The sequence below is a fragment of the Carcharhinus amblyrhynchos genome, unplaced genomic scaffold (genome assembly GCF_965287045.1).
Source record: "Carcharhinus amblyrhynchos unplaced genomic scaffold, sCarAmb.v2.hapA scaffold_44, whole genome shotgun sequence".
Lineage (NCBI taxonomy): Eukaryota > Metazoa > Chordata > Chondrichthyes > Carcharhiniformes > Carcharhinidae > Carcharhinus > Carcharhinus amblyrhynchos.
In genome coordinates this window covers 475,222-538,601 of record NW_027649785.1, presented here as the reverse complement: position 1 = coordinate 538,601, position 63,380 = coordinate 475,222, and the positions used below count along the sequence as shown (strand labels likewise).

Below are 63,380 nucleotides of genomic sequence, written 5' to 3'. Positions count from 1 at the left end.
GAAAGATGCCCTCATAAGAACAGGTTATGGCGCTCAACTCATAGATCGACAGTTCTGACGTGCCACAGCGAAAAACCGCACCCACCTCCTCAGAAGGGACATGGTGGACAGAGTACCCTTCGTCATCCAGTACTTCCCCAGAGCGAAGAAGCTACAACATCTTCTCCGGAGCCTCCAAAATGTCATTGATGAAGATGAATATCTCGCCAAGGCCATCCCCACACCCTCACTTCTTGCCTTCAAACAACCGCACAACCTCAAACAGACCATTGTCCGCAGCAAACTACCCAGCCTTCAGGAGAACAGTGACCACAACACCACACAACCCTGCCACAGCAACCTCTGTAAGACGTGCCGGATCATCGACATGGATGCCACATCTCACATGAGAACACCATCCACCAGGTACACGGTACGTACTCTTGCGATTCGGCCAATGTTGTCTCCCTGATATGCTGCAGGAAAGGATGTCCCGAAGCACGGTACATTGGGGAGACCACACAGACACTACGACAACGGATGAATGAACACCGCTTGATAATTACCAGGCAGGAGTATTCTCTTCCTGTTGGCAAACACTTCAGTGGTCACGGGCATTCAGCCTCTGACCTTCGGGTAAGCGTTCTCCAAGGCGGCCTTCACAACACACGACAGCGCAGAGTCGCTGAGCAGAGACTGATAGCCAATTTCCGCACACATGAGGACGGCCTCAACCAGGATCTTGGGTTCAGGTCGCACTATCTGTATGACTTGCCTGGGTTTGCAAAATCTCACTAACTGTCCTGGCTGGAGACAATACACATCTCTTTAGCCTGTGCTTAACCCTCTCTCCACTCACATTGTCTGTACCTTTAAGCCTGGATTACCTGTAAAGACTCGCATTCCAACCATTATTTTGTAAATTGAGTTTGTGTCTTTATTTGCCCTGTTTGTGAACAGAACTCTCACTCGCCTGACGAAAGGGTAGCGCTTCGAAAAAACTAGTGGCTTTTGCTACCAAATAAACCTGTTGGACTTTAACCTGGTGTTGTGAGACTTCTTACTGTGTTTTTCTCCAGTCCAACACCACATCTGTAGCTTCTGATCAGTTTAAGTACACAATTTCACACTCATCATCTCACCTCCACAGGTTATTAAGCATCAAAAGGTAAACCTGACAAGGTTTGTGTTCAATCTGATGTAAATTTACAAGGTGCAAATTGAACCCATTGGCAAGCTGGGTAATGAAGTTAATGCACTCTGCAGATTGTGTGTAAGGAGTGGTGAAGGGCTGCCTCACAGTGCAGAATGGCACACACAGCCCAGGGAACAATTGTATATCAAATCACTGGGATGTAAATCACCTGTAATAACGTGGGTTTGTGTGAAAGACACTGGTCAGTAGGATTTTATGACCACCAATAAATAGTTCATGTACCCAACTCCAACGTAATGGGGTCATTACAAACCAGTATTTAACGTGGGTTAGTGATAGAGGAGCTGTATCTGAGTGTGGGACAGGCTGTGTGTGTCTGCATGAGTGTGTGCATGTGTGTGTGTGTGCGCGCGTGTGTGCATGCGTGTGTGTGCGTGAGCGTGTATGTGAATATGTGTGCTTGAGTGTGAATGTGTGTGTGTGAATTTGTGTGTGTTGCGTATATGTGTGTGTACATATGTGTGTGTCAATTTATGTGTATGTGTGTCTGAATGCATGTGTGTTTTTGAGTGTGTCTGTATGTGAGTGTGTACATATGTGTACATGTGTGTGTTGTATGTGTGTGTGTGTGCACGAGTATGTGTGTCTACAGCCTCAAGATAAAGGGGGGGGCGGTTTAGAACGGAGTTGAGGAGGAACTTCTTCACTCAAAGGGTGGTGAATCTCTGGAATTCTCAGCCCGTTGAAGTGGTGGAGGCTGCCTCGCTAAATATTTTTAAGACATGGGTTGATGGGTTTTTGATAAGAGAGGGGATTAAGGGTTATGGGGAGAGGGCGGGAATGTGGAACTGAGCCACGACAGATCAGCCATGATCTTATTGAATGGCGGGGCAGGCTCGAAGGGCTAGATGGCCTACTCCTGCTCCTATTTCTTATGTTATGTATGTTGTATGCAAGTGAGTGTGTGTGTATTGTATGTGTGTGCGTGCATATGTGAGTGTGTGTATGTATGAGTGAGTGCGTGTGTGTTATGTATGTACTTGTGTGTGAGTACTTGTGTGGGTGTGTCTGTGTGAGTGTGAATGTGTGTGAGTGTGTGTGTGTGAGTGTGAGTGTGTGATGGAGGAGCTGTATTGGGTGTGGGATAGGCTCAATGTGTGAGTGAGTGATTGAGGAACGTGCAGATTACAGAGGAGCAGCACTGTCTCCTGTTTCCATTAACCATTTTAAAATATGATTAGAGTATGAGGTCATATTTGGAAATCACATCAGGTTAGGAATATCTTTCAGTTTGGAGGCTAAAATATTTTGCAGGAAGGTACTTAAAGAATTTCAAGACATTCTCCTTTGAAATAAAGATTTAATAACTTTGGTACAGACAATATTAAAAGCAGAAAATTAACAAATCTGTAAAAGGTATGAACATTGCAAATTATCACATTCTCCAAAATAATCTCCTCACTCTCTCTCCGGGCAGACTGTGTAAATATGGTTTTAGTTCATTATTCCAGTGTCCATTCACACTAAACATCGGATAGTTGGCAAGCAAACAACCTTCAGAGGAATCGAAGAACCAGAGTGCGTGGATGAAGTGAAGCAGGTAGGAGCGTGACTAACAGGAAAGAGTTAACACTCACTCTTCAGCAACCTGAACAGTTTAACCTGGTTTTGCCCAGAGATCCTGACTGATTTAACCCGACTGTCACCACTACTCCCGGCCAATTTAACCTGACGTCACCAGCATCCTCGACCTAGTCAGTGTTAATGAGTTGGAGCAGAAATGTCAGCGCGAGAAAGGTGCCACTGTTTTGACCTGGCTTGTTTCCTACTCCAGCAATTAACCCTTCACACACTGAATGTGCTCGAAAAGCAGGCAGTAAACGCAATTGGAATGTAAACTGTTAATGGAATATAAACATTTTGAATTTCCTCAGTTGGACTCCATAAGAATGCCTAATAATCCTCCAAATCCCCTGTTCCAAGGACGGGAGTGTGTAATCTTTGAGTTTTGACACCTCTCTATAGCCTGCCTTTAACACGTTGACACAAGTAACTCCGTACGGTTATAATACTGCTGGAACCTGACTGTGTACACACTCGCTCACGCACACTCGCTCACACACACACACACACACTCGCTCACATACACACACACACACACACTCGCTCACATACACACACACACACACACACACACACTCGCTCACACACACATACTTGCTCACACACACTCGCACACACATACACACGTATACACACACACAGGCACACACACACACACGTATACACACACACTCGCTCACATACACACACACACACACTCACAACACATAACACACTCTCACACACACACACACACAGACACACACAAACACACACACAGTATACAGTCAGTTAGCCATCCCAGGCAGCCGCCTTCCATTTGACATCTCATCCTCACTGCTCTGCAAAGCCCTGGTGTTTAATAAAAATGAAGCATCAGTATAATTAGAGTGGCCACAGGTCCCTGTAAGACGATAACCAGGACATCTCGAATGGACTCACAGACAAACAAAACGGGGCAGGTTTTCCCCCTGTCGGAATTCATTCACCCCACTCACCCTTTGGGGTCCATTCATGTTGTAAACCACCCCCTCCCCTCCCCGGGCTGAATTCACTCTCTCGGCCTCACGTTCACCCTGAGACTCCTTCGCCCGAGGGATTCCTCCTGTTTAATCATTTTCCCTCTAAGTATCGTCCTGTCAGATTACAAAACGCCTGTACAAGCTGTGAGCCCGGGCCCTGGGCTTTGTAATTAATCCGTTAGGGCCACAATGCTTTGGTAAGGTCGCCAGTCTGAGGCGTAAAGTCTTGAAGCGAGGTGAGCAGATTAGGGGTGAGTGTGGAATGTGTTGGTGAGTGTTAGTCACAGAGAAGGTTTTACACAAGTTACATTCTGTGCACAGTCTTACGTTAGAATTCACGTACAGTATTGGAGACAGCTTTAAACCTCGCTTCTCGCCCCGGGAAGCTCCAGCCGGTGTCTTGTTAAGCCAAACTGTAGTCCAGTCATTATTATCCGCCTGTGCACCAAAACGCTGTTAACTGGCCGGAACGGTCCAAGTGAGGGAGATCTGTACAACACAAAGGTCCATTCAGGCAGTGGTGCTGGAATGGAGTTTTCACTGCCCCTCTGCACCGCGTCCTTCACTTAAATGCTGGTCGGCTTATCGGTCAGAGTTTCCGTTTTCGCCTGTTTCCTGCCCTTGGACACGGTCAGGGAGCCTTGCCCGTCCACCACCCTCTCCTCGGAGCTGTGCTCCTCGTGGTAGACGGTTGTGAAGCCGATCCGGGGCACCTGGAATTTGAAGTGGCGGGTGGCAGACTCCGCGTCTTCCAGCTGCAGCTCCGAGACGATGTTGTTCTGATACTCGGCTGAGCTGAGCTCCAGCACCCCTTTAGACTTGGGGCCAAGAGAGAACTTTGGGATTTTGAACTTGGCTGACTTGATTTCCGCCTCCTCTCTCTCCCCGCCATGTCCGCCGGCGCCCCCCTTTGGTTTGTGTTCCTTGCCGGGGTCAGCCAGGGTTGGGGTGGCGCCGTGAACAGAGTACGTTCCCTTGAACTTGCCCGAGGTAAAGCCCGCCGTTTTTGACTTGCCGGTTTTGGTGTGCCCGGCGTCGCCTCTGGACTCCAGCAGCGCCAGCTCGGTCCGGGCGGTCGACGTCACCAGCTTCGACGCCTCTGCGTCCTCGTCCTCTCGCGACCTTTGGTGGCCTTTCTTTTTGAAACCCGACAAGGTTATTTTGGGCCCCTTGACCTTCCCGCCTCTGACCGCCCCTCCGTTAACCCGGGGCGAGGGAGACTGGCCGGAGCTGGACTGGGGAACCGCGTCATCTCTCGACAGCGACATCTCCGTCTTGACCAGCTGGAGGCTCTGCTCGTTGTCGCCGTCTTTGGCCTTCTGGTAGGGTGAGGAGAACTCCACTTTCGGAAGCTTGATTTTGCCCATCATTCCCTGGCTCTCACTCTCACCATTGAGGTGGAGCCCCGATGGGTCGCCTGGCTTCACAGCGACAGACGAACCAGGCCCACTCAGGGAGACGTCAACTGTGGGAATCTTAACCTTCGGCAGCTTCAGTTTCACTTTCGATTTTCCCTCCAAGCTGTCCGCGTCGTCGCTTTCCTCGGCTCCTGCCTTTCTCCGGCGAATCTCCCAATCCTCTCCTTTCCTGGCAGATGTTTCTGCCTCTAAACTCCCATTAAGCTCTGAGGTTTTATTTTTCGACCAGGAGATCCCAAAGCTGGGCATCTTCACCTTGGAGGTTTTCAGTTTGACCTCGGAACTATCGGCCTGTGGCGGAGTTCCGGCGCTTGCCTTTGCTGGTTTGCTGTGACCCTTGTCCTTGGGCGATGATGTCTTTGGAAAGCCAAACAGCTGCTTTCCAGATTTGTCGGTCTTCAGTTTCGCCTCAGGTCCCGTCAGTTCAATATCAGCCTTGAGTGAGGTATAACTGCCATCCCTGCCCTTGGCCGTGCCTTCGCCCTTGACCGCACCAGTGGTCTCCTCCTGCGCTGAGACTTTCGGCAACTCCACACCAAACTTTGACATTTTCTCTTTGAGTTTGCTCAGCTTGCCCTCTGAACCATCCAGCTCCGCTCCCGCTGCGTCGGATTCAACCTGTAGGCCTTTGATGCTCACCTGCGGACCTTTAACCTCTGTTTTAGCCTTGGACACCGAACTGCCCGCAGTAGCCCCTGTGCTGCTCCGATCTCCAGACGGCTCTTGACTTTTGTCCTTCGACTCCGTCGAGCCGAATGAGGGAAGCTCGATCTTGGGCATCTTCAGCTGAAGGATGTCAGCCTCGGCCTCCTGAAACCCCCCCCTGCCCTCCAGTGCGCGCAGGTCCATTTCAGCGCCACCTCCCTCCATGCCAACTGATGACTCTCCAATCTTGGGCGTTGAAATTTCAACAGTGGGCATCTTAAAGAACCCCGTTGAGGAGATTTCTTCTGAACTTGTGCCACCTTGACCAGCCTGTTGAACATCTACACCTGCTTTGACCTCAACTTTTCCCTCCCCAAATGTGTCGTCTTTTGGCAAGTCAATCTCAACTTTGGGCATCTTTGCCATGAACATCTGGAACTTGCCATCCACATCCACCTCTGGACCCTGGACATCTACCTCAGTTTTGAACCTTCGGACGCTTGTTTCTGACACCTTCACCTTTGTTTCCACCGTCGCGCTGCCATCTTTCCTGCCGCTCTCGGAGATGTTAAAATCAGGCATCGTAAGTTTAGGCATTTTGAACCAAGATTCGGAACTGTCCACACTCGCGTCTGGGGCCTGGAGCTCACCTTTGACCTGCGCTCCCTTTGTCCCTTTCACGTCAACTCTGGCTTCCCGGTCAGCGGAGGCGGCCTTCCCTTTGGGCGAACTGCTATCGATATCAACGCCCACTTTCGGTGTGGGGATGGTGACCGACGGCATCTTAATCTTGAACTTCTCTGACTTGCTGCTACCACTTGCCTCGAGGTCTCCCTCGACCGGCCCAGACACACCCGCGCTGGGATCCAGCTCCCCCTTTCGGCCTTTCCCCAGTGAAATTCCAAGCACGGACGTTTTGGATTTGGATGCTTTGCCCTTCCCGTCCTCCAGCTCCAGACCGGCCTCCATCTCGGTGGTTTTGGGCGAAGTCCCAAATTTTGGGAGCCTCAGTTTCAGTTTCCCTCCCTCTGTTTCCTCCTTGGTTTCAGCTTCCTCCCCTTTGGCTTTCTCCTTTGTGCTGATCTGGAATTTGGGCATTTTGATTTTGCCCCCTTTGATTTTCTCCCCCGGGCTCTCCAGCTCCACCTGAGGGCCTTTCATCTCGGCTTTCGATTTTGCCTTCGATTTGTCCGCCGGGAGACCGGCGTCCAGCTCAACGTCCTTTGCCTCGGCTGGGGAGGTGCCGAAACCGGGCAAAGAAACCTGAGGCATCTTTATTTTGAATTCGCCTCCCGCAGGGTGAGGCTCCACTCTGGGGCCTACAGCCTCACGAGCCACCTTCCTGTCTTTGGACAAAGTGATATCAAGGTTGATGTCTGGAGCCGTGATCTTTGGTGGTGAGAACTTTGGCAGAGAAAATGCGGGCAATTTAAATTTTCCTTCTGTATCTGGTCCCTCGGCCTCAAGTAGAGAGGCATCCATCTCAATGTCAACTTCAGACTGTTTAACTTTGGGTAGAGAAATGTCCACTTTCGGCATTTTTCCTTTGAACGTCACCCCTTTGCCTTCTGCATCCTCCGCAGATGCCGAGACGTCAGCCTCCTTTTCCTTTGACCCCAGCAAGCCAAACTTGGGCATCTTCAGCTTGAGCTCCAGCTCTTGGGGTTCAGAGCTTAACAAAGTAGCCTTGCCTTCGGCCCTCTGTATCGAGGTGTCGACCTTGGGAACGGGGAAACTGAGGTCAACGTCTGGAGCCTTCACTTTGGGGACCGAAATGTCGACTGATGGCATTTTCACCGAGGGGAGTTTGTGTTTCTCCTCCGGGTCGGGCACTCCCGGTTTCCCCTTCGCTTTCGGAATCTTTAATTCTCCCCCGTAGCTTTTCAGTTCGACTTCCGAGACGTCCACTTCTGTCCTGGGCAGCAACCCCTCGGTGTCTGCCGGCTTTACCTGAGGCACCGAAATTTCAATCGAAGGCATCTGTATACTTGGCATTTTCAACTTGCTGCCGGAACCTTCGGAGTCTAACGTTCCGGATTTGGTTTTGGCCTCCGCATCCAGGTCCGCTTCTCCCTTTGGCCCGAATATCCCAACGGTGGGCATTGTAAAAGACGGCATCTTGAGTTGGATGTCAGGCCCTTCAGTGGTCAGATCGGCCTTGGCGCTGACGTCCGTCTTTCTCGTGCCGGCACCAGGGTCCTTGGCCTCCGCTTTGCCCTTTGCTGGATGGGTGTCTGAAGGAAGGCTCCCTTCGGCTTCCAGAGATTTGCTTTTAAACGCTGAAATCCCAAATTTGGTGGATTTCATAAAGGTTGCTTTTCCTTTTCCCTCGGGGCTCTCCGCTTTAAGTTCTGGCCCTTTCGGAACGTGTTTACCGATGTCAGGGCTGGGAAGAGAGATGTCAATCCCTTCCTCGTACTTCTTGGAGGTTCCAAATGTTGGCATTTTGAACTTGGGCATCTTGAGCTTACCTTCTTTCCCTTTCAGTTTTGGATCGTCAACATCTGCATCTGCATCAACATCGAGGGCCTTCCCCTGAACTTTGCCCTTTGCTGCTGGAGAGGGCGTCTTTCCGTCAACCTTTGCCCCATTGCCCTCTCCCTCCTTACTCTTGGAGCCAAATTTTGGCAGTGAGATTTTGGGCATCTTGACCTTGGCATCAGGCCCTTCGACGCTGACTGGACGGCCACCGCTCTCAATCTTGGCATCACCTTCAGCGGCGGAAGTCGATTTAATCGAGGGAAGGCTGATATCGATGTCCAGGAACTCAGTCTGAAGGGCGGGAATATCAATCGTGGGCATTTTCATCGAGGGCATTTTCAGTTTCAGCTTTGAGCTCTCGTCCTCGTCCACATCGGCCTTCCCCTTGGCGTCCCGTTTACCGGTTTTGATGTCGGCCTCAGTCGTTGGGCCGGACACGTCCACTTCGCCCACTTTCAGCTTTGGAAGAGCTACTTCAAATTGGGGCATTTTAAGCTTTGCTTTCCCATCCACATCCTCAGCTTCCAGTCCTTTCCCTGCTCTCACATCAACGTCTGCCCCAGCCTCTTTACTCTTCATCGAAATATCAAACTTTGGAAGCGATACCTTTGGCATTTGGAGGGTGACATCAGGGCCTGTCAGGGTAACCCCAGCCCTCTGTTCCTCTCCACCAGCCTTTGGCGATTTCACGCTGGCACGAAGACCCTTGTCCTCCCCTTTGACGTCGCCAACTTCTGCTTTCTCTTTGGGGTGGCAGATGTTAACGTCCATCTCTGGTAGTTTTATCTCGGGCGCTGAGATGTCAAGCGTTGGCATTCTAACCGATGGCAGTTTCCCCTTAGTACCCACCTCGGAGCCGCGGACTTCCCCTGCCGCCTCCTTGCCGCTGGCTGACGTACCAAACGTTGGCAGCGCCACTTTGGGCATCTTTATCTGCAGAGTGAGTGCCTCTGGGCTCACTTCGGAAGGCTGGCTGCCAACCTTTGGCGCTCCGATGCTGACTTTGGGAATCTTGATGCCGCCTTCGACAGCCGGTGGTGGGACCTCTGCCTTACCCACTGGAAGGTGGACATCAGGGATCTTTATCTCGGGCGCCGAGATGTCAATGGTGGGCATTTTGACGGATGGCAGCTTTCCCATGATGCCGAGGCCAGGGCCACTCACATCGGCTTCAGCGGCGAGCTCTGCCTCGTCTTCCGCCTGTTTGATTTTGGGTAGAGACACTTCAAATTTGGGGATCTTTATCCCTTTGAACTTGGCATCTTCACCGTCTGCCTCCAGTTTTGCCTCGGCCTCCTTGCCGCTGGCTGAGATGTCAAACGTCGGCAGTGACACCTTGGGCATCTTCAGCTGCAGATCAAATCCCTCGGACGTCATGTCTGGTTTCTGACCATCAGCCCTTGGCGCGCCAACGCTGACCTTTGAAGTTTTCAGGTCAACTCCTGGGGAAGAAACCTCTACTTTCCGAGAAGGAAGCTGAACATCTGGAATTGTTACCTTGGGCGCTGTAATGTCAATAGTTGGCATTTTCACCGAGGGCAGTTTCATCTTTGCTTCGGGTCCTTCCACCTGGGGGCCCTTGATGTCCACTTTGGCTTTGGAGACCTGTACTCGGGCTTCAGTCTTTGGTGGGGAGCCAGCAGCCTCAGCTTCTCCTAGTTTCATTTTGGGTAGAGACACCTCAAATTTTGGCATCTTCAGCATTGAGCCTTTGGCGTCTGGACCTTCGCCTTCGATTTCCTGGTCTTCTTTGCCCTTGGTGGAGATGCTGAACTCTGGGAGGGACACTTTTGGCACCTTCAGTTTGATCTCAGGTCCTTCGATGCCGCCCTTGGATTTTTGGATTTCTCCCTCAACCTTGGCAGCTCGGACATCGGGGGCTTTCCCATCCAGTCCCCCGCCTGAAACATCAGCTTTACCCTTCGGCAGACTGATTTCAAAATCCGACACCTTGGGGGCAGAAATATCAATTGTTGTGATTTTCTGGGCAAGTTCTTTAACTTTTCCCTCCAAACCTTCTGTCCTGTAACTACCAACGGCAATTTCAACGCCTCGCGGAGCCACAGCCACTTCTTCACTTTCTTTCATTTTTGGCACGGAGATGTCAATGCTGGGTATCGAGATTTGGGGCATCTTCAGTTTGCCCTCTGGGCCCTCCACCTCACCCACAGCTTCTTGACTTTCCACTTTGACCTTTGGGCCTGTTATCTCGGCTGCCTGGCCAAACGATGGCATCTTCAGCTTGAAGCCTTTGGCATTCAGGTCGCCTTCCGCCGCCGGGCCTTTGACGTCCGGTTCAGCTTTTGGTAGGCCGATGTCTATTTCCACCTTAGGGGCTTTCGCTGGGATGCCGAGGGCCAGTTTGCCTTCGGCTGCCTCCCCTTCAGCTCCGCCGGACACCGTGAGTTCCGTTTTAGCTTTAGAAATGGGGACATCTACTTTCTCTTTCTTGGCTTTCGGCAGCTTATCGGGAGTCGGCTCCTTGGCGTCAGCTTTCGCTCCAGCTCCTTTAGCCGTGACGGTGCCTTTTGGCTCAGGGGGTTTCAGCTCGACGTCCACCTTGGCCTTCCCAGACTCCCACCCCCGCAGCCCCGGGAACTTGAGCTTCTTCTTCTTGTCTTTTGCGTGTTCCTCTCCCAAGGAGAGTTCAGCTTCCACCTCCGGGTGCGTGACCCTGCCCGCACCTTTCGAAGCCGCTGTGTCCTTGGGGGAAGTGATGGTCAGCTTCTTAAAGGTGGAGAACTTGGGGAAGGCAAACTCCACGTCTACTGGCACATCCAGCTCCACACCCGCCTCGTCCCTACTGAGGACCTTCCCCTTCACTAGCTTCTTGGTTTTCTTGATGGGTGACATGCTCTTGACACTCTGAACAAAAGACACGGATATTAGTCCTTGCTCTCCTTAACTACAGTACGCGAGTTTCAGTTCAAAATCTCTTTTTTATTAATTTGTGGGACGTGGGTGTCGCCGGCTGGGCCGTAATTTATTGCCCTTGAACTGAGTATCTCACTCAGCCATTACACAGGGCAGTTGAGAGTCAACCACATTGCTGTGGCTCTGGGGTCATCTAGACTCCTACAGTGCAGAAGGAGACCATTCGGCCCATCGAGTCAACACCAATCACAGTCCCACCCAGGCCCTATCACCGTAACCCCATGCATTTACCCTAGCTAGTCCCCCTGACACTAAGGGGCAATTTAGCATGGCCAAACCCACACATCTTTGGACTGTGGGAGGAACCCAGAGCACCCAGAGGAAACCCACACAGACATGGGGAGAATGTGCAAACTCTGCACACACATAGTGACCCAAGCCAGGAATCGAACCCGGGTTCCTGACGCTGTGAGGCAGCTAACCCTGTGCTGCCCTCCATGTAGGCCAGACCTGGTAAGGACGGCAGATTTCCTTCCCTCCATGACATTAATGAACCAGGTGGGTTTCAATGGTTTCATGGTCAACAGTAGATTCTTAACTTATTGAATTCAAATTCCACCATCTTCCACAGCGGGATTTGAACCCGGGTCCCCAGGACATTAATTGAGTTTCTGGATCAATAGTCGAGCGATAATACCACTGGGCCATTGTCTCCCTAGGTTAGCTGTTCCTGACCAACATCCAATGTGGTCTCCACCCAGCATATCCCCTACTGGAAGAAGGCACTTGGCACAGGAGGAGGCCATTCAGCCCCTCGCAAGGAGCTGACTAGCTCACTTCCATTCCTAGCCCTCACTATAATCAATCTTCAAAAGTAAATTAATAAACAATCTCTGGCTGTCTTCGATTCGTACAATCGCAAGTTTTTAACTCATTCAAATTCAAGGTTAGCGATCTTATCAGTTTTGGTCTTAATCAAAACTGGACAGGCTGGAACTTAGTTACGAAATAGAAAATGCTGGAAAACCTCAGCGGGTCTGACACCATCTGTGGAGGGAGAATAAAGCCAACGTTTCCAGTCTGGATGACCCTTCATCAGAGGATGATTCTCAGAGGAGGGTCATCCTGAGTCAAAACATCGGCTGTATCCTCTCTCCATAGGTGGCGTCAGACCCGCTGAGATTTTCCAGCATTTTCAGTCTTTGTTTCAGATTCCATCTTTCTGGAATACGGTTACCCGCTGACCTTATTGTTTCTGGGTCTATATATTTCTCTTTTCCAGAGAGCAGTGGAGGTTGGGCCATGGAATATTTTTAAGGCTAAATTATATAGATTCTCGATTGACAATGTGGACAAATCAAGCAATGGATTTGCTGCTTCCAGTTTTAGACTCGTAGAATCCCTACGGTGCAGAAGGAGGCCATTCAGCCCATCTGCACCGACAACAACCCCATCCAGCTCCTATCCCCGTAGCCCCATGTATTTACCCTGCTAATCTTCCTGACACTAAGGAGCAATTTAGCATGGCCAATCAACCGATTCCGCAGTTTGGAGTGTGGGAGGAAACTGGAGTGCCCAGAGGAAACCCACGCAGACACGGGGAGAATGTGCAAACTCCACACGGACAGTCACCCGAGGGGGGGAATTGAACCCAGGTCCCTGGCGCTGTGAGGCGGCAGTGCTAACCCACTGTGCCATCCATATCTCATGGGGTGGGGGGGGAGGTTGCTGAGGGCTATCTGACTGCCCTTTCCACGAGAATAATTTTCCATTGAAATGGAAAGCAGTTTGTGTACAGAGCAAGCGATGGCTTTGCAGCTTCCCGTGCTACTGTACAAGTAAAACCCGCCTTGTTTATAGAAAGTTTCCACTTGGTGAAGAAGATTCCAGAATAATCCAGGACTTTTGTTTGAAAATCTTACCAGTTTAGTCTTTTTGGCTTCTGGTCCTTTCAGTTCAAGGCTCCCAGTCTCTGCTGAAATAGCCACATCAGCACTGGGCACGGTCCGCTTCAGGCAGAAGGCAACTTTGTACGGCTCTGCGCTCTGAAGAATCTTCATCACATCCTCATACTTGGCATTGTCAAAGTAGACCTTAGCACTGAGGAGCTGGTCCCCTGCAGACACATCCACACACAACCGTCACTGAGACAGGAGGGGAAACATGCGGACAATCCACTGTTAGACATCGGGAAGGAGGGACAATCTCACTACCCCAGAGTGTGAAAGGACAGTGTGTGACCCAGTGTCCCAGAGTGCGAAAGGACAGTGTGTGACCCAGTGTCCCAGAGTGTGAAAGGACAGTGTGTGACCCAGTGTCCCAGAGTGTGAAAGGACAGTGTGTGACCCAGTGTCCCAGAGTGTGAAAGGACAGTGTGTGACCCAGTGTCCCAGAGTGTGAAAGGACAGTGTGTGACCCAGTGTGTGAAAGGACAGTGCGTGACCCAGTGTCCCAGAGCTGAAAGGACAGTGTGTGACCCAGTGTCCCAGAGTGTGAAAGGACAGTGTGTGACCCAGTGTCCCAGAGTGCGAAAGGACAGTGTGTGACCCAGTGTCCCAGAGTGTGAAAGGACAGTGTGTGACCCAGTGTCCCAGAGTGTGAAAGGACAGTGTGTGACCCAGTGTCCCAGAGTGTGAAAGGACAGTGTGTGACCCAGTGTCCCAGAGTGTGAAAGGACAGTGTGTGACCCAGTGTGTGAAAGGACAGTGTGTGACCCAGTGTCCCAGAGCTGAAAGGACAGTGTGTGACCCAGTGTCCCAGAGTGTGAAAGGACAGTGTGTGACCCAGTGTCCCCGAGCTGAAAGTACAGTGTGTGACCCAGTGTCCCAGAGTGTGAAAGGACAGTGTGTGACCCAGTGTCCCAGAGTGTGAAAGGACAGTGTGTGACCCAGTGTCCCAGAGTGTGAAATGACAGTGTGTGACCCAGTGACCCCGTGTGTGAAAGGACAGTGTGTGACCCAGTGTCCCAGAGCTGAAAGGACAGTGTGTGACCCAGTGTCCCAGAGTGTGAAAGGACAGTGTGTGACCCAGTGTCCCAGAGTGTGAAAGGACAGTGTGTGACCCAGTGTCCCAGAGTGTGAAAGGACAGTGTGTGACCCAGTGTCCCAGAGTGTGAAAGGACAGTGTGTGACCCAGTGTCCCAGAGTGTGAAAGGACAGTGTGTGACCCAGTGTCCCAGAGTGTGAAAGGACAGTGTGTGACCCAGTGTCCCAGAGCATAAAAGGACAGTGTGTGACCCAGTGTCCCAGAGTGTGAAAGGACAGTGTGTGACCCAGTGTCCCAGAGTGTGAAAGGACAGTGTGTGACCCAGTGTCCCAGAGTGTGAAAGGACAGTGTGTGACCCAGTGTCCCAGAGTGTGAAAGGACAGTGTGTGACCCAGTGTGTGAAAGGACAGTGTGTGACCCAGTGTCCCAGAGCTGAAAGGACAGTGTGTGACCCAGTGTCCCCGAGCTGAAAGGACAGTGTGTGATCCAGTGTCCCAGAGTGTGAAAGGACAGTGTGTGACCCAGTGTCCCAGAGTGTGAAAGGACAGTGTGTGACCCAGTGTCCCAGAGTGTGAAAGGACAGTGTGTGAAAGGACAGTGTGTGACCCAGTGTCCCAGAGCTGAAAGGACAGTGTGTGACCCAGTGTCCCAGAGCTGAAAGGACAGTGTGTGACCCAGTGTCCCCGAGCTGAAAGTACAGTGTGTGACCCAGTGTCCCAGAGTGTGAAAGGACAGTGTGTGACCCAGTGTCCCAGAGTGTGAAAGGACAGTGTGTGACCCAGTGTCCCAGAGTGTGAAAGGACAGTGTGTGACCCAGTGACCCCGTGTGTGAAAGGACAGTGTGTGACCCAGTGTCCCAGAGCTGAAAGGACAGTGTGTGACCCAGTGTGTGAAAGGACAGTGTGTGACCCAGTGTCCCAGAGTGTGAAAGGACAGTGTGTGACCCAGTGTCCCAGAGTGTGAAAGGACAGTGTGTGACCCAGTGTGTGAAAGGACAGTGTGTGACCCAGTGTCCCAGAGCTGAAAGGACAGTGTGTGACCCAGTGTCCCAGAGCTGAAAGGACAGTGTGTGACCCAGTGTCCCCGAGCTGAAAGGACAGTGTGTGACCCAGTGTCCCAGAGTGTGAAAGGACAGTGTGTAACCCAGTGTCCCAGAGTGTGAAAGGACAGTGTGTGACCCAGTGTCCCAGAGTGTGAAAGGACAGTGTGTGACCCAGTGACCCAGTGTGTGAAAGGACAGTGTGTGACCCAGTGTCCCAGAGTGTGAAAGGACAGTGTGTGACCCAGTGTCCCAGAGTGTGAAAGGACAGTGTGTGACCCAGTGTGTGAAAGGACAGTGTGTGACCCAGTGTCCCAGAGTGTGAAAGGACAGTGTGTGACCCAGTGTCCCAGAGTGTGAAAGGACAGTGTGTGACCCAGTGTGTGAAAGGACAGTGTGTGACCCAGTGTGTGAAAGGACAGTGTGTGACCCAGTGTCTCAGAGTGCGAAAGGACAGTGTGTGACCCAGTGTCCCCGAGCTGAAAGGACAGTGTGTGACCCAGTGTCCCAGAGTGTGAAAGGACAGTGTGTGACCCAGTGTGTGAAAGGACAGTGTGTGACCCAGTGTCCCAGAGCTGAAAGGACAGTGTGTGACCCAGTGTCCCAGAGCTGAAAGGACAGTGTGTGACCCAGTGTCCCAGAGCTGAAAGGACAGTGTGTGACCCAGTGTCCCAGAGTGTAAAAGGACAGTGTGTGACCCAGTGTCCCAGAGTGTGAAAGGACAGTGTGTGACCCAGTGTCCCAGAGTGTGAAAGGACAGTGTGTGACCCAGTGTCCCCGAGCTGAAAGGACAGTGTGTGACCCAGTGTCCCAGAGCTGAAAGGACAGTGTGTGACCCAGTGTCCCAGAGTGTAAAAGGACAGTGTGTGACCCAGTGTCCCAGAGTGCGAAAGGACAGTGTGTGACCCAGTGTCCCAGAGTGTGAAAGGACAGTGTGTGACCCAGTGTCCCAGAGTGTGAAAGGACAGTGTGTGACCCAGTGTCCCAGAGTGTGAAAGAACAGTGTGTGAGCCAGTGTCCCAGAGTGTGAAAGGACAGTGTGTGACCCAGTGTCCCAGAGTGTAAAAGGAAAATGTGTGAGCCAGTGTCCCAGAGTGTGAAAGGACAATGTGTGAGCCAGTGTCCCAGAGCGTAAAAGGAAAGTGTGTGAGCCAGTGTCCCAGAGTGTGAAAGGACAGTGTGTGACCCAGTGTCCCAGAGTGTGAAAGGACAGTGTGTGACCAAGTGTCCCAGAGTGTGAAAGGACAGTGTGTGACCCAGTGTCCCAGAGTGTGAAAGGACAGTGTGTGACCCAGTGTCCCAGAGTGTGAAAGGACAGTGTGTGACCCAGTGTCCCAGTGTGTGAAAGGACAGTGTGTGACTCAGCATCTCAGGTAGTGCCCACAGGTGGTGTGAAAGCCAAAGGAATTTATTCACCCAATGTTTTGTGCACAGTTACAATCTGGATGTGCCTTCCCTGCCCTGACCCAGTCTAAAACGCAGCTTACCCTCCTTCAGATTCAGGGCTTTTGCAGCTTTTGACTCCTTCAGCACTTCCTTGACAAAGATTCCTTCCTTCCCTCCACCAGCCACACGAAATCCTGTCGCCCCGACCTCTGCTGTCGTCTCCATAATTAATTCCACCATCTCTGACATCTTGACCTCCTGATGTGGGGGAGGAGACACAGATTAGATGTGGACATGTGCGATGCCTCCCTCCTCGTGTCTCCTGGTCAAACCTAGATGTATCAGACCTGTGTGTTCTCTCCCTCAATATCCTGGAGGGATAGGTGTATATAGAACATAGAACATAGAACATTACAGCGCAGAACAGGCCCTTCGGCCCACGATGTTGCGCCGACCAGTTAAAAAACAATGACCCACTAACCTAAACCAATCCCTTTACGTCCATAAACCTATCCACGGATCTCTTAAACGCCCCCAAACTAGGCGCATTTACAACCGCAGCAGGCAGGGCATTCCAATCCCTCACCACCCTCTGGGTAAAGAACCTACCCCTGACATCCGTCCTATAACTACCCCCCCTTAATTTAAAGCCATGCCCCCTCGTGCTAGCTTTCTCCATCCAAGGAAAAAGGCTATCACTGTCCACCCTATCTAAACCTCTAATCATCTTATATGTTTCAATAAGATCCCCTCTTAGCTGCCTTCTTTCCAGCGAAAACAACCTCAAATCCCTCAGTCTCTCCTCATAGGACCTCCCCTCCATACCAGGCAACATCCTGGTAAACCTCCTCTGCACCCTCTCCAAAGCCTCCACATCCTTCCTGTAATGTGGGGACCAGAACTGCACACAGTACTCCAAGTGCGGCCGCACCAGAGTTGTGTACAGTTGCAACATGACGCTGCGACTCCTAAATTCAATCCCCCTACCAATAAATGCCAAGACACCGTATGCCTTCTTAACAACCCTATCTACTTGATTCCCAACTTTCAGGGATCTATGTACACATACACCTAGATCCCTCTGTTCATCCACACTATTCAAAGTCCTCCTGTTAGCCCTATACTCAACACATCTGTTATTCCTACCAAAGTGAATTACCTCACACTTCTCTGCATTAAACTCCATCCGCCACCTCTTGGCCCAGCTCTGCAACCTGTCCAAGTCTTCCTGCAAACTATGACACCCTTCCTCACAATCTACCACACCTCCGACTTTGGTGTCATCAGCAAATTTACTAATCCACCCAACTATACCCTCATCCAGATCATTAATAAAAATTACAAACAGCAGTGGCCCCAAAACAGATCCGAGGCACACCACTCGTAACCAAACTCCATGACGAATATTTACCATCAACCACCACCCTCTGTCTCCTATCTGCTAGCCAATTCCTGATCCAATTTCCTAGATTACCCTCAATCCCATACATCTGCATTTTCTGCAGAAGCCTACCATGGTGAACCTTATCAAACACCTTACTAAAATCCATATATACCACGTCAACTGCCTTACCCCCATCCACCTCTTTGGTCACTTTTTCAAAAAACTCAATAAGGTTAGTAAGGCACGACCTACCCTCCACAAAACCATGCTATCTCCAATCAATTCATTACTCTCCAAATAACTATAAATCCTATCCCTAATAATTTTTTCTAAAACCTTGCCCACAACAGAAGTGAGACTCACCGGTCTATAATTCCCGGGGAAGTCTCTGTTCCCCTTCTTAAACAATGGGACAACATTCACTAACCTCCAATCTTCCGGTACTATACCAGAGGCCAACGACGACCTGAAGATCAGAGCCAGAGGCTCTGCAATCACTTCTCTTGCCTCCCAGAGAATCCTAGGGTAAATCCCATCCGGACCAGGGGACTTATCTATTTTCAATCCCTCAAGAATATCCAGCACATCCTCCTTATCAACTGTAATACTGTCTATTCTACTCCCCTGCAACCCAGTGTCCTCCTCAGCTATATTCTCGTCCCCCTGCGTGAACACCGAAGAGAAATATTGGTTCAACGCCTCTCCAATCTCTTCTGGAGATGTAGGCTCGGACTGGTTGGCGATGAATAGCACTGGGAGGGGAATGGGTTGGATTATTCAGGGATGAAATATTATAAATGAGAGGGTTCAGGATCAGAGACAGAGTCGGGAAAGACAGGTCATCAAAAGGATAAAGGAATTCTGAAAAACACGCAAGAACATTGAAGTTCTCTTGCGATGGGGACCAGTGGGCCGATGGAGATACCAACAACCTTCAGGTCAACCCAACAGGCAAATATACCCCCCTTCCTTTAACACTGCTGGATCAGAGTCCTGCAACTCCCAAACTAACAGCACCGTGGAAATACCTTCACCTCACACATGGCGGCTCTTCCACCTTCTCCACATCAGCGAGGGCTGAACAATATACTCCCCGTCAGTGATATCCCATCATCTACCTCATTTCTTTATCTCCCTCACTCCCACCATCTCTCTTACTTCCTTACTGTCCTCACTCTCTTATCTCCCTCACCCCATCATCTCCCTCACTCTCCTATCTCCCTCAGTCTCCTATTGCCCTCACTCCCCTAAAGCCCTCATTCCCCTATCTCCCTCACCCCCTGTCTCCCTCACTCCCCTACCTCCCTCACTCCACTTTCTCCCTCACTCCCCTATTGCTCTGACTCCCCTATCGCCCTCACTCCCCTATCTCCCCCATCCCCTTCACTCCCACCACCTCCCTCACTCCCACCACCTCCCTCACTCCTCCATCTCCCTCACTCCCACCACCTCCCTCACTCCTCCATCTCCCTCACTCCCACCACCTCCCTCACTCCTCCATCTCCCTCACTCCCACCATCTCCCTCACTCCCACCATCTCCCTCACTCCCCTATTGCCCTCACTCCCCTATCTCCACCCTCTCCCTCACTCCCCTATCTCCCTCACTCCCCATCTCCCTCACTCCCCTATGTCCCCCACTCCCCATCTCCCTCACTCCCACCACCTCCCTCACTCCCACCACCTCCCTCACTCCCACCATCTCCCTCACTCCCACCATCTTCCTCACTCCCCTATCTCCCTCACTCCCACCACCTCCCTCACTCCCACCATCTCCCTCACTCCCACCATCTCCCTCACTCCCCTATCTCCCTCACTCCCACCACCTCCCTCACTCCCACCACCTCCCTCACTCCTCCATCTCCCTCACTCCCACCATCTCCCTCACTCTCCTATCTCCCTCACTCCCCATCTCCCTCACTCCCCTATCTCCCTCACTCCCCTATCTCCCTCACTCCCCATCTCCCTCACTCCCCTATCTCCCTCACTCCCCTATCTCCTTCACTCCCCTATGTCCCTCACTCCCCTATCTCCCTCACTCCTCTATCTCCCTCGCACCCATCATTGTGAGGTTGCTGAAGCCTGTGTGTGTTGCTAATAAAGTTATTCTCTGTCGGTGCAGACATTGTTACACAGACAAAGCATCGAATCGTCTGATTTCCGAGTGGAATGTGAACAATTGCCAGTGTTTCAGAAGCAGCAAACTGAGTGATTTAATATCTATTGGGGTGTGAGCTGCGTTTAACATCAGGACTGTGAGGGAGGTGGTACACTCAACATTACTGCTGCAAGCCTTATGAGGATAGGTTGAGGGAGCTGGGACTCTTCTCCCTGGAGAGACGAAGGTTGAGAGGTGACCTGATAGAGGTTTATAAGATGTTGAGAGGTACAGATAGGGTGGATTCTCAGAGGCTATTTCCCAGGACTGAAATGGTCGCTACGAGAGGACACAGGTTTAAGGTGCTGGGGAGCAAATACAGAGGAGATGTCAGGGGTAAGTTTTTCACTCAGAGGGTGGTGAGTGAGTGGAATCGGCTGCCGTCGGTGGTGGTGGAGGCGAAATCACTGGGGTCTTTTAGAAGACTTCTGGATGAGTACATGGGATTTAATGGGATTGGGGATTGTAGGTAGGTCTGTGGCTTAGTAGGTATAGAAATGATCGGTGCAACTTGTGGGCCGAAGGGCCTGTTTGTGCTGTAGTGTTCTATGTTCTATTACCTCGGTCACTCCACTCTGAGGCACAGACTCCATGCTGGTTTCAGACAGGCGTTGACTCGCTGGGAGAATTCTTGTTGGGTTGAACAATGCTCTCTACCTCCTGGTGCAGAAGCTCCCTTCGAATCTACAAATCAGAAAAGTTCCTCAGAATTTAATCCTCCAGCCGCCTAAACCAAAACTCTTACAGCTCACCCACTACTGCATAAACCAAAACTCTTACACCTCACCCACCACTGAGTCGGAGGGGGCGAGGGTCCGACAAGGGAAATCTCCATTAACCTCAGGCAGGATATCCCAGCCGTGCTCGCCCCAAAACTGGAAAATCCCACCCGAAGTCAACGGACCTTTGCACGGTCTGTCCCACCGCCCGCTGCGATTCCTGTGGTAGACGGGACGGGAAGATTCCCCCCATACAGGTCATTCCCAAAATAACTGGTACATGCTCATACTCCTTGAAAGTGGAGTCACAGGTGGACAGAGTGGTGAAGAAGGCATTTGGCATGCTTGGTTTCATCGGGTCAGAACATTGAATACAGGATTTGGGAGGTCTTGTTGAAGTTGTACAAGACATTGGTAAGGTCACACTTGGAATACTGTGTACAGTTCTGGTCACCCTATTATGGAAAGGATATTATTAATCTAGAAAGAGTGCAGAAAAGATTTACTAGGATGCTACCGGGACTTGATGGATTGAGTTATAAGGAGAGGCTGGATAGACTGGGACTTTTTTCTCTGGAGCGTAGGAGGCTGAGGGGTGATCTTACAGAGGTCTATAAAATAATGAGGGGCACAGATCAGCTAGATAGTTAATATCTTTTCCCAAAGGTAGGGGAGTCTAAAACTAGAGGGCATAGGTTTAAGGTGAGAGGGGAGAGACACAAAAGGGTCCAGAGGGGCAGTTTTTTCACACAGAGGGTGGTAAGTGTGTGGAACAAGCTGTCAGAGGTAGTAGTACAAGTGGGTACGATTTTGTCTTTTAAAAAGCATTTACACAGTTACATGGGTACGATGGGTATAGAGGGATATGGGATTAGCTTAGGGGTTTAAAACAAAAGGACAGCATGGACAAGTTGGGCTGAAGGGCCTGTTTCCATGCTGTAAACCTCTATGACTCTAAAAGCCTCACGGTGAGTGGGTGGACTTGAGGAAGGATCACAAGAGGAGGAGGCCATTCAGCCCCTCAACCTGCACCGCTGTCAAGGCTGATCCGCACCTTAATCCTGATTTCTTGCTGGGGTTCCGTATCTCTCCAGATGCTTACCGAACAAAATTCCATTAAAGTTTTGACATTTCCAGTGGACATCCTGCCTCCCCACTTTTTCCCTGCCTTTCGGGTGAAGCAATGCTCCCTGGTATCATCCCAGATAACACAGCTTCTTATCCGGGGAGGTTTGCTGAGAAGGTGGGTGGTAAAGTGGGGAGAAGTTGGGATTGAGGGATTTGAGGAAATTGGCAGATGGGAATTCTGATTTTTTTGGCAGAAGCAGGGTCAGTGGGATTGAAGAATTTGGGAAGGAGGCGTGTCAATGGCATTGAGGGATACAGGGAGCATGTTGGTGAGTCTCAGGGATACGGGGAATGTGTTGGTGATTCTCAGGGATACGGGGAGTGGGTTGGTGATTCTCAGGGATACGGGGAGTGTGTTGGTGATTCTCAGGGATACGGGGAGTGTGTTGGTGAGTCTCAGGGATACGGGGAGTGGGTTGGTGATTCTCAGGGATACGGGGAGTGTGTTGGTGAGTCTCAGTGTGTACCATCTACACGATGCAGTGCATCCTGTAGATGGTACACACTGCTGCTAATGAGCATCGGTGGTGGAGGGAATGGATATTTGTAGAAGTGGTGCCAATCTAACGGGCTGCTTTATCCTGGATGATGTAAAGCTTCTTGAGCGTTGTTGGAACTGCACTTTTATTTATTTGTGTCACAAGTCGGCTTACATTAACACTGCAATGAAGTTACTGTGAAAATCCCCTAGTCGCCACACTCCAGCACCTGATCGGGTACACTGAGGGAGAATTTAGCGTGGCTGATACACCTAACCAGCATGCCTTTTGGACTGTGGGAGGAAACCGGAGCACCCTGGAAGAAACCCATGCAGACATGGGGAGAATGTGCAGACTCAGCACAGACGGTGACCCAAGCTGGGAATTGAACCTGGATCCCTGGTGCTGTGAGGCTGCAGTGACCTCACTGTGCTGCTCATTGAAGATAGGGAGTATTTCATCATACTCCTGACTTGGGCCTTGTAGATGTTGGACAGGCTCTGGGCACTCAGGAGGTGAGTTACTCGCCGTGTTTCCAAGTGTGAGGGTGTGGGTGAGAGTGTGTGTGTGTGTCAGATGTGTGGGTGAGTGAGAGTGCACATGACAGTGAATTTCTGTGTCTGAGTGAGCGTGAGGGTATGGGTGAGCGTGTGTGTGTGTGTGAGGGTATGGGTGAGTGTCTGTGTGTGTGTGTGTGAGGGTATGTGTGTGTGTGTGTGTGAGGGAATGGGTGAGTGTGTGTGTGTGAGGGTATGGGGTGTGTGTGTGTGTGTGTGTGTGTGTGTGTGTGTGTGTGTGTGTGTGTGTGTGTGTGTGTGTGTGAGGGTATGGGTGAGTGTCTGTGTGTGTGTGTGAGGGTATGGGGGTGTGTGTGTGTGTGTGTGTGTGTGAGGGTATGGGTGAGTGTCTGTGTGTGTGTGTGTGTGTGTGTGTGTGTGTGAGGGTATGGGGGTGTGTGTGTGTGTGTGTGTGTGTGTGTGTGTGTGAATGACTATATGTCTGTTCGGTTGCACCTTTACGAGTAAAACGAGAAATTTGCCAAAATAAAAAATACAATTAAAGGACATATAACTGATTGAGAAAATGTGTTGGTGAAAGATCGATTGGTGTGAATTTATTTACATTCAATACTCACAGGAGGGTCTCCTCAAGAAGTGGAAGGTTGACCATCCTCTGATGTTCACAGGAGACCTACAAATGAACACATCAAGCACATGATACCGGGTGAAACGAGTGTGTTCATATTCTGACAATATGGACTCTTACTGATTCCAGAGTCCATATAGAGATTATCAATACACAGAGTCCATAGAAACTCATAGAAACTTATAAAATTCACACAGGGTTAGACAGGGTAGATTCAGAAAGAACATTCCCGATCGTGCGGGAGCCCAGAACTAGGGGTCATAGTTTGAGGATGAGGGGTAAACCCTTTTAGAACTGAGGTGAGGAGACATTTCTCCACCCAGAGGGGGTGGTGAATGTGTGGAAATCACTCACACAGAATGTAGCTGAGACCAAAACATTATGTGATTTCAAGAAGAAATTAGATATCGTTCTTGGTGCTATCAATACAGAGCCCATACAGTCAGAGATTACCAATACAGACCCATACAGTCAGAGATTACCAATACAGACCCATACAGTCAGAGATTACCAATAGAGAGTCCATACAGTCAGAGATTACCAATACAGACCCATACAGTCAGAGATTACCAATACAGAGCCCATACAGTCAGAGATTACCAATACAGAGCCCATACAGTCAGAGATTACCAATACAGACCCATACAGTCAGAGATTACCAATACAGAGCCCATACAGTCAGAGATTACCAATACAGAGTCCATACAGTCAGAGATTACCAATAGAGAGTCCATACAGTCAGAGATTACCAATAGAGAGTCCATACAGTCAGAGATTACCAATACAGAGTCCATACAGTCAGAGATTACCAATACAGACCCATACAGTCAGAGATTACCAAGACAGAGTCCATACAGTCAGAGATTACCAAGACAGAGTCCATACAGTCAGAGATTACCAATACAGACCCATACAGTCAGAGATTACCAATAGAGAGTCCATACAGTCAGAGATTACCAATACAGACCCATACAGTCAGAGATTACCAATAGAGAGTCCATACAGTCAGAGATTTACCAGTAGAGAGTCCATACAGTCAGAGATTACCAATACAGAGTCCATACAGTCAGAGGTTACCAATACAGACCCATACAGTCAGAGATTACCAATAGAGAGTCCATACAGTCAGAGATTGCCAATAGAGAGTCCATACAGTCAGAGATTACCAATACAGAGTACATACAGTCAGAGATTACCAATACAGACCCATACAGTCAGAGATTACCAATACAGAGCCCATACAGTCAGACATTAACAGGCTGCCCTGAGTTTACAAGCACTGGAATGACCTCCCTGTGGGGTGGTCAGGTCACCTCTGACCTCGTACAGCAGCTTCCTAGTGCACACACTGCTGCTGGAGTCATCCACCCCTCCTCGCACTGTGCCCAGCACGCCTGGCACCGGCATATCAATATCCTCTGACTCTAACATGGCTGTATCCTCTTGCCCTCCTTGCATCCTTCGCTGCTGCCCCTCAATCAGTGACGTTGCAGAGATTTTCTTTATTCTTGGCAAGTCTAGCATTCATTGCCCATCCCTAACTGCCCTTGAACTGGGTTTCTCACTTGTCCATTTCAGTGGGCAGTCAAGAGTCAACCACATTGCTGTGGGTCTGGAGTCATGTGTCAGCCAGACCGGGTATGGAAGGCAGATTTCCTTCCCTAAAGGACATTTGTGAACCAGATGGAACAAGTGATGATAGTTTCATGGTCACCATTACTGAGACTAGCTTTATATTCCGGATTCTTTTATTCATTGAATTAAAATTCCACCAGTTGCCATAGTGGGATTTGAACCTGTGAACCCTGAGCATTAGGGTCCCTGAATTGCCCATCCAGTAACTGATAATTCCCAGTACACCTCCATCTTCCCCCATATTGCCATGGGGAAATAGTTCCCTGCTGCATTCGCCATAGCAACATTTTCTTTAAACGTTGGTGGGACATGGGTGTCGCTGGCTGGCGATTCCTAGTTGAGAGTCAACCATATCGCTGTGGTTCTGGAGTCACATGTAGGCCAGACCGGGTAAGGACGGCAGATTTCCTTCCCTAAAGGACATTAGAGAACCAGATGGGTTTTTCCAACTATCGACAATGGTTTCACGGTCATCAGTAGATTCAGAATTACAGATTTTTTTTATTGGATTCAAATTCCACCATCTGCTGTGGTGGGATTCAAACCTGGGTGCCCAGAATGTTAGCTGAGTTTCTGCATTAATATTCTGGTGATAACACCACTAAGCCATCACCTCCCCCATCTCCCCATTGCTTCTAATCAGAGCTGACTTGCCAACCGATCTGCAAACCTTTTTCATGCTGTACAAATTGTAGCTCTCTTTGAAATTTGGCATTCTTGCACCTGTCCTGATGAGTGCAAGACAAAAAGTTTTGACTGGATGTTTCTTCAAAGGAAAACTGGATCTGGGATTTCCTAAGCAGCTGATAAAGAAAATCTGTCAGAAAACAGGATCTTAGCCTTGACGTCTATTCATGCCGTGTTAATCTTTCAGGCACTGGGCAGAGACGATAGTTTCTCCTACGTAAAGCTGGCAAAGGACCAGATTCAAACTATAGCTCATCCAAAGCACTGCTGCCCATGTCCTAAGTCATGCACACCCACTACCCATCAATCCAAAGATGTACAGGTTAGGTGGATTGGCCATGTTAAATTGCCCCTTAGTGTCCAAAGATGTACAGGTTAGGTGGTCAACAAAACAAAGGAGATTGTCATCGACTTCAGGAAGCGTAAAGGAGAACATGCCCCTGTCTACATCAATGGGGACAAAGTAGAAATGGTCGAGAGCTTCAAGTTTTTAGGTATCCAGATCACAGCCTGTCCTGGTTCCCACACCCCCCCATGCCGACACTATAGTTAAGAAAGTCCACCAACACCTCTACTTTCTCAGAAGACTAAGGAAATTTGGCATGTCAGTCAAGACTCTCACCAACTTTTACAGATGCCCCATAGAAAGCATTCTTTCCGGGATATATCACAGCTTGGTATGGGCTCCTGCTCTGCCCAAGACCACAAGGAACTACAAAAGGTTGTGAATGTAGCCCAATCCATCATGCAAACCAGTCTCCCATCCATTGACTCTGTCTACACTTCCCGCTGCCTCGGAAAAGCAGCCAGAATAATTAAGGACCCCACACACCCCGCACATTCTCTCTTCCACCTTCTCCCGTGGGGAAAAAGATACAAAAGTCTGAGGACACTTATCAACGGACTCAAGAACAGCTTCTTCCCTGCTGCTGTCAGACTTTTGAATGGGCCTTCCTTGCATTAAGTTGATCATTCTCTGCACCCTCGCTATGACTGTAACACTACATTCTACACTCTCCTGCTTCCTTCTCTATGAATGGTACACTGCTTTGTCTGTATAGTGCACAAAAAACAATACTTTTCACTGATTTTAATACATGTGATAATAATAAATCAAATCAAATCAAAAAAGACTGTCCATATTAAATTGCCCCTTGGTGTCCAAAGATGTGCAGGTTAGGGGGATCATCAATGCTAAGGAGCAATTTATCACTGCCAATCCACCTAACCTATACATCTTTGGGCTGTGGGAGGAAACCGGGGAATAGAGTCATAGAGGTTTACAGCATGGAAACAGGCCCTTCGGCCCAACTTGATCATACCGCCCTTTTTTTAAATCCCTAAGCTAATCCTCACTGCCAGCATTTGGCCCATATCCCTCTATACCCATCTTATCCATGTAACTATCTAAATGTTTTTTAAAAGACAAAATTGTACCCGCCTCCACTACTACTTCTGGCAGCTTGTTCCAGACACTCACCACCCTCTGTGTGAAAAAAATTGCCCCTCTGGACCCTTTTGTATCTCTCCCCTCTCACCTTAAACCTATGCCCTCTAGTTTTAGACTCCCCTACCTTTGGGAAAAGATATTGACTATCTAGCTGATCTGTGCCCCTCATTATTTTATAGGCCTCTATAAGGTCAACTCTCATCCTCCTACGCTCCAGAGAAAAAAGTCCCAATCTATCCAGCCTCTCCTTATAACTCAGTCAAGTCCCAGTAGCACCTTAGTAAATCTTTCCTGCACTCTTTCTAGTTTAATAATATCTTTTCTATAATAGGGTGACCAGAACTGTGCACAGTATTCCAAGTGTGGCCTTACCAATGTCTTGTACAATCTCAACAAGACACTCCAACTCCTGTATTCAACGTTCTGACTGATGAAACCAAGCATGCCGAATGCCTTCTTCGCCACTCCGTCCACCTGTGACTCCACTTTCAAGGAGCTATGAACATGTAACCCTAGATCTCTTTGTTCTGTAACTCTCCCCAGTGCCCTACCATCAACTGAGTAAGTCCTGCCCTGGTTCAATCTACCAAAATGCATCACCTTGCATTTATCTAAATTAAACTCCATCTGCCATTCGTCAGCCCACTGGTCCACAGGGCAGCACGGTAGCACAGTGGTTAGCACTGCTGCTTCACAGCTCCAGGGACCTGGGTTTGATTCCCGGCTCGGGTCACTGTCTGTGTGGAGTCTGCACATTCTCCTCGTGTCTGCGTGGGTTTTGTCCGGGTGCTCCGGTTTCCTCCCACAGTCCAAAGATGTGCGGGTTAAATTAATTGGCCATGCTAAAAAATTGCCCCTTAGTGTCCTGGGATGCGCAGGTTAGAGGGATTAGTGGGTATAATATGCAGGAATATGAGGGTAGGGCCTGGGTGGGATTGTAGTCGGTGCAGACTCGATGGGCCGAATGGCCTCTTTCTGCACTGTGGGGTTTCTATGATTCCAACTGATCAAGATCCCATTGCAATTGGAGATAACTTCCTTCACTGTCCACTATGCCACCAATCTTGGTGTCATCTGCGTACTTACGAACCATGCCTCCTATATTCTCATCCAAATCATTAAGATAAAGGACACATAACAGTGGACCCAGCACTGATCCCTGAGGCACAGTGCTGGTCACGGGCCTCCAGTTTGAAAAACCACCCTCTGGCCTCTGTCAAGAAGCCAGTTTTGTATCCATTTAGATACCTCAGCCTGGGTCCCGGACTCGGTGGAAACCCACACAGACACAGCGAAAAATGTGCAAACTCCACACAGACAGTCACCCAAAGCTGGAATCAAACCTGGGCCCCTGACGCGGTGAGGCAGCAGTGCTAACCACCGTGCTAGCCTGCTGCCCAGGTTTGATTTTATATAAATTATTATTGTTCATAGGCATTAGTTTTTTTCTTATTGGAGACATCTTCTGTGCTTCCTCCCAATCAAATCCCTTCAAAATTTTGATGACCCCCTTCCCCTCAGTTCTCCCTTTGTTAGAGAAGAGAGCATCTGCCTGTTTAACCTTTCATCAGCTGGAATCTCTCAGTTCTGTTCTCAGGCTCTTCACAGTAAAAAGTCTGACAACACCAGGTTTTAGTCCAACCTATTTATTTGATAATATACTCACTAGCTTTCGGGGTTACCCCCTTCGTCAGGTGAATGGAGAGTTCTGGCCTCAGACAGAGCATATAAAGCACAGACAGTTTAGAGATTACTGATTAAAATGCGAATCCTTAACCCCGAAAGCTAGTGAGTATATTATCAAATAAATAGGTTGGACTAAAACCTGGTGTTGTCAGACTTTTTACTGTGTTTACGCCAGTCCAACGCCGGCATACCCACATCTCAGGCTCTTCCCCAGAGTCCAGGGGAATCACAAGACAGAGATGAGGAGAGCTTCTTATATCTCGGAGGATGGTGAGTGTCTTTGGAAATCTCTGCCTCAAAAGGCGGTGGAAGCAGAGGATGGGATTTTTGCGCTCGCCTCAAGACCGGAACATCCCAGCCGAGGTGAACAGACCTTTACATGGCCCTTGTCCTGAGCGCTACAATTCCCGTGGTGGGCTGGGTGGGAAAATTCTGTCCAGAGTCTTGAATATTTTTAGACGGAGCTAGATAAATTATTGATCAACAAGGTGGGGGGCGGGGGGGGGGGGGGGGGTGAAAGGTTATTGGGGGTGGGCAGGAATGTGGGGTTGAGGTTACAATCAGACCAGCCATGATCTTACTGAATGGCAGAGCAGTCTCAAGTGGTCTCCTCCTACTCCTAATTCATCAGTTCTCCATATTGTTTTCCTAGAATAGAGACTAGAACTGGGCACAGAAGTCTAATATTATAGCCTAGTCTATCTCTGATAAAAAGCAACATTTTCAGTTTCTTTCCCTCTCCCCCCCCCCCCACCGAGCCATTGGACTGCATGAAGTGGCCTTATCTTCCAGCTCTCTTGACCTCTTTGGGCTGCATTCACTCACTAACCTCTCACCAGTGGTCAAACACCAATGGTTCAAATACTCCAAACACACTTGGTAGGGCAAAATTTGAATATTGCTGAAAAAGAGGCACACTGCCAAAGTTTTTCACCTTGCACTCATCAGGACAAACTCAAGAACACCAAATTTCAAACAAACGCAACAACTTATACAACGGGAGAAAAGGGTAATGATTGGATGGCAAGTCAACTCTGACCGGCTGGGATGCTACAATGGAAGGAGACTTTAAAATATCTCCTTTTTTCACTTCTTCCTTTAATTTTCCCTACTTTCCCTTTCTAAGCCATTCTAATGTCCAATTGCCCAGTATGTTCTGGCTCTGTCTCATTTCAGGGCCTGTCCTTCCTGTGCCAGTTCAATGCCAGTGTCTGTTCCTCCCAGGGCAATGTCTGAACTTCCAAAGCCAGTGTCTCTCAGTTTCATGCCAGTGTCTCTCAGTCCCATGCCAGCGTCTGTCCCTCCCAGGGCTATGCCTGAACTTCTCATGCCAGTATCTCTCAATCCCATGCCAGCACCTACTTCTCCCAGGGCAATGCCTGAACCTCCCATGCCAATGTCTCTTGGTCCCATGCCAGCACCTGCCTCTCCTAGGGCAAGGCCTGAACCTCTCATGCCAGCATCTCTTAGTCCCATGCCAGTGTCTCTCAATCCCATGCCAGTGTCTCTCGGTCCTATGCCAGTGTCTGTCCCTCCCAGGGCAATGCCTGAACCTCCAGAGCCAGTGCCTATCCCCTAAGCTGCACCAAGCAGCTCTTTCCCACAGGAACCATCTGTCATTTTCTAATGTCACGTCCCCATCATGGCCGTTCCTATGTAAACAATAGTACAGCGAGCTTGAACCAAACACTCATCAGATTCCACAATGCTAACATCAGCAGCTTTCAGTCCGTCCCACCAAGTCCCAGAGGGGCTGAGTTAGCCCAAGAGAGTTTAGTGCCTGAATTAGTAACAAGCACAGATTCAACTCTTCATAAATATCTTACTATTTAAGACTCGCACTCCAACAGAAAGGTTCCAACACAAAGCAGCGATTCACTGCAGCAAACTCTGCTGCCCACTTGCAATTTATGGTATTTTTTGAGTTTTTTGGATTGTCTGCTAACAGCTGCCCACAGCCCAGCATCGAGCTGCTGACTGTCCTCCATCATTCCAGAGCCTTGTTTCATTATTATCTCCATGATCAACTCGATTCTTCAATTGCAATGATGCAAATATGTCACAGACTCTGCCACAAGGTGCAGTATGACCAGAGACCCTGGTGTATCTCTACAACAGGGCTCAAAGCAACTCCGCCACAGGGTCGTCTACACCACACAGCTACAGCTCCACCGCAGAGCTACAGCTCCACCACAGAGCTACAGCTCCACCGCAGGGCTCCCTACAGCTCCACCCCCCTACAGCTCCACTACAGAGCTCCCTACAGCTCCACCACAGAGCTACAGCTCCACCACAGAGGTCCCTACAGCTCCACCGCAGAGCTACAGCTCCACCGCAGGGCTCCCTACAGCTCCACCATAGAGCTACAGCTCCACTGCAGAGCTCCCTACAGCTCCACCGCAGGGCTCCCTACAGCTCCACCGCAGAGCTCCCTACTGCTCCACCGCAGAGCTCCCTACTGCTCCACCGCAGAGAACCCTACAGTTCCACCGCAGAGAACCCTACAGCTCCACTGCAGAACTCCCTACACCTCCACCACAAAAATCCCTACAGCTCCACTGCAGAACTCCCTACACCTCCACCACAAAAATCCCTACAGCTTCACTGCAGAACTCCCTACAGCTCCTCCACAGAGCTCCCTACAACTCCACCGCAGAACTCCATACAACTCCACCGCTCCACCACAGAGCTACAGCTCCACCGTAGAGCTCCCTACAGCTCCACCGTAGAGCTCCCTACAGCTCCACCATAGAGCTCTCTACAGCTCCAAAGCAGGGCTCTCCACAGTTCCACCATGAGGACATGTGTTCTTGACCACAGCTACATGTACACACTTACTACTGGGGCAAACTATCATAGAACCCCTACAGTGCAGACAAGGCCATTCGGCCCAGCAAGTCTGCATCGACTCTCCGACGGAGTATTTTACCTGAGCTCCCGCCCTCCTCCCGTAACCCCACACATTCACCCTGGCTAATCCACCTAACCTACACATCCTTGGAAACTAAGGCTCCTATTTTACCATTTTGATTCTAAGTGCTTGAATCTGGGAGTGTTTCAGATCCAACTTTTGGCCCCCGTACGCACTCTGCCTAAAACAGTATCGGTGAGTCCGAACCGCGCTGCAGGAGCATGGGGGTGGGGGTATGTGGCGCGGGGGTGGGGGGGGGGGGGGGGGGGCGGTGGTGTTAATGCGCCCGAAATCCAGCAGCTCCGATCGGAGCCTCCAATTGCGCAGGTGCAGAAAAGGTAGAATGCGGCTCCCTTGCCACATCCGTCCTGGGCCGGATAACGTCTCCATCCTGGCCCCCACAGACATTGCTCCACCCCCACAACATTGCTGACCCCCCCCTCCCCGAACGCATGCAAATGCATTTAAATGGCCACTGCGGCTATTTTCGGGCCTTGGTAATGGGGGAACCGGCACGGAGGCAGGCGCGGATCACACTACCCACCTCACACCTGACTTTACCAAGTTTTCTTGCCCGAAAACGGGCACAACTTGATGGTAAAATCGGGCCCTAAGGACGGTCAGTCCAGCTAACCTTTGGACTGTGGGAGGAAGCCGAAGTATCTGCAAGAAGCCCAAGCGGGCATGGGGAGAACATGCAAACTCCACATAAAATGTCATCCCAAACCGGAACTGAACCTGGATCCCTGGCGCGATGAGGCAGCAGTGCTAACCACTGTGCCACCTGGGACATGTACACTTCCACTAAAGTATACCTTCACCACAGGGGCACGTACACTTTCACAACAGGGACACGCACACATCAAGAATGTGTATTTTTTCACTACAGGGACACGTACATCTCCAACACATAGACATGTACATCTCTACCACTCAGACATGCACATCTCAAACATAGGGACCAATACACCACAGGGACATGTACAATGAGCAAAACTGAAGGATTGAGGGATAATAGCAGTGTTGCTAAGGGGCAAAGAGTTGTGGTGAATGAAGGTTTTTCTGAGGGAAGTGTACAATACTGTTTCACAGGGTTGATACTGAGGCCAACGTGCATTTTGACCTGACCTTTTGTGCTTCTTGATTTATTCTTTCATGAGACGAAGACATCATTGGAAAGGCCACATACTCCGGTTTCCTCCCACAGTCTGAAAAATGTGCTGGTTACGTGGATTGGCCGTGCTAAATTCTCCCTCAGTGTACCCGAACAGTGCAGCCGAGTGTGGCGACTAGGGGATTTTCACTGTAACTTCATTGCAGTGTTAATGTAAGCCGACTTGTGACAGTAATAAATAAACTTTAAACTTTTCAAGCCTTTGTTCCAGATGGTTAACTGCCCTTGAACTGAATGGCTGAGGGACCATGTCAGGGGGTATCTAAGAATGAACCACATTGGCTCTGGAGTCACATGTAGGCCAGACCAGATAAGGATGGCAGATTTCCTTCCCTACGGGACATTACTGAACCAGAAAGGCTTTTCCAACAATCAATGATACTTCCATGGTCCCCATTATTGAGGCCAGCTTTCAGTTCCAGATTTTATTAATGTATTTGAAATTCCACCAGCCCCACGGTGGGATTTGAACCCATGTCCCGACAGCAGTAATCTGCTCCTCTTGATTATTAATCCAATGATACGATGACTGGGTGGAGAGGGTGTTGAGAAAGCAGATGGATTTTGTTTTACAAACAGAAGCACAGAATATAAAAGTAAGGAAGTTAGGCCAGATCATTGAGTGTCTTTAAGATACTCAATTCTGAATGGCTTCTTTGACTGAGATGAGGTTCTTGATTAATAAGGGGGTCAGGGATTATGGGGAGAAGGCAGAAGAATGGGGATGAGGAAAATATCAGCCAGGATTGAATGGCGGTGCAGACTCGATGGGCCGAGTGGCCTAATTCTCTCCTATGTCTTAAGGTCTTATGGTTAGGTATCAGCTGCAATGTGCTGTTCAATTCTGTGGACATCGCACTTTAGAGAGAATGTCAAGATCCCTGAGAGGGTGCAGAGGATGCGTGGAGAAGCTGAGGTTCCTCTCCTTAAAGCACACAAGATTAAAAACACTGGAACACAAGGAATAAGAGCAGGTTCCTTACCCGGTCTGGCCTACATGTGACTCCAGGACCACAGCGATGTGGTTCACTCTCAGCTGCCCTCCAAGGGCAAGTATGGATGGGCAATAAATGTCCAGCGACGCCTGCGTCCCACGACTGAATAAAGAAAAAGAGTGGACCACCCTACCCATCAAGCCTGCTCCTCCATCCAGCACAACAAACGGTTTCAACTGCACTTTCCCACCCACTCCCCATTTCCCTGAAAGACCAAAAATCCGTTTATCCCAGCCTCCAATGTATTCGACCATGGAGCATCTACAACCCTCTGGGATAGGGAATTCCAGGGATTTGCAACCCTTTGATTGAAGAAATTCCTCCTCATCTCAGTCCTAGGTCAAGCTTTCCTTATCCCCCTGCCCCGCTGTGGAATTTTCTGGCCCCTCCCACCGACGGGAACGCGCCGAAGGTGGCTCCCCCCACGCCCCCCCCCCTAACCGCAGCGATTTCCCCGGAAGCAGGACAGACGAGCCACACAAAATGCCGCGGACATTGGCGGGATTGGAAAATCCCACTGGCGGTCAATGATGAGCCAACTCCCCTGCTGGAAAACACACCGTGCAGAGGGTCTGAAAATTCAGTGACCAACATTAACTGTGATTCTGCAAGTGAGCAGCACTAACTGAACAATCCCGATGGTGCCAAGAATTACACTGAAATCCAGTTTAAGCTTGTCAGTTGGCTTGATGTCTGGCTCATTTACTCATGTTGGAAGGTTTCAGAGCGCCGCTCCTTCATCAGGTGAGTAGCCACTCACCTTGAATAGAAGGGTAAGGATCACAGAATCTCGACAGTACAGAAGGAGGCCATTCAGCCTATCTACAATCTCACCCAGGGCCTATTCCTGCAATCCACATATTTATCCCGATAATCCCTCCAACCTACGCATCCCGGACACTATGGGGCAATTTACCATGACCAATCTACTTAACCTGCACATCTTTAGAGGGTGGGAGGGAACTGGAGCACCTGGAGGAAACCCATGAAGACATGGGGAGAATGTGCAGAATCCACACAGACAGTGAGCCAAGCCAGGAATCAAACCCAGGTCCCTGGAGCTGTGAGGCAGCAGCGCTAACCACTGTGCTACCACGCTGCCTTTCAATTGATGTGAGGTTTCAGTTATACAAACCACATCTCGAATACTGTGTGCAGTTTTGATCTCCTCATATTTACTTTATTCCTTCTTGGGTTTTGAGCATTGCTGGCAAGGCCACATTTACTTTCCTCGAAATGCTCTTGCCAACATTTCTGTGGCAGTGCCGCTCTCTCGGCCATTTCAGGGGACGGTTAAGAATCAGCCACATTGCCGTGGGTGTGGAGTCACGTGTAGATAAGGACAGCAGCTTTCCTCCCCTGTCAGCCAAGTGGGTGTTTAATGGCAATTTGGTGTTATCATTAATAAGGCTTATATTTGATTCCAGATGCATTAATTAATCAAACTTGAACTTAAATCTCTGGAGCATTAGTGCAGATTTCTGGATTGTTAATGCAGTAATATCAACATGATGGTGCCACTGCACCCCCAGCACCAGGGATCTGGGTTTGATTCCAGCCATGGGTCACTGTCTGTGCGGAGTTTGCACGTTCTCCCCGTGTCTGTGCGGAGTTTGCACGTTCTCCACGTGTCTGTGTGGAGTTTGCACGTTCTCCACGTGTCTGTGTGGAGTTTGCACGTTCTCCACGTGTCTGTGTGGAGTTTGCACGTTCTCCCCGTGTCTGTGCGGAGTTTGCACGTTCTCCACGTGTCTGTGTGGAGTTTGCACGTTCTCCACGTGTCTGTGTGGAGTTTGCACGTTCTCCACGTGTCTGTGTGGAGTTTGCATGTTCTCCACGTGTCCGTGTGGAGTTTGCACGTTCTCCACGTGTCCGTGTGGAGTTTGCACGTTCTCCCCGTGTCCGTGTGGAGTTTGCACGTTCTCCCCGTGTCCGTGTGGAGTTTGCACGTTCTCCACGTGTCCGTGTGGAGTTTGCACGTTCTCCACGTGTCCGTGTGGAGTTTGCACGTTCTCCACGTGTCTGTGTGGAGTTTGCACGTTCTCCACGTGTCCGTGTGGAGTTTGCACGTTCTCCACGTGTCTGTGTGGAGTTTGCACGTTCTCCACGTGTCTGTGTGGAGTTTGCACGTTCTCCACGTGTCCGTGTGGAGTTTGCACGTTCTCCACGTGTCTGTGTGGAGTTTGCACGTTCTCCACGTGTCCGTGTGGAGTTTGCACGTTCTCCACGTGTCCGTGTGGAGTTTGCACGTTCTCCCCGTGTCCGTGTGGAGTTTGCACGTTCTCCACGTGTCTGTGTGGAGTTTGCACGTTCTCCACGTGTCCGTGTGGAGTTTGCACGTTCTCCACATGTCCGTGTGGAGTTTGCATGTTCTCCACGTGTCTGTGTGGAGTTTGCACGTTCTCCACGTGTCTGTGTGGAGTTTGCACGTTCTCCACGTGTCCGTGTGGAGTTTGCACGTTCTCCACGTGTCCGTGTGGAGTTTGCACGTTCTCCACGTGTCCGTGTGGAGTTTGCACGTTCTCCACGTGTCCGTGTGGAGTTTGCACGTTCTCCCCGTGTCCGTGTGGAGTTTGCACGTTCTCCACGTGTCTGTGTGGAGTTTGCATGTTCTCCACGTGTCCGTGTGGAGTTTGCACGTTCTCCACGTGTCTGTGTGGAGTTTGCGTGTTCTCCACGTGTCTGTGTGGAGTTTGCACGTTCTCCCCCTGTCTGTTCCGGTTTCCTCTCACAGTGTAAAGACGTGCAGGTTATGTGGTCTGGCCATGGCCAATGTACGGGATTATGAGGATCGGGCCAAATGGGCACCTTAGGGATTCTATAATTCACACAATTGCCTTTCACAACCTTGGGAGCTCCCAAAGCCCATTAAAGTCAATGAAATATCTTAGAAATATCCTGCCTGCTAAGATAGGGGAGGCAATGGTATTATCGCGAGACAATTAATCCAGGGGACCCGGGTTCGAATCCCGCCACGACAGATGGAGGAACTGAATTCAATAAAAAATATCTGGAATTAATAATCTACTCTTGATCATGAAACCGTTGTTGGAAAAACCCATCTGGTTCACTAATGTCCTTTAGGGAAGGAAATCTGCCGTCCTTACCCTGGTCTGACCTACATGTGACTCCAGAGCCACAGCAATGTGGTTGACTCTCAACTGCCCTCCAACCAGGCAACTAGGGATGGGCAATGGATGCTGGCCCAGCCAGCGATGTCTCTGTTGCCACGAATTAATAAAAAGAAAGGCCTTTCGGCCCAGTATCCCTCTGCCAGCTCTTTGAAAGACCTGTGCTTTTCCCAGACTCTGCTGATCCCTTCTGTTCCAAGGTAAACAGCCAACAGTGGCGACAATCCTGATGTGTTCAGGAGGCAAACCAGCAAGAAGTCGCAAAGGTGAGTGGGAGAGGGCTTTGAAGAAGTAATTGAAAATGTCATCATTAATGTGTTTGACGATGCGGAGGTGTGAGTAGCTCAGCAAGAACAAGAGGTGAGTTTAGACAGCTGAACGTGTCATGGGAATTCTTCATATTTCGGGTGATCCTGGGGGAGGAGGTTTTAGATGAGGGGAGTGACTCAATTCTGAATTTAATCTGATTGTGCCGACCACACGATGAAGAAGTGGGCAGTGCTGGGTAGAAAAATAGAAAATAGGAGCAAGAGAAGATTTACAAGGATGTTGCCTGAATTGGGAGGCATGCCTCATGAGGATAGGTTGAGGGAGCTTGGCCTTTTCTCCCTGGAGAGACGAAGGATGAGAGGTGACCTGATATAAAATGTTGAGAGGTATGGATAGGGTGGATTCTCGGAGGCTATTTCCCAGGGCTGGAATGGTCGCTACGAGAGGACACAGGTTTAAGGTGCTGGGGAGTAGGTACAGAGGAGATGTCAGGGGTAAGTTTTTCACTCAGAGGGTGGTGAGTGAGTGGAATCGGCTGCCGTCGGAGGTGGTAGAGGTGAACTCGCTGGGGTCTTTTAAAAGACTTCTGGATGAGTATATGGGATTTAATGGGATTGAGGGTTATAGAAAGGCCTGGTAGGTAGGGATATGATCAGCGTAACTTGTGGGCCGTAGGGCCTGTTTGTACTGTAGCGTTCTATAATCTATTCTGCCATTTAATATAACCATGGCTCATCCTCTATCTCAACATCATACTCCAGCACTCTCCCATAACCTTTAGAACCTAGAAATCTATTTCCTTCTTAAATATATTCAGTGATGTGGCCTCTTGCAGGTGCAGCAGGTGGTCAGGAAGGCGAATGGGATGCTGGCCTTCATAGCGAGGGGGATTGAATATAAAAGTAGGGAGGTCTTGCTGCAGCTGTATAGGGCATTGGTGAGGCCGCAGCTGGAGTACTGTGTGCAGTTTTGGGCGCCGCACCTGCGCAAGGATATTTTGGCCCTGGAGGGAGTGCAGAGGAGGTTTACTAGGCTGATACCGGAGTTGAGGGGATTGAGCTATGAGGAGAGGCTGAATAAACTAGGCTTGTACTCGTTAGAGTTTAGAAGAATGAGGGGAGATCTCATTGAGACGTATAAGATGATGAATGGGATGGATAAGATAGAGGTGGAGAGACTCTTCCCGCTCAAAAAAGACAGTAGGACTAGGGGGCACAGCCTCAAGATAAAGGGGAGGCGGTTTAGAACGGAGTTGAGGAGGAACTTCTTCACTCAAAGTGGCGGGGCAGGCTCGAAGGGCTAGATGGCCGACTCCTGCTCCTATTTCTTATGTTCTTTTGAGCCTGCTGTGCCATTTAATATAACCATGGCTCATCCTCTATCTCAACATCATACTCCAGCACTCTCCCATAACCTTTAGAACCTAGAAATCTATTTCCTTCTTAAATATATTCAGTGATGTGGCCTCTGCAGCTTTCTGTGGGAGAGAATTCCGCAGGTTCACCACCCTCTGAGTGAATCCATGGCCTACTCCATATCCTGAGGCTGTGACCCCTTGTTCTAGAACCCACCAACCAGAGGATAAAACACCCCTATATCCAGTGTGTGCAGCCCTGTCAGAATTTTATATGTCTCACTGAGATCCTCTCTTTCTTTTACACTCCAGTGAATACAGGCCCAATCCACCCAATCTCTCCTCACGTGACAATCCCGTCATCCCAGGGATCAGTTTGGTGAACCTTCGCTGCGCTCCCTCTATGCCAAGTATGTCCTTTCTGAGATAATGAGACCAAAGCTACACACAATACTCCAGGTGTGGGCTTGCCAAGGCCCTGTACAGAACAACGGCAAAGATAGTTCAAAAATGCAACTGTTTAAAATACACGTTTATAAAAACAATATATCTGATTTGATTTATTACTGTCACATGTATAAGTATACAGTGAAAAGTATTGCTTCTTGTGCGCTAGAGACTAAGCATACCGTTCATAGGGAAGGAAACGAGAGAGTGCAGAATGTAGTGTCACAGTCATAGTGTAGAGAAAGATCGACTTAATGCAAGGTAGGTCCCTTCAAAAGTACATAGAAAACACAGAAGCAGTGTATTGTACAGCATAAACAGTCCAAAGATGTGCAGGTTAGATTGATTGGCCGTGCTAAATTACCCCTTAAAGGGGGTTAAGGGGGATAAGAGGGGTTAAGAATGTGGGGTTGCAGGGATAAGGCCTGGGTAGGATGTTCTGTCAGAGAGTCCGTGCAGACTTGATGGGCCGAATGGCCTCTTCTGCACTGTATGAATTCTGTAATAACAGCGAAGGGCAACCTAGGCTGGTGAGTGGGCTGCACGCGAGGCCCTCCTTCATCTCAGGGGGCTGCAAGATTGAAATTGGGCTTGTTCACTCACCGTGGGTCCATGAATAAGATTAAATACATTTAACACACGCTGAATATTTCATAATGAGTTATAGAAAATGCTTAATTATTCATTTCTTAATAAAACTATTAACTTCAGTTGGTATGAACAAGACACTTTGGGAAGTGTTGGGGGAGCGCGTGGCTCTCACGCTCAGTGTGGGTAATCAGCACGCACCTCACTTCACTCGCTCCTGATTTACGTACGAATCGTGTCAGTCACACCGACAGGAAATAAAACACGGATGGAAACCAGCGGAATGTGGCAACCCCGCGCCTGGGAACGGTCAACAAAATGTCTGTTGGGGGGGCCGCACTCAGAACCCGGATGGGCCACATGCCTGTCACTGACCTATAATGTGGTTTATTTGCAGGAGAGTTAACAAAATTCAACACTGAGCCACGTAAGGGAAAGGTGGCAGGGCAGGTGGGTGAGGTATGTGCAATGCTTTCCTTTACCGGCCGAGTTTTGAATACAAAACCAGAAACGCAATGCTGCAACAAAAACAGAAAGTGCTGGAAATTCTCAGCGGGTCTGTCAGCATCTGTGGAGAGAGAATAGGGCCAGCTTTTTGAGCCCTTTGTCATGAGAACTGGAAATAGGATGAGATTAATACTGTTGTGTGGAGGGGTGATTGGAGCAGTAGGCTCTGGGTAGAGGGCCGGCGATAGGTGGAGGCTAGGGAGAGATATCATGGACAAAAAGCCAAAGAGATTGCAAACAGTGGTGATCATGGTTAAGAAGGGTGCTAATAGCGGCATATTGAGAGATCAGAATGTGTTAATGGCGGAACAAAGATAAACAGCGTATCCCTGTGGGGAGATGGTACACCTCCTGCGACTGCATGGGAAGATGCTGTGGGAAGGTGGTGAGATGTTGGGGGTGATGGAGGAGTGGACCAGGGCATCCCAGAGGGAATGTTCCCTGCGAAATGCTGACAAGGAAGATATGTTGAGTAGTGGCTTCATGCTGGAGTTGGCAAGAATGGCAGAGGATGATCCTTTGAATATGAAGAATGTGAGGACAAGGGGGACTTATCCTGGTCTGGGAGGGAGAGGAGGGGGTGAGAACAATGGCGTGGGAAATGGGCCAGACACAGTTGAGAACCTTGTCAAGCCTTACACAAACCAGCCTCCCACCCATTGACTCTGTCTACACTTCCCACTGCCTCGGCAAAGCAGCCAGCATAATCTAGAACCCCACACACCCCGGACATTCTCTCTTCCGCCTTCTTCCATCGGGAAAAAGATACAAAAGTCTGAGGTCACGTACCGACCGACTCAAGAACAGCTTCTTCCCTGCTGCTGTCAGACTTTTAAATGAACTTATCTTGCATTAAGTTGATCTTTCTCTACACCCTCGCTGTGACTGTAACACTACATTCTGCACTCTCTCGTTTCCTTCTCTATGAATGGTATGCTCTGTCTGTATAGCACGCAAGAAACAATGCTTTTCACTGTATGTTAATACACTGTAAAATCAAATCAAACCACAATGAGTGGAAAACCAGGATTAAGGAAGGAGGAAGACGTACCAGTAGTGTTATTTTGGACAATAGCATCACTGGGGCAGATGGGACAGAGGTGAAGGAACAGAGAAAATGGGATGGAGTCCTGCTGCTTTTCTCCTCACCGGGTGGGCCACAAGGTGATGGCCAGTGCCCCAGTGATGGTGAACACCTTCAAACAACGTGGCATCCTCCCACACCAGAAGCCCCCCCCCCACCAAAAGAGGGCTAAAGTCAAAAACTTCAGAAACTGAATGGTGCAAAATGGCATCCGTCTGACACAGTAATGTCTCCTCATGTACACTGAATCATGGAATGTTCGAGTGCAAAACACCAGCCCAGTCGTATCAGGTATGGAAGGACTGAGCTATGAGGAGAGATTGGGCAAATTGGGGCTGTTCTCCTTAGAAAGGCAGAGGATGAGGGGAGGTCTAATAGAGGTATATAAGATTATGAAGGGTATAGATAAGAACATAAGAACATAAGAAATAGGAGCAGGAGTCGGCCATCTAGCCCTTCGAGCCTGCCCCGCCATTCAATAAGATCATGGCTGATCTGTCGTGGCTCAGTTCCACATTCCCGCCCTCTCCCCATAACCCTTAATCCCCTCTCTTATCAAAAACCCATCAACCCGCGTCTTAAAAATATTTAGCGAGGCAGCCTCCACCACTTCAACGGGCAGAGAATTCCAGAGATTCACAGATAGAGTGAACAGTGGTAAGCCTTTTCCTAGGTTGGATGCAATAATTACGAGGGACCACGGGCTTAGGGTGAGGGGGGCGAGGTATAACTCAGATGTTAGAGGGAGGTTTTTCACACCGAGGGTGGTGGGGGCCTGGAATGCACTGCCAAGTAGGGCGGTGGAGGCAGGCACACTAGGGTTGTTTAAGGCTTACTTAGACAGGCACATGAGCGGACTAGAGATGGAGGGATACAGGAGACTTTTCTAAATAAAGATCAAGAGCCTTGGGACGTCCCTGGGAATCAACTGATTCCTATGGACCTTCCAACATATTTCATGGCTCACTTGTCTTACTTTTGAGCTTCTGGGGATTCCGTAAATGTCTAAGTTTTGCATGTTTATTGATGTCTTTTCTTTTAATCCACAGGTGATTCAGTCCACCTTGTTGTCCAACAAGGGGCATACACGCAGTGGGTCGTGTGAGGGCTGCTCTTGGAGTTTGTTTCGAGAGTTGCCTAGTGCTTCACATTGTTAGTGTACGCTTAAACTGGACCAACTGATGGGCAACATGACAGCTCAGTGACTATCACTGTTTGCTGTGCAGATACATGGATTTGGGTCGGTGTCTGCGGGAGTTTGCACATTCTCCCCGTGATTGCGTGGGTTTCCTCCGGGTGCTCCGGTTTCCTCCCACACCCCAAAAACGTGCTCTTAGGCCGATTGGTGTAACAAATTGTCCCTAAATTAGTCTTCCCTCAATCCTCCCCAATAGGCGCAGACAAAGGTCATGGGTAGAGGAGGGCACTCATAATGTGAAAATGGCGGCGCGGGCTCGTTGGGCCGAAGGGCCTGTTTCCCGGGCTGTGCTGTTCTTTGTAGGTGATAGGGCAAATGACCAAAGCCTTGGTCAATGAACTAGGAGAATCTCAAAGGAAAGAGGGATTGGAGGGGTTAACGGGGGGTGGGGGGGGGGGTGTGTGTGTGTGTGGATTTCAGAGTTAGGGCCCAGGTAGCTGAAGGAACGGCCACCAACGATGAAGCGATTGAAATCAAGAGGCCAGAATTAGAAGAACACAAATATATCCGAGTTGAGAGGCTGGAGTGATTAGAGAGGAAGGGGGGAGAGACCATGGAGGAATTTAAAAACAAGGATAAGCATTTTATAATGATGCTATGTGACCAGGAGCCAATGTGGGTCAGTGAGTATAGGGCTGATGAGCGGAGGGGACTCGGCGCGTGTTAAGATGCAACGGGCCCCGTATTTTACTTTTGCTCTGGTTTAATCTCATTCTCCTGTTTATTCCCTGTACACTTTAATATTTATAATTAAAACGCTTAAAGAATTTACAGACTGCTCTGGCTGTGCTGCCCTCTCCCACTCAAAAATATGAGGAATTTAATTCCACTCAGTGTGCCAATCAGCTGAGAAAAGGAACCTTATTCAACTCCCGGGGTTGTGTGCTGAGTGAAATATTCACTCCTTTCCCACACTCCAGCTTTCGAAACCCACATTCCCTCCTCGCTAAAGGTCAGCCATTGTTATTTGGGACTTTATGCTTCCTCGGACAATAAGGTCGGGTATTGCTGCCGACATTCCTGTTGATCCCTGGAATGTGTCACAGTAGCTGCCTCACAAACGGCTTGTACAGAATTCCGAAAGTGAAAATACCAGAAACGGGACATTTAATCTGAGCCACACCTGGAATACAGGTGAATCTCTGGTACCTGGGACTGTCACACCTGGAGTAGGGGGTGAATCTCTGGTACCTGGGATTGCCACACCTGGAGTACGGGGTGAATCTCTGGTACCTGGGACTGTCACACCTGGAGTACGGGGTGAATCTCTGGTACCTGGGACTGTCACACCTGGAGTAGGGGGTGAATCTCTGGTACCTGGGACTGTCACACCTGGAGTACGGGGTGTATCTCTGGTACCTGGGACTGTCACACCTGGAGTACGGGGTGTGTCTCTGGCACCTGGGACTGTCACACCTGGAGTACGGGGTGAATCTCTGGTACCTGGGACTGTCACACCTGGAGTATGGGGTGTATCTCTGGTACCTGGGACTGTCACACCTGGAGTAGGGGGTGTATCTCTGGTACCTGGGACTGTCACACCTGGAATACGGGGTGAATCTCTGGTACCTGGGACTGTCACACCTGGAATACGGGGTGTATCTCTGGTACCTGGGACTGTCACACCTGGAGTAGGGGGTGAATCTCTGGTACCTGGGACTGTCACACCTGGAGTACAGGTGAATCTCTGGTACCTGGGACTGTCACACCTGGAGTACGGGGTGTATCTCTGGTACCTGGGACTGTCACACCTGGAGTACGGGGTGTATCTCTGGCACCTGGGACTGTCACACCTGGAGTACAGGGTGTATCTCTGGTACCTGGGACTGTCACACCTGGAGTACGGGGTGTATCTCTGGTACCTGGGACTGTCACACCTGGAGTACGGGGTGTATCTCTGGCACCTGGGACTGTCACACCTGGAGTACAGGGTGTATCTCTGGTACCTGGGACTGTCACACCTGGAGTACGGGGTGTATCTCTGGTACCTGGGACTGTCACACCTGGAGTACAGGTGCAGACACACCTGGAAGTGGGTACAGCTCTGCATCCTGAGGTATTTACAGTTTGGATGCTGAAAGAACGCTTCCTCTTCTGGGGGAATCTAAAACTTGGGGGCTCCCATTTAAGAAAGTGGATTCTTCTTTTCTCTCGGGTTTGGGCTGAGAGCCGGCATCCAATTGGGTAATGAGTCTCTTTGCTTTTGAACGTAGGAAGGCTGTCCGTCACAAGGATGGGCGCATTGCCAACTCATGGCTAGAATGTTGTGGTCAAATCATAGAACCCCTACAATGCACAGAGGCCATTCAGCCCATCGAGCCTGCGCTGACATCAATCCCACCCAGGCCCTATTCCCGTACCTACCCCTGTTACAATAGCCAATCCACCTACCCCGCACATCATCGGATTGTGGGAGGAAACTGGAGCACCTGGAGGAAACTCATGCAGACATGGGGAGAATGTGCAGTCTCCACACAGACAGTGACCCGAGGCTGGAACTCATAGAACCATAGAACCCTACAGTGCAGTATGAGGCCCTTCGGCCCATCGAGTCTGCACCGAACACAATCCCACCCAGGTCCTACCTCCATATTCCTACATATTTTACCCACTAATCCCTCTAACCACATATCCCTGGGGCAATTTCTTAGCATGGTCAATCAACCTAACCCACACATCTTTGGACTGTGGGAGGAACCCGGAGTACCTGGAGGAAATCCATGCAGACACGAGGAGAACGTGCAAACTCCACACAGAGAGTGACCCGAGCCGGGAATCGAACCCAGGACCCTGGAGCTGTGAAGCAGCGGTGCTAACCACTGTGCTACTGTGCCACCCCACTGAACCCAGGTCCCTGGCACTGCTTTTTTTATTCATTCAGGGGATATGGGCGTCACTGGCTGGCCAGCACTTATTGCCCCTAGTAAACCCCGCAGCTGGAGTACTGTGTGCAGTTTTGGTCGCCGCACTTGCGGAAGGATATATTGGCCTTGGAGGGAGTGCAGAGGAGGTTTACTAGGCTGATACCGGAGATGAGGGGGTTGGACTATGAAGAGAGATTGAATAGACTGGGCAGTTGGGAGTCAACCACATTGCTGTGATGCTGGAGTCACATGTAGGCCAGACCAGGTAAGGACGGCAGGTTTCCTTCCCTAAAGGACCAGATGGGTATTTCCGACAATTGACAAAAGTTTCATGGTCATCAGTGGGTTCTTAATTCCAGATTTTTTTTTTATTGAATTCAAATTCCACCCTCTGCTGTGGCGGGATTCGAACCCAGGGCCCCAGAACCTTAGCTGAGTTTCTGGGTTAATAGTCTACTGTTAATACCACTCAGCTATCGCCTCCCTCTGCTGTGAGGCAGTAGTGCTAACCACTGTGCGCCCGCCATGTGATGAATATTGTATGGAGGGTGTGGAAAGGCTGAGCGAGTGGGCGAGGACCTGGCAGATGGAATACAATGTTGGCAAGTGTGAGGTTATCCACTTTGGCAGAAATAATAGTAGGAGGGATTACTATTTAAAGGGCGAAAAGCTGCAGCATGCTACGGTGCAGAGGGACCTGGGGGTCCTTGTGCATGAGTCGCAAAAACCCAGCCCTCAGGTGCAGCAGGTGATCAGGAAGGCAAATGGGATGCTGGCCTTCATAGCAAGGGGGATAGAATATAGAAGTAGGGAGGTCTTGCTGCAACTGTACAGGGCACTGGTGAGGCCGCAGCTGGAGTACTGTGTGCAGTTTTGGTCGCCGCACTTGCGGAAGGATATATTGGCCTTGGAGGGAGTGCAGAGGAGGTTTACTAGGCTGATACCGGAGATGAGGGGGTTGGACTATGAAGAGAGATTGAATAGACTGGGTTTGTACTTGTTGGAGTTTAGAAAGATGAGGGGGATCTTACAGAGACATATAAGATAATGAAGGGGATGGATAGGGTAGAGGTAGAGAGATTCTTCCTGCTTAGAAAGGATAGCAGGACTAAAGGGCACAGCCTCAAAATAAGCGGGGTACAGTTTAGATTGGAGTTGAGGAGGAACTTCTTCACTCAAAGGGTGGTGAATCTCTGGAATTCTCTGCCCGTTGATGTGGTGGAGGCTACCTCGCTAAATATATTTAAGTCACGGGCAGATAGGTTTCTGACAGACAAGGGAATTAAGGGTTATGGGGAGAAAGCGGGAAAGTGGAACTGATCCACTTCAGATCAGCCATGACCTTATTGAATGGCGGGGCAGGCTCGAAGGGTTAGACGGCCTACTCCTGCTCCTATTTCTTATGTTCTTATGAACCCTCCAGCAATACATACAATCACAGTGGGCAACCTGGTCTTTGGAGAAAATGCTCATTGCTGAAGGTAGGAGAAGGAAACAAGGGGAAGAGAATAACATGAGAAAGAAAGAGAGGCTTCCAGAGTCCAGAACCAGGGGTCACCATTGAAGGATAAGGAGTAAACTACTCAGGATAGAGATGAGGAGAAATGTCTTCACCCAGAGAGTTGTGAGCCTGTGGATTCACTACCACAGTAAACAGTTGAGGCCAAAGCATTGTACAATTTCAAGAGGGAGTTGGGTCTGGTTGTGACAGGGCCACAACCCGCTGAATTTGACAAACTTTATTTCCAATCCTGACAGTCTGGAAGATCAATCCAAATCCCCTCCTTAATAAAGTTCATAAATCACGCCTCATAAATGGTGTGTAAATAATTGATAATTTAATGAACTCAATCTGACACCACATGTAATGTTCTATGTTCTACATGAGCTATGGACAACATGCAGGAAGCAGCAGAAATCTTATTTTCATTCTGTATATTAAAGAGACCAGCATTTCACACACATTGTAACTGAACTGTTCATTATGGCTCACTCTTCCAATATTTTATATTGTGTTTTTATTGCCTCTCTGTCTCTCTCGCTATCTATTCATCTGTCTGTTCACCTATCCTTCTGAGTCTCTATCCATCTGTATCCATCTATCTATCTATCCATGTGTCTTTCTCTATCTCTATCCATCTGTCTCTTTCTACCTCTCCATCCATGCATCTCTTTCCATCTATTTCTCTCTCTATCCATCCATCTACCTCTCTCTCTATCCATCTGTCTCTTTCTTTCTGTCTGCCTCTCTATCTATCTCTGTCTCTCTATCTATCCATCCATCTGTTTATCTACCTATCTGTCTCTCTGCCTCTATCTATCCATCTCTGTCTATCGTCTGTCTATCAATACATCTATCCATCCATCCATGGTGTCTCTTTCAACTCACTCTGGACAGGGTCAGAAATGGTCGCTACGGCAACTCTGACTGGACAGGCCTAGCAGGATCCAGTGTAAAAGTTGCTAGCCAACATTGGATTTAATTATTTATGACCAGAGTGATTACCTTGTTTTAGCTTTTCCTTGTATTTGGGTCAAAGATGCTCAGTTTTACTAACTACAAACTCTCAGGATGGTTACAGTGCAGAGGGAGGACATTCTGCCCATTGCTGGCTTTCTGAGGGAGGGGTTCACCTTGTGTCAGTCACCGTCTTCTCCCCATGCCACAGCTACAGGGCTGAAATGATTTACAAGTTGGCAACTTGTACAAATGGATTGGGGTCCTTGCACAGATCCCTGTGGTACCCCACTAGTCACAGCTACACTGAAATCTGCATCTCAAATGCTTTGGAAATGTCTATGAAATCTTGCATGATCTCTGAAATGTCTCTTTCTCTGACCTTGCAGGTCATCTAATCAGTGTGGAACCTCATCATATACTGCTTGTTACTACATCCTGTGTTCCATGGAAAGGGACATTCCCAAGGGCATTGAGTGTAGCATTCCATGGAAAAGCCTTGCTTCCGCAGTAGGCTCATGTTCTGCGCGCTGTTTGCCAACGTAACATGGACAAGAGTCAGGTTGTGTCGAGAAAGTCTCGATTACTTGATGTTTCTTGCAAGACCCCCCAGATGCCACTTGTGTGTCTGCTTCCCAACTTTCCTAAGGACCCATCCCATTCCCGGATTTACTTTCCCCAACAATAAGTCTCCCCTTTCAGGCTCAGTGGACCAGCTCTCCAGTATGAGCCTACAGAGTGAGTGGTGGTTCTTCATAGGAACAATTTCCATAGAGACATTCCCTATCTGTCTTCTTCCTGTAAACCTATTAAAAAAAGTCCAATTCCATTTCAATTCAGCACAGATCAGTGTCATGGGAATTCCCACACCTATAGCTGTGTGGCCACATTCCCCTTCAATTCGATTTTCAAGTTTGCTGACGACACCACCGCAGTGGGTGGATCTCAAACAATGACGAGACAGAGTACAGGAATGAGATAGAGAATCTGGTGAACTGGTGCGACAACAATCATCTCCCCCTCAATGTCAACAAAATGAAGGAGATTGTCATCGGCTTCAGGAAGCATAAAGGAGAACATGCCCCTGTCTATATCAATGGGGACCAAGTAGAAAGGATCGAGAGCTTCAAGGTTTTAGGTGTCTGCATCACCAACAACCTGTCCTGGTCCCCCCCATGCAACGCTATAATTAAGAAAGACCTTCAATGTCTCTACTTTCTCAGAAGACTAAGGAAATTTGGCATGTCAGCTACAACTCTCACCAACTTTTACAGATGCAGCATAGAAAGCATTCTTTCTGGTTATATCACAGCTTGGTATGGGCTCCTGCTCTGCCCAAGACCGCAAGGAACTACAAAAGGTCGTGAATGTAGCCCAATCCATCACACAAACCAGCCTCCCATCAATTGACTCTGTCCACACTTCCCCTGCCTCGGGAAAGCAGTCAGCATAATTAAGGACCCCACACACCCCGCACATTCTCTCTTCCACCTTCTTCCCTCGGGAAGAAGATACAGAAGTCTGAACTGACTTACCAAATCGGTACCAACTGATTTAAGAACAGCTTCTTCCCTGCTGCTGTCAGACATTTGAATGGACCTACCTCGCGCTAAGCTGATCTTTCTCTACACCCTAGCTATGACTGTAACACTACATTCTGCACTCTCTCATTTCCTTCTCTATGAACGGTATGCTTTGTCTGTATAGCGCTCAAGAAACAATACTTTTCACTGTATCCCAATAGATGTGACAATAATAAATCAAATCAAATCAATTTAAATACTCCGATTAAATCTGCCTCCACCAAAACCTTGGGTAGAATATTTCAGATGCTAACCACTCGCTGCATGAAGACTTTTTAATCTCATTTGCCACCCCTTCTCTTGCCTTCAGCTTAGGGTAATTAATAAACAGCCAGGAGGAAATGAGGAGGAAGTTGTCATGGTCTGGGTGGCGCTGCCTCAAAGTGGGTTGGAAGTAGATTCATTAGAGTTTTCAGTGGGGAAATTAGACAAATATTTGAAGAGGAGAAAGTTAGCAGATGTATGGGGGAACAGTAGGGAGTGGAACTGATTAGACAAGCTTCCAAGCAGGCACGATAGGCTGAATAGACTTCCTGGATGTACAACTGTTAATTCTTTGATTCTGTGAGTTGGTGCCATGAGTCAGGTCAAGACGGGTGTTTGACTCCTCTGATGAGTAAGGGGTTAAATTAACAGGAGGTTCCTAAGATGTGAGCAGGCACTCTCCCATTTCCTGCATCACTGGCAGGTCCACTTCCTGCCAGTGACGCAGCCTCCAAATCCTTTCCAAATGGAGTTGTGTTCCTCACATCCTCTTCCCCCATCTATCCCTTTCCTGAGGAGAGCAGTAAGCAGGAAAGGTGTCTGGCATCAAAGAGCACATCCCGCTCTGTGCTCAGTGGCAGCACGATGCTCTCTCAGTAACTGTCTCAGTTGGGATTATAGGATGTTGGGATACAGTGGGCTGGATCTTCTCCTCCCCGTGCAAAGGGAAGGGGTGGGTGCTGAAAATAAGGGGCAGCCACTTTGAGGAGCTCTCCACTGCAAACCCGCAATTGGGAACATCTCCGCAAATCCCTCCACAACCTCAATCCACCCTTTCTCTGTAACTCCTCAAATCCTTTCAGTGCCTCAGCATCCTTTTCTTTGTAATCTCCCTAAGTCCCTCCGCTGCCTCAATCCACCCTATCTCTGTAATTTCCTCAAATCCCTCCTGTAATGACCCCAACGAGACCCATAAGGTGGGCCTCTTAGAGTATGAGCTCCCTGATAGAGGTAATGATTGGCCTGGGAGTCTCATCTGTGTCTGTAATGAGGAATACAATAAGAAGTCTCACAGGTTAAAGTCTAACAGGTTTATTCAGCAGTAAAGTTTGTCCAAATAAACCTGTTGGACTTTAACCTGGTGTTGTGAGACTGCTTACTGTGTTTACCCCAGTCCAACGCCGGCATCTCCACATTATAATGAGGAATGCCAGGGCTACTGACACACTGGACTCTGACTTTCTAACTGAAGCACTCTGAGGGGTGGAGATAAATTTGTAAATAAAGAGAATCTGGTGAGCCTCTGAGGAGTTAATTTATTCCACTGCCTCAACTCATTCTTCGCTTCATTGTCTCAACCCACCCTCTCTCTCTGTAATCTCCTCCAACCCTACGAGGACTTTACAGCTCTTTAGCTTTGACCCCTGCCCCAAATTTCACCGTTCCACTGCAGTTTGTGCATTCAGTTGTCTAGGCCCTAAACCTAGGAATCATCTCGCTGATCTCCACTACCTCTCTCTCCTTTTTTAAGATGCTCCCCAAAATCTGTCTCCTTAACAAGGCTTTAAGTTTTTTTGTCCAACTATCTCCATACGTGGCTCAGAGTTTGTTTTATAATGCTGTGGGATCTTTACTACAGTAAATATGCTGTATATAAATCCGAATGTTGCTGGTCCATAAATCTAGGGTTCAGGTGTACATTTCCAAATCTGCTCAGCTTCCCAAAACATTAAAAGCTGAAGCTCACATTTTGTCCTGTTGATTTTAAGTGGGGGGGTTCCTTTGCCACCTCAGCAAGAGGAGGCTTTGCGTCAACAGCCTGCAGCTGATTTTGGGCCCCAGATATGAGTCACATTGCTTCAACCATTCAGAAATCACTGTAAGGGGTTTAAACTTCTCAGCGATCATCGTTATCAGCGTCACCAACAACTTGAGAGTCATAGAGGTTTACAGCATGGAAACAGGCCCTTCAGCCCAACTTGTCCAGTTTTTAACCACTAAGCCAGTTCCACTTGCCCGCATTTGTCCCATGACATCTTTCACAGTCAGACACAGGCCAAGAAGGGATACATCTATGCATCAACAAATTCACCACAAGAGAGTTGGGTGGTTCTCCTTCAAGCTACTGTAGTTTTCCAGCTCTCGCTGATGTTGATAAGGAAAGGGGTGGGATGTCCCTCAATGTTGATCAGATGAGGGGCAGCACAGATGTGATTGCCAACATTGCAGTGAGATCTTATTGAAAAAGATAGGATTCTGAAGGGGCTTCACGTGATAGACACCAGAGGCAAGACCTGGACAATATCCAGGCTTGGGGTGACAAGTGGCTAGTACCATTTATGCCACACAAGTGGCAGGCAATGCCAACAAGAGGGAATGTAACTGATATTTAACGGCATTACCATCATTGAAACTCCCACTCCCAACATCCCGAGGGTTTCTATTGATCAGAAAATGAACTAACCATAAAATACCACATCTACAACAGCAGGTCAGAGGCTGGGAATCCTGCGGAGAGTAACTCACTTCCTGACTCCCCAGAACCTGTTCCACCAAGACACAAGTCAGGAATGTGATTGCCTGGATAAGTGCAGCTCCAGCAAAACTCAAGGAGCTCATCGCCATCCAGTTGTCCACTTGATTATCACCCCATCCAACACCTTCAACATCCACTCCCTCTACCACCGATGCACAGTGGCAGTTATGTGTACCTTCAACAAGATGCACCGTAGCAACTCACCAAGGCTCCTACAACAGCACCTTCCAAACCCACGACTTCTACCACCTGGAAGAATAAGCTGGCAAGTGCATGGGGACACCACTTCCTGCAAATTACCCTCTAAGTCACACAATATTCTGATCGTTCCTTCATTGTCGCTGGGTCAAAATCTTGGAACTCCCTCCCAAACTGTATGGAAGTACCTACACCACCTGCAGCGGTTCAAGAAGGCAGCTCCCCACCACCTTCTCAAAGAATGGGCAATAAAAGCACTGGTCTAACCAGCATTGTCCACTTCCCATGGAAGAATGCTTTAAAAGCACATTCACCTATTTAGTCATTCACTTGTTCTGTGCCCCAGTGTGTACACATGGTTGTCCCTTGTCCATATATCACTTAAGGCTGGTATACAGGTGCAGCAGGCAGTTAGGAAGGCTAATGGAATGTCAGGCTTTGTCACAAGAGGATTTGAGTACAGGAGTAGTCAGGTCTTGCCTCAATTGTATAGGAGCTTGGTTAGACCACAACCTGGAATACTGTGTGCAGTTTTGGTCCCTTTACCTCAGAAAGGATATTATTGCCAAAGAGGGTGTGTAAAGAAGGTTCACCAGACTTGTTCCAGGGATGGTGGGACTGTCTTATAAAGAGAGATTGGGAAAAATTGGCTCTGTATCTCTAAAGAATGAGAGGCGATCTCACTGAAACCTACAAAATACTTAAAAGAATAGACAGGGTAGATGAATACAAGATGTTTCCCTTGGTTGGAGACTCTAGGATGCCCCAAAGAATATATCCTCTTCCTTTATCATATCTTGTCCCTTAGTGATGTCAACTTTTTCTTATCCCTTTAAGAGACTTGGGCATCGCTGGCTGGGCCAACCTTTGTTGCCCATCTCTAATTGCCCTTGAACTGAGACTCTTGCTTGGCCGTTTCAGAGGGCACTTCAGAGTCAATAACATTGCTGTGGCTCTGGAGTCACATGTGGGCCAGACAGGGTAAGGATGGCAGATTTCCTTCTCTAAAGGACATTAGTGAACCAGATGGGTTTTTACAACAATTGGCAATGGTTTCATGGTCACCATTACTGAGATTAGCTTTTAATTCCAGGTTTTAATTAATTAATTACATACGTACATACAAAGTATGAGCAGGAGGAGGCCACTTGGCTCTTCGAAACTGCTCTGCCATTCAGTAAGATCATGGCTGATTGTAACGTCATTCTCACATTGCCGCCCATCCCCAATAATCTTTCAGCCCCTTGTTAATCAAGTACTCATCCAGTTCTCCCTTAAAAATATTCAAACAAGCCCACCAGCTGTTGTGATGGGATTTGAACCCAGTGATCCCAAAGCAATAAAGCCACTTGATTACTAGGCCACAGACATCACCACTACACCACCATCTCCCTTTTCCCCACATGCACAAAGTCTGGATCAAGGCTCTGTAAATCTCTCCTTTCTAAATATCTCTACCCTGCTTTATTTTGAAAGTTATTACAATAAAATCTTGGCTATCCGACACATTCCAGTAATGGGTAGGGCCAGTGAATCAAAGCGTCGGCTAATGGGGAGTCACACTACCCTGGACACTGTGTCTCAGAAAGGTTGAGGAGAGAGGGGAAGAAGGACGGGTAGTCAAGGGACCCAACCGAGGGGGATCACAATAAAACTGAGGGCCAAGCTGAGACCACGACATTCATAGAAACAGAGAAGATAGGTGCAGGAGGAGGCCATTTGGCCCTTCGAGCTTGCTCCACCATTCATTATAATCGAGGCCGATCAAAGCCTAATCCTGCTTTGTCCCCAATAGAATTCGGGCCTGTTTTTGAAAAAATTGAACTCTTATCAAAAATATTCATGATTTTAATACATGATTTTAATGTAAGAAGGACAATCCCAGCTTCTCCAGTCTCTCTATAGAACTGAAGTTCCTCATTCTTGGTACCACTGTAGTAAATATTCAAGGTGGGTAAAGGGGAACCTGTAGACGTGATGTACTTAGATTTCCAGAACACATTTGATAAGGTACCACATCAAAGGTTACAGCACAAGGTAAGAGTTCATGGTGTAGGCGGTAACATATTAGCATGGATAAAGGATTGCTCGGACAACAGGAAACAGAGGGTAGGGATAAATGGGTCCTTTTTGGATTGACAAACTGTAACGAGTACCACAGTGCTTGGTCCTCAATTTTGTACAATCTTGTATCACTGACCTGGATGAAGGGACCAAGTGTATGGTGGCTAAATTTGCTGATGACATCAAAATAGGTAGGAAACTAAGTTGTCAAGAGGAGATAGAGACTCTGCAAAGGGATCGAGACAGGTTAAGTGAGTGAGCACAAATTTGGCAAGTGGATTATAATATGAGAAAAATGTGAACTTGTCCACTTTGACAGGAAGAATAGAAAAGCAGTATGCTATTTAAATGGAGAGAGATTGCAGTATTTGGAGGTGCAGAGGGATCTGGGTGTCCTGGTACATGAATCATATAAAGTTAGTATGCAGGTACAGCAAGCGATTAGAATGGAACATGGAATGTTGGTACTTATTGCAAGAGGAATGGAATTTGAAAATAGGGAAGTCTTAGGTGAGGGCCTTGGTGAGACCATATCTGGAGTACTGTGTACAATTTGGGCCACTTATTTGAAAAAAAAATGTAGCTTTGGAAGCGAAATCCATTCCTGGGATGGGGGGTTTAATCGTATGAAGAAAGGCTGGACAGGTTGGGCCTATACACAGTGGAGTTTAGAAGAATGAGAGGTGATTTATCGAGGCATATTAGATCTTGAGGGGATGTGCGAGGGTGAATATCTGAAGGATTTTTCTCTTGTGTGGGACACTAAAGGGAGTACAGGGAAGGTTTACCAGACTGATTCCCGGGATGGCAGGTCTGTCATATGAGGAGAGATAAGTGGGTTAGGATACCTGCCCTCTGACATCACTGGCAAGCCACTCAGTTCAAGGGCAATTGGGGGGGGGTGGGCAATGAATGCTGGCTTTGCCAGTGGGCAGCATGGTGGCACAGTGGTTAGCACTGCTGCCTCACAGCGCCAGATGCCCAGGTTTAATTCCCGGCTTGGGTCTCTGTCTGTGTGGAGTCTGCACGTACTCCCCGTGTCTGTGTGGGTTTCCTCCGGATGCTCCAGTTTCCTCCCACAGTCCGAAAGACGTGCTGCTTAGATGCACTGGCCGTGCTAAATTCTCCCTCAGTGTACCCGAACAGGCGCAGGAGTGTGGCGACTAAGGGATTTTCACAGTAACTTCATTGCAGTGTTAATGTAAGCCTTCTTGTGGCATTAATAAATAAACTTGAACTTAAAAACTGATCGCCACAGTCCAAAGAATAATGTAAAAGGTCCATTTGCAATTCACCAGACTGCCTGTGTGCTCTGCATTGTTCTCAGCGATACTCTGACCTCTTAACCAAGCATATCCTTTATCCTTGCCCCAGTCTTGCTGGTTTTGCTACATCTCATTTGGGGCTGTGCTCGAGAATTCCCCCCCGCCCAGTTATTTCAATGCCCACCTTGCCTCCGTTCACACAAAAAGGTGCCAGTAAGCCTGGGGATTTACTGACAGAGACTGGTTCTGATCTCTGGCAATGGGAAAGGAGAGAACCGTGCTCAGTTGTGATTCTCCCATGGTCGAGCAGCTTCCTCACTGTCAAAGGTCAGATGACACTTTGGGTGAGGGAACAGTCAGGGAATAAATGTTGGTGGCGCCTTCTGAAGAAGGGAGAAGTCCAAAATATCAATGAAAACTGGGGAATTAGTGAGAGGGCTTTGCAGGGAATTCTTCTGGCCCAGGGCAGGTTTCACTGGGGAGCAGGGAGGGCTCTCGTTCTGGAAGAACAATTCAATCTCCCTACGCTTGCACAGGAGATGGTATCAGTTCCTGATCGCCACTCAGGCATGGTTGGCTTCCGGTCATATTCCAGCTTCAACTTCCCCTTCTGTTTAACGTTGCGGAAGAGGGATGTGGAATTCTCCCAAACATTCCAGGATCCTTCCTCTCTATTCTTTATTTCCAATGCCTGACTCACAGTCACTGCCACAATATATTTAAAGACAGGAGTCGGCCAAGGGGGTCAGTTTGAGGGACTGATGATTGAGGAGGCACTAATATTCAGTCTGTGTCACACACAACTCAGTATTGACTGTATATATGTGTGCGAGTGTGTGTGTGTGTGTGTGTGTGTGTGAATGTGTGTGTGTGTGTGTGTATACGTATGCATATACGTGTGTGTGTACGTATATATGTATGAGTGTATGTCTGTGTGTATGTATATATATATGTATGAGAGTGTATGTCTATGTGTATGTATATATGTATGTGAGTGTGTGTGTGTATGTATATACGTATGAGAGTGTATGTCTGTGTGTATGTATATATATATGTATGAGAGTGTATATCTGTGTGTATGTATATATGTATGAGAGTGTATGTCTATGTGTATGTATATATGTATGAGTGTATGAGTGAGTCTGTGTGCAACAGCACTGAGCAATGAACAAAGAAAAGTACAGCACAGGAACAGGCCCTTCAGCCCTCCAAGCCCCTGCCTCATGCTACCTAAACTCAAAAAATCCTTCTGCCCTTACTCGGTCCATATCCCTCCATTCCCTCCCTATTCATGAACCCATCCAGATGCCTCTTAACAATGGGTTAAGGATGGATAATGATATTAACAGAATGAGGAATTCTCTTTTCTCAATTCCACTTTGGCCTCGTTTTTCCTCGGTTTCGTCTACTCCTTAAATGAATATCAACATTCAATCGATGACAATCCCTCAACATTCGATCTGACACTCAGGACTCAGTGCTTTTAACTACTTCAAATCAGAAATACTGCCTCAGTTTTCGCATACAGGAGATATTGGTGGCAAGAACTGGAAATACTCAGCAGTCCTGGGCGTATCTGGGAAGAGAGAGACAGAGTTATCCTTTCAGATCAATGACCTTTCATCAGAATGGGACAGTGTAGTTAATGACATTGCATTTCCAAATTACCCCTCCTACAGAAACACATTACTTTCTTCACTGATCCCATGACCAGGGCTTTGTGCCGGCACTGAACCCCTCACTCCCACCTCTGTAATTACACAAATCCGCAAACATCGCAAAAACCTTCCCGTTCTGATGAAAGGTCAAAGGTTAACCCCATCTCTGCACCTCAGGATAATGCTGGCCTGTTTGGCATTTCATAGAGTTATATTTACAGCATGGAAACAGGTCCTTCTGCCAACTTGTCCATGCCATCCTTTTTTTTTAAACCCCTAGCCTAGTCCCAGCATTTGGCCCATATCCTTCAATACCCATTTTACCCATGTAACTATCTAAACGCTTTTTAAAAGACAAAATTGCACCTGCCTCTACTACTACCTCTGGCAGCGTGTTCCAGACACTCACCATGCTTTGCGTGAAAAAATTGCCCCTCTGGGTGCTTTTGTATCTCCCCCCATCACCTTAAACCCATTCCCTCTAGTTTTAGACTCCCCTACCTTTGGGAAAAGATATTGACTATCTAACCGATCTGCGTCACTCATTATTTTATAGATCTCTGTCAGATCATCCATCTGCCTTTTACGCTCTGGAGAAAAAAGTCCCAGTCTATCCAGCGTCTCCTTACAACTCAAACCATCAAGTCCTGGTAGCATCCTAGTAAATCTTTTCTGCACTCTTTCCAGTTTAATAATATCCTTTCTATAATAGGGTGACCAGAACTGTGCACAGTATTCTAAGTGTGGCCTTACCAATGTTTTGTACAACTTCAACAAGACGTCCCAATTCCTGTATTCAATGTTCTGACTGATGAAACCAAGCATGCCGAATGCCTTCTTCACCACTCTGTCCACCTGTGACTCCACTTTCAAGGAGCTATGAACATGTACCCCGAGATCTCTTTCTTCTGTAACTCTCCCCAGCGCCCTACCATTAACTGAGTAAGTCCTGCCCTGGTTCAATCTACCAAAATGCATCCGCTCTCATTTGTCTAAATTAAACTCCATCTGCCATTTGTCAGCCCACCGGCTCAATTGATCAAGATCCCGTTGCAATTCGAGATAACTTTCTTCACTGTCAACTATGCCACCAATCTTAGTGTTATCGGCAAACTTACTAACCATGCCTCCTACATTCTCATCCAAATCATTTCCTGTTGTTATGTTGCTTTTAGACAGTGAGGTTTACGTGATTTATTTTCTATTCTGTGTGTTAATGTCATTTTTCACACATCCTTTATTTTCAATATATAACAAGCACGGTAACACAGCTGCGAAATCACACCATACACAACAGGTGAATATTCACAAACTCTCCACAGCTAGAGACTTTTCACAAATCCCGACAACCAGTCTGACACACTACTCCCGAGCACTGGGGTACAGGTCCCACACGCACTGACTCTCACTGGGGTACGGGTCCCACACACACTGACTCTCACTGGGGTACGGGTCCCACACGCACTGACTCTCACTGGGGTACGGGTCCCACACGCACTGACTCTCACTGGGGTACGGGTCCCACACGCACTGACTCTCACTGGGGTACGGGTCCCACACACACTGACTCTCACTGGGGTACAGGTCACACACACTGACTCTCACTGGGATACGGGTCCCACACACACTGACTCTCACTGGGGTACGGGTCCCACACACACTGACTCTCACTGGGGTACGGGTCCCACACACACTGACTCTCACTGGGGTACAGGTCACACACACTGACTCTCACTGGGATACGGGTCCCACACACACTGACTCTCACTGGGGTACGGGTCCCACACGCACTGACTCTCACTGGGGTACGGGTCCCACATGCACTGACTCTCACTGGGGTACGGGTCCCACACGCACTGACTCTCACTGGGGTACGGGTCCCACACACACTGACTCTCACTGGGGTACGGGTCCCACACGCACTGACTCTCACTGGGGTACGGGTCCCACACGCACTGACTCTCACTGGGGTACGGGTCCCACACGCACTGACTCTCACTGGGGTACGGGTCCCACACACACTGACTCTCACTGGGGTACGGGTCCCACACACACTGACTCTCACTGGGGTACGGGTCCCACACACACTGACTCTCACTGGGGTACGGGTCCCACACACACTGACTCTCACTGGGGTACGGGTCCCACACACACTGACTCTCACTGGGGTACGGGTCCCACACACACTGACTCTCACTGGGGTACGGGTCCCACACACACTGACTCTCACTGGGGTACGGGTCCCACACACACTGACTCTCACTGGGGTACGGGTCCCACACACACTGACTCTCACTGGGGTACGGGTCCCACACACACTGACTCTCACTGGGGTACGGGTCCCACACACACTGACTCTCACTGGGGTATGGGTTCCACACACACTGACTCTCACTGGGGTACGGGTCCCACACACACTGACTCTCACTGGGGTACGGGTCCCAGACACACTGACTCTCACTGGGGTAAGGATTACAGAGACACAGAGATTTACAGCATGGAAACATCGCTTCGGTCCAACTTGTCCATGCCGCCCTTATTTTTAAAACCCCTAAGCTAATCCCTATTGCCCGCATTTGACCCATATCCCTCTATACCCGTTGTACCCATGTAACTATTTAAATGCTTTTAAAAAGATAAAATTCTACCCGCCTCTACCACTACCTCTGGCAGCTTGTTCCAGGCATTCACCACCCTCAGTGTGAAAAAATTGCCCCTGTGATCACTTTGTATCTCTCCCCTCTCACCTTAAACCTATGCCCTCTAGTTTTAGACTCCCCTACCTTTGGGGAAAAGATACTATCTACCTTGTCTATGCCCCTCATTATTTTATAGACCTTTATAAGATCACCCCTCAGCCTCCTACGCTCCAGAGAAAAAAGTCCCAGTCTTTCAGCCTCTCCTTATAACTCAATCCATCAAGTCCCGGTAGCATCCTAGTAAATCTTTTCTGCACTCTTTCTAGATTAATAATATCCTTTTTATAACAAGGTGACCAGAATTGTACACAGTATTCCAAGTGTGGCCTTACCAATGTCTTGTACAACTTTAACAAGACGTCCCAGCTCCTGCATTCAGTGTTCTGACTGATGAAACCAAGAATGCTGAATGCCTTCTTCACCATTCGTCCACCTGTGACTCCACTTTTAAGACGTATGAACATGTATCCCTAGATTCCTTGTTCTGTAACTCTCCCCAAGGCCCTACCATTAACTGAGTAAGTCCTGCCCTGGTTCAATCTACCAAAATCCATCACCTCGTATTTGTCTAAATTAAACTCTATCTGCCATTCGTCAGCCCACTGGCCCAATTGATCAAGATCCCGTTGCAATTGGAGATAACTTTCTTCACTGTCCACTATGCCACCAATCTTGTCATCTGCAAACTTACGAACCATGCCTCCTATATTCTCATCCAAATCATTAAGATAAATTACATATAACAATGGACCCAGCACTGATCCCTGAGGCCTCCAGTTTGAAAAACAACTCTACAACCACCCTCTGGCTTCTGTCAAGAAGCCAATTTTGTATCCATTTAGATACCTCACCCTGGATCCCGTGAGATTTAACTTTATGCAACAACCTACCATGCAGTACCTTGTCAAAGGCCTTGCTAAAGTCCATGTAGACAACATCAACTGCACTGCCCTCATCTACCTTCTTAGGTTACACACACACTGACTCTCACTAGGTTAGGGATCCCACACACACTGACTCTCACTGGGGTAGGGTCCCACACACACCGACTCTCACTAGGATAAGGGTTCCACACACACTGTCTCTCACTGGGGTACGGGTCCCACACACACTGACTCTCGCTGGGATACAGGTCCCATACACACTGATTCTCACTGGGGTACAGGTCCCACACACACTGACTCTCACTGGGGTACGGGTCCCACACACACTGACTCTCGCTGGGATACAGGTCCCATACACACTGATTCTCACTGGGGTACAGGTCCCACACACACTGATTCTCACTGGGGTACGGCTCCCACACACACTGACTCTCACTGGGGTACGGGTTCCACACACACTGACTCTCACTGGGGTACGGGTTCCACACACACTGACTCTCACTGGGGTACGGGTCCCACACACACTGACTCTCACTGGGGTACGGGTCCCACACATACTGATTCTCACTGGGGTACGGCTCCCACACAGACTGACTCTCACTGGGGTACGGGTTCCACACACACTGACTCTCACTGGGGTACGGGTTCCACACAGACTGACTCTCACTGGGGTACGGGTCCCACACAGACTGACTCTCACTGGGGTACGGGTTCCACACACACTGACTCTCACTGGGGTACGGGTCCCACACACACTGACCCTCACTGGGGTACGGGTCCCACACACACTGACTCTCACTGGGGTACAGGTCCCACACACACTGACTCTCACTGGGGTACGGGTCCCACACACACTGACTCTCACTGGGGTACGGGTCCCACACACACTGACCCTCACTGGGGTACGGGTCCCACACACACTGACTCTCACTGGGCTATGTGCTCCACACATGATGGGAGATCTCTAGCTTGCCTGACAAAGCCATGATGAAGTCCAAGTGATCATGGGGCCGGATAGTCACCCCGATCGACATTATCAGAGCCCCTTGCTGTCTTCACCCAACATCTCCCCGCCCCCACACTCCCTCAGTGACATGCAAACACACACACACACACACATGCACGTGTGCACACACACACAGACACAGACACATACACACACACGCACATATACATACAGATACATCTGTATACACACTTGCATCTTTCAGGATGAAGTTCCTGATAACCATCAAGTATTCTGAGGATCTTAATGGGCACTTTAGCGCTTGGCAATTGGGCGTAACCATCTGTGAATTTAGCATCCTAATCCTGTCAGGGAATCACAACTGGATGAATTTAGGGTCAGTTTTGATTGTAAGCGATAAACAGTGACATGAACACGAATAGCGGACGCGCACACAACTTTAAAGACAAATGTTAAACATGCACTGGGAGTAAAATAGAACTTAATTAAACTTTTTCCCTTGTGTAAAATTAGAAATACTGCGGGGGGAAGGAGTCCAGAGACTTAACCCGGCTCCAGCTTCAGGACTCAAGGACAACTTCACAGCAAATGTGAACTTTCTCGGGGTTAATCTTCACGGTTGGAAAGTAAAGCAACTGGAAAAGTTACAGCGTGAGCAACTGGAAGAGACATTTTACCTTCTCCACTTTATCCCTTCCTCAGGAGCCCTGTGTGATAGTGGAAACTGCCAGGGGAGTGAGCTGGAGCTGCAGCCCTCTGTAACGCCCTGCGTCGAACAGACAGAGAGCCAGACAGGCAGCGCAGAGCCCCTGATTGTGAGTGAGGGAGGCACGGCTGGCACCCTCCCAGGAGGGGTGGCTCCCCTCTTGACTATTGGTCCAGGCTGCTCTGACATCAGGCTGAAGGGGCCGTACCAGATGTCAATCTGTGCTGGGAGCTTGGTCAGTTTCAAGGGTGCTGACTGCCCGCACTGTTCCAGCAGCTCCTGGAGACTGAATTTAACCCCACTCCAATTAACTATTTCACAACCTCATGCCACAGAAGTGGGAAGATGGCCCCCTGAAGGAAAACAGCAAAGCCTTCAATTTTTATTAAAGTTAGATCAGATGGTTCCTCAGTCCCTTAACCCTTTCCGCACTAAATCAGTAGTAAGTGGGCGGCACGGTGGCACAGTGGTTAGCACTGCTGCCTCAGAGCGCCAGGGACCCAGATTTGATTCCCAGCTTGGGTCACTGTCTATGCAGAGTCTGCATGTTCTCCCCGTGCCTGCGTGGGTTTCCTCCC

At 49.0% G+C, this 63,380-nt stretch overlaps 1 protein-coding gene across 1 annotated transcript; it reads right to left on the bottom strand.

The window, feature by feature from the left end:
* Window positions 1-3,491: 3,491 nt before the first annotated feature.
* Window positions 3,492-62,869, bottom strand: LOC145337159 (uncharacterized). The gene is made up of 6 exons (XM_080181947.1): window positions 62,774-62,869; window positions 23,589-23,644; window positions 20,688-20,811; window positions 16,689-16,845; window positions 13,100-13,293; window positions 3,492-11,168 (listed from the first exon to the last, which is right to left on the bottom strand). The coding sequence occupies exons 3-6, from the start codon at window positions 20,718-20,720 to the stop codon at window positions 4,326-4,328; spliced, it is 7,227 nt and encodes a 2,408-aa protein (XP_080038073.1). The 5' UTR covers window positions 20,721-20,811; window positions 23,589-23,644; window positions 62,774-62,869; the 3' UTR covers window positions 3,492-4,325.
* Between the last annotated feature and the right edge of the window lie 511 nt (window positions 62,870-63,380).

What these genes read in the sequence shown, in the direction of transcription:
- LOC145337159 (XM_080181947.1), bottom strand. Translation starts at nt 20,720, where the DNA reads ATGGAGTCTGTGCCTCAGAGTGGAGTGACCGAG. An exon ending in CTCAGAGTGGAGTGACCGAG is followed by an intron (nt 16,846 to 20,687) that starts GTAATAGAACAT and finishes CCCCCACATCAG; the next exon opens with GAGGTCAAGATGTCAGAGAT. An exon ending in AGCCCTGAATCTGAAGGAGG is followed by an intron (nt 13,294 to 16,688) that starts GTAAGCTGCGTT and finishes ATGTGTCTGCAG; the next exon opens with GGGACCAGCTCCTCAGTGCT.